The sequence below is a fragment of the Arachis stenosperma genome, chromosome 2 (assembly GCF_014773155.1).
Source record: "Arachis stenosperma cultivar V10309 chromosome 2, arast.V10309.gnm1.PFL2, whole genome shotgun sequence".
NCBI classification, from domain to species: domain Eukaryota; kingdom Viridiplantae; phylum Streptophyta; class Magnoliopsida; order Fabales; family Fabaceae; genus Arachis; species Arachis stenosperma.
Window position 1 is genome coordinate 89,621,045 of NC_080378.1, and position 72,089 is coordinate 89,693,133.

The 72,089-nt window shown below is 38.2% G+C and overlaps 4 protein-coding genes and 3 non-coding genes across 7 annotated transcripts; 6 read left to right on the forward strand and 1 right to left on the reverse strand.

Annotated features, from left to right (window-relative positions):
- Positions 1 to 7,127: 7,127 nt before the first annotated feature.
- On the reverse strand, positions 7,128 to 7,235 carry LOC130964889 (small nucleolar RNA R71). The gene has a single exon (XR_009080955.1). It is a non-coding gene; the product is annotated as a small nucleolar RNA R71 (small nucleolar RNA).
- Positions 7,236 to 21,176: 13,941 nt separating this feature from the next.
- LOC130963141 (uncharacterized) lies at positions 21,177 to 21,673 on the forward strand. Its single transcript, XM_057889289.1, has 2 exons — positions 21,177 to 21,218; positions 21,335 to 21,673. The coding sequence occupies exons 1-2, from the start codon at positions 21,177 to 21,179 to the stop codon at positions 21,671 to 21,673; spliced, it is 381 nt and encodes a 126-aa protein (XP_057745272.1).
- Positions 21,674 to 24,012: 2,339 nt separating this feature from the next.
- Positions 24,013 to 25,053, forward strand: LOC130963142 (uncharacterized). The gene is made up of 2 exons (XM_057889290.1): positions 24,013 to 24,339; positions 24,436 to 25,053. Exons 1-2 carry the CDS (start codon positions 24,013 to 24,015, stop codon positions 25,051 to 25,053), a joined length of 945 nt encoding a protein of 314 aa, XP_057745273.1.
- Positions 25,054 to 26,844: 1,791 nt separating this feature from the next.
- On the forward strand, positions 26,845 to 29,336 carry LOC130963143 (uncharacterized). Its single transcript, XM_057889291.1, has 3 exons — positions 26,845 to 28,200; positions 28,321 to 28,945; positions 29,149 to 29,336. Exons 1-3 carry the CDS (start codon positions 26,845 to 26,847, stop codon positions 29,334 to 29,336), a joined length of 2,169 nt encoding a protein of 722 aa, XP_057745274.1.
- Positions 29,337 to 38,669: 9,333 nt separating this feature from the next.
- On the forward strand, positions 38,670 to 38,777 carry LOC130964458 (small nucleolar RNA R71). The gene has a single exon (XR_009080552.1). It is a non-coding gene; the product is annotated as a small nucleolar RNA R71 (small nucleolar RNA).
- Positions 38,778 to 47,210: 8,433 nt separating this feature from the next.
- Positions 47,211 to 47,317, forward strand: LOC130964571 (small nucleolar RNA R71). The gene has a single exon (XR_009080659.1). It is a non-coding gene; the product is annotated as a small nucleolar RNA R71 (small nucleolar RNA).
- An 8,039-nt stretch (positions 47,318 to 55,356) lies between these two features.
- Positions 55,357 to 70,902, forward strand: LOC130960274 (alcohol dehydrogenase 2-like). Its single transcript, XM_057885642.1, has 10 exons — positions 55,357 to 55,659; positions 55,764 to 55,900; positions 57,711 to 57,757; positions 67,859 to 68,190; positions 68,717 to 68,799; positions 69,048 to 69,123; positions 69,214 to 69,275; positions 69,388 to 69,483; positions 70,355 to 70,516; positions 70,613 to 70,902. Exons 1-10 carry the CDS (start codon positions 55,494 to 55,496, stop codon positions 70,727 to 70,729), a joined length of 1,278 nt encoding a protein of 425 aa, XP_057741625.1. The 5' UTR covers positions 55,357 to 55,493; the 3' UTR covers positions 70,730 to 70,902.
- The last annotated feature ends 1,187 nt before the right edge of the window (positions 70,903 to 72,089 follow it).

Below are 72,089 nucleotides of genomic sequence, written 5' to 3' on the forward strand. Positions count from 1 at the left end.
AAACAAACCCTCTCCTCAGGGTCCGGCAACACTAGCTCATAATTCTCCTCCTCATCCTTATCCCTACAAATTCTATGAAACATCCTAAATTGCACACAGTACTCAGGGTCAGCAACAGTAACACGCATTACAACTATGGAATCCAGTCAATCAGACATGCCGTCTGGGATCTTAGTAGACATCTCAGTAATATTTTTTCAAGAAGACATATGTCAACCATGGGGTTATTACCAAATAACTCGAACAAATAAGGAAACAACTCGGACAGTAACAGCAAAACATCATATATTAGATATATCATCTCACAAGCGACACCTCAAAGAAGTATACCATGTCGAAGGAAAGAAGGAGGCGCCAGACATTCCAGCAATCACGTTTACCAAAGAAGACGCATCCGGAATCATCTCAGGACACGACGACCCCATGGTCATCACTATCATACTGGCAAACGCCAACCTCCACCGTACATTAATTGACCAAGGAAGCTCCGCCGATATCTTATTCAAAACTGCCTTCGACAAGCTCGGCTTAGAAAAAAAAGAGCTAAGAGCATACCCGAATAGCCTGTTCGGACTTGGAGATACCCCAGTACAACCACTGGGATACTTATCGCTAGATACAATCTTCGGAAAGGGAAACCAATCCAGAACACTCAAGATAGACTACATCGTGGTCAACGTAAGTTCATTCTACAACTCCTTAATAGGTCGGACAACATTAAACTAACTCGGCACAATAGTTTCAACTCCACATCTATGCATGAAATTCCCAACTGCAGAAAGGATAGCTCAATAAAAGCAGATCAAAAGATGGCGCGTCGCTATTATAACGAAAGTCTAAACCTTAGAGGCGAAGGAGGAGAGTTCCACAATCGAACTTGGTGGAGTTCAGAAGCGAGAAGAACTCCGTCTACAGCCCGAGGGTGAAGTAGAAAAAGTTCAGATCGGAGACACCTGGGATAAGATAACTAATATTGGCACGATCCTGAAAGAGATGCAAAGGAATCACTCATACAGTTCCTACGAGATAATGTTGATCTCTTCGCATGGAAAGCTGCCGACATGCCAGGCATAGATCCCGAACTGATGAGCCACAAGTTGGCAGTCTATCCGGGATCCCGGTCGGTACAACAAAGACGAAGAAAACTCAAACCAGAACGGTCTCAGGCTGTAACAGAATAGGTGCAAGCACTACTAGAGGCAGGGTTCATAAGAGAAGTTAAGTACCCACTATGGCTAGCAAATGTCGTCTTGGTAAGAAAGTCAAATGGGAAGTGGCGAATGTGCATCGACTACACCGACCTCAACAAAGCCTGCCCAAAAGACCCTTATCCACTACCAAGCATCGACGCTCTAGTAGATGCCTCATCGGGATATAAGTATCTCTCGTTTATAGACGCATACTCGGGGTACAACCAGATCCCAATGTATCCATCGGATCAAGAAAAAACCTCGTTTCTAACACCCAAAGCAAACTATTGTTACATCGTAATGCCTTTCAGCCTTAAGAACGTGGGAGCTACTTATCAGAGGCTAATGAATAAGGTCTTCTCAGATCACATCGGAAAAATCATGGAGGTCTACGTGGATGACATATTGATAAAGACACAAAGTGAAGAAACATTACTGTCCGAGTTGGTTCAAGTATTCGACACCATACGGAAGTATGGCATGCGACTTAACCCGGCTAAATGCACCTTCGCCGTGGAAGCAGGTAAGTTCTTGGGCTTTATGCTCACACAAAGAGGAATTGAGGCAAATCCAGATAAATGCAAGGCCATACTCAACATGAAAAGCCCAACATGCGTCAAAGAGGTACAACAACTCAATGGGAGATTGGCGGCCTTGTCTAGATTCCTAGCAGGGTCAGCGATAAGATCCCTCCCTTTCTACGCTACTTTAAGGAAGAGAAAGAACTTCGAGTGGACAACAGAATGTGAGCAAGCCTTCTGAGACTTCAAAGAATTCTTGGGGCAGCCACCTATCCTATCTCAACCACGAGAAGGAGAACCACTCATATTGTATCTCGCAGTAGGAAGCCGGGCAATAGCCTCAGCACTAATTAGAGAAGACGAGGGTGGACAACAACCCGTCTACTTCATTAGCAAAGCACTGCAGGGGTCAGAGCTAAACTACCAGAAAATAGAGAAGTTTGCCTACGCTCTCATACTCACATACCGACGACTTCGCCCGTACTTCCAAGCGCATACCATTAAGGTTCGGACCAACCAGCCCATAAAGGGGATATTGCAGAAAACAGATCTAGCAGAAAGAATCCTACAGTGGGCAATCGAGTTGTCCGAATTCGACCTCTAATACGAGGCGCGAACAGCCATTAAATCACAATACCTAGCCGACTTCATTGCAGAATTCACAGACACCCCGGAGATTCCCATAGAGTGGAATATATACGTGGACGGCTCCTCGAATAAAACCGAAAGTGGTGCAGGTGTGATAATCGAAAGCAGCCAAGGAACCCAACTTGAGCTTTCCCTCAAATTCGGATTCCCGGCCTCAAACAACCAGGCGGAATATGAAGCGTTATTAGCTGGTTTGAAGCTGGCTAGAGAAGTTAGAGCTCGGAAACTCAACATCTACAGCGATTCGCAAGTCGTTACCTCACAAATAACAGGGGGCTACCAAGCCAAAGATCCAACAATGAAAAAGTATTTGGATAAAACCAAGGAACAGCTCGGACAACTCGGGGAATATAGGATCTGCCACATACCCCGCGAGCAAAACACCTGAGCTGACGCACTCTCAAAACTAGCCAGCACCAAACCAGGGGGCAACAATAGAAGCCTCATCCAGAAAATACTACAGAACCCGTCAATATCGGAAGAAAAAAAGTCCTAGCCATAACAGGTCGGGATCAAGGATGGATGACCCCCATAATTAACTACCTCAAAACAGAAGCGCTCTCTACAGATGAAAAGGAGGCAAAGAGGTTAAAAAGGGAGGCACAGTACTACACTATCATAAACAACACCCTATACAAAAGAGGGATTTCAGCACCATTGTTAAAATGCGTACCGACCTCCAATACAAAGGAAGTCTTGGAGGAAGTACACAGCGGCATTTGTGGCAATCATCTCGGAGTGTAAGCTCTCACCAAAAAGGTACTCCAGGCGGGATTCTATTGGCCAACTCTACGAAAGGAAGCCATCGAATTTGTAAAGACATGTCCACCATGTCAGAAGCATGCCAATTTTCACATTGCCCTGCCGGAAAAGCTCATCAGCGTGACCTCACCCTGGCCATTTGTAAAGTGGGGACTCGATCTTCTCGGATCCTTTTTCCAGGGATCGGGACAAGTCAAGTTTCTCATAGTAGGGGTAGACTATTACACAAAATGGATCGAGGCAGAACCCCTAGCCCACGCCACTGCTCAAAGAAGTCGGAAATTCCTATATAGGAACATCATTACAAGGTTCGGGGTGATGAGCGGATAATTTGTACGCTTTTTGGCATTGTTTTTAGTATGTTTTTAGTATGATTTAGTTAGTTTTTAGTATATTTTTATTAGTTTTTAGTTAAAATTCACTTTTCTGGACTTTACTATGAGTTTGTGTGTTTTTCTGTGATTTCAGGTATTTTCTGGCTGAAATTGAGGGACCTGAGCAAAAATCTGATTCAGAGACTGAAAAGGACTGCAGATGCTGTTGGATTCTGACCTCCCTGCACTCGAAGTGAATTTTCTGGAGCTACAGAAGCCCAATTGGCGCGCTCTCAACGGCGTTGGAAAGTAGACATCCTGGGCTTTCCAGCAATATATGATAGTCCATACTTTGCCCAAGATTTGATGGCCCAAATCGGCGTTCAAAGTCACCTTCAGATTTCCCAGCGTTAAACGCCGGAACTGGCACCAAAATGGGAGTTAAACGCCCAAACTGGCATAAAAGCTGGCGTTTAACTCCAAGAAGAGTCTCTACACGAAAATTCTTCATTGCTCAGCCCAAGCACACACCAAGTGGGTCCGGAAGTGGATTTTTATGACATTTACTCATCTTTGTAACCCTTAGGCTACTAGTTTTCTATAAGTAGGACCTTTTACTATTGTATTTTCATCTTCTGATCTTTGGAATCTTTTGTTCTTGAGATCTTTTGATCACTTTGGGAGGCTGGCCATTCGGCCATGCCTAGACCTTGTTCTTATGTATTTTCAACGGTGGAGTTTCTACACACCATAGATTAAGGTGTGGAGCTCTGCTGTACCTCGAGTATTAATGCAATTACTATTGTTCTTCTATTCAATTCCGCTTGTTCTTTGTCCAAGATATCACTTGTTCTTCAACTTGATGAATGTGATGATCCGTGACACTCATCATCATTCTCACCTATGAACGTGTGACTGACAACCACCTCCGTTCTACCTTAGATTGGTTGAATATCTCTTGGATTCCTGATACACGATGCATGGTTGATCGCCTGACAACCGAGTGCTCGCCTGACAAACGAGCCAGCCATTCCGTGAGATCAGAGTCTTCGTGGTATAGGCAAGAACTGATGACGGCATTCAAGAGAATCCGAAAGGTCTAACCTTGTCTGTGGTATTCTGAGTAGGATTCAATGATTGAATGACTGTGACGTGCTTCAAACTCCTGAGGGCGGGGCGTTAGTGACAGACGCAAAAGAATCAATGGATTCTATTCCGGCCTGATCGAGAACCGACAGATGGATAGCCGTGCCGTGACAGGGTGCGTTGAACATTTCCACTGAGAGGATGGGAGGTAGCCACTGACAACGGTGAAACCCTTGCATAAGCTTGCCATGGAAAGGAGTAAGAAGGATTGGATGAAGACTGTAGGAAAGCAGAGAGACGGAAGGGAAGGCATCTTCATACGCTTATCTGAAGTTCCTACCAATGAATTACATAAGTATCTCTATCTTTATCTTTATGTTTTATTCGTATATCACTATACCCAATTGAGTCTGCCTGACTAAGATTTACAAGGTGACCATAGCTTGCTTCATACCAACAATCTCCGTGGGATCGACCCTTACTCGCGTAAGGTTTATTACTTGGACGACCCAGTGCACTTGCTGGTTAGTTGTGCGAAGTTGTAGTGATCACAATTTCGTGCACCAAGTTTTTGGCGCCATTGCCGGGGATTGTTTTGTGTATGGACAACTGACGGTTCATCTTGTTGCTTAGATTAGGTATTTTTCAGGATTCTTAAGAGTGAATTCTAGTGTTTCAAGGTGATGATTTTACCATCACCAAAGCTGATTGATTATCATCAATTTAGCTCTTGAATGCAATGTCCTGCTGAAGCTTGGCTAGCCATGTCTAATTCCTTTAGACTAAAGCTTTAGACTAACATTGCATGATTCTTGGAATTCTCATTAAGAATTTTGATATTTTTATTTTTCCTCTTCACTTAATTTTCGAAAAAAAAAATTACAAAATCATAAAATCCAAAAATTTCTTGTTTGAGTCTAGTGTCTCATTTTAAGTTTAGTGTCAATTGCATGCATTCATTCATGTGTCTTAAGGATCTTCAAGATGTTATTGATGATTTCTTACTCTAATCTTTAAATTCTCTTGACTTGAGTGTTTTGTGTGTCTCATATGCATTCTCATTAGTGTCAGTAGTATACAAACTGCTAAGTTTGGTGTCTTGCATGCATTGTTATTTGATTTTAGTTGCATTTTGATTATTAAAAATCCAAAAATATTTTTAATTTGTGTCTTCTCAAGTCAATAATACAGAGAATTGAAGATTTAGAACATACAGCAGAGGAATTGCACAGAAAAAGCTGGGCGTTCAAAACGCCCAGTGAAGAAGGACAGACTGGCGTTTAAACGCCAGCCAGGGTACCTGGTTGGGCGTTTAACGCCCAAAAGGGTATAGTTTTGGGCGTTAAACGCCAGAATGTGCACCATTCTGGGCGTTTAACGCCAGGATGGCACAAGAGGGAAGATTCTGTTTTCAATGCAATTTTTTTCAAGTTTTCAAAGTTTTTCAAAATCAAATCTTTTTCAAATCATATCTTTTCAATCATATGTTTTCAAAATTGATTTCTTTCTATTTTCAAAGATACTTGCTACCAATTAATGATTTGACTCAACATTTCAAGTATGTTGCCTTTTCTGTTGAGAAAGGTTTAATGTTTGGATCATATCTTTTCTTGATAGCCAAGTCACTATTTTTTAAATCAAATCTTTTTAAAATGTTTTTCAATTCATATCTTCTCAATCACATCTTTTTAAAACTAATCATATCTTCTTAACCACATCTTTTTCAAAATAGTTTTCAACCAAATCTTTTTGATTTCTAATTTCAAAATCTTTTGCAAAAATCACTTGATTTCTTTCCCACTTTTATTTTCGAAAATCAATTAGTGTTTTTCAAAATGTTTTCAAAATCTTTTACTTAATTTTCGAAAATTACTTCCCTTCTTCTCACATCCTTCTATTTATGGACTAACACTATTCCTTAATGCAAAATTCGAACTCCATCTTCTTTGATAAGTTCGAATTTTCTACTTCTATCTTCTACTTTTCTTTTCCTCTGACACCTCAAGGAATCTCTATACTATGACATAGAGGATTCCATATTTTCTTGTTCTCTTCTCTTTCTTATGAGCAGGAGCAAGGACAAAAGCATTCTTGTTGAGGCTAACCCTGAACCTGAAAGAACCTTGAAGCGAAAGCTAAGAGAAGCTAAGGCACAATTCTCTGTAGAGGACCTAACAGAAATCTTCAAAGAAGAAGAACTCATGGCAGCCGAAAACAACAACAATGCAAACAATGCAAGGAAGGTGCTGGGTGACTTTACTGCACCTACTCCCGACTTCTATGGGAGAAGCATCTCTATCCCTGCCATTGGAGCAAACAACTTTGAGCTTAAGCCTCAATTAGTTTCTCTAATGCAACAGAATTGCAAGTTCCATGGACTTCCATTGGAAGATCCTCATCAGTTCTTAGCTGAATTCTTGCAAATCTGTGACACTGTCAAGACTAATGGGGTTGACCCTGAGGTCTACAGACTTATGCTATTCCCTTTTGCTGTAAGAGACAGAGCTAGGACATGGTTGGACTCACAACCTAAAGAAAGCCTGGACTCATGGGAAAAGCTAGTCAATGCCTTCTTGGCAAAGTTCTTTCCACCTCAAAAATTGAGTAAGCTTAGAGTGGAAGTCCAAACCTTCAGACAGAAGGATGGAGAATCCCTCTATGAAGCTTGGGAAAGATACAAACAATTGATCAGAAAATGTCCTTCTGACATGCTTTCTGAATGGAGCATCATAGGTATTTTCTATGATGGTCTCTCTGAACTATCCAAGATGTCTTTGGATAGCTCTGCTGGAGGATCTCTTCATCTGAAGAAGACGCCTACAGAAGCTCAAGAGCTAATTAAAATGGTTGCAAATAACCAATTCATGTACACTTCTGAAAGGAATCCTGTGAACAATGGGACAAATCAGAAGAAAGGAGTTCTTGAGATTGATACTCTGAATGCCATTCTGGCTCAGAACAAGATATTGACTCAACAAGTCAATTTGATTTCTCAAAGTCTGTCTGGAATGCAAAATGCACCAAGCAGTACTAAGGATGCTTCATCTGAAGAAGAAGCCTACGATCCTGAGAACCCTTCAATGGAAGAGGTGAATTACCTAGGAGAACCCTATGGAAACACCTATAATTCTTCATGGAGGAATCATCCAAATTTCCCATGGAAGGATCAACAGAGACCTCAACAAGGTTTCAACAACAATAATGGTGGAAGAAACAGGTTTAGCAATGGCAAGCCTTTTCCATCATCTTCTCAGCAACAGATAGAGAATTCTAAGCAGAACCCCTCTGACTTAGCAACCATGATCTCTGATCTAATCAAAACCACTCAAAGTTTCATGACTGAAACAAGGTCCTCCATTAGAAATTTGGAGGCACAAGTGGGTCAGCTGAGCAAGAAAATTACTGAACTCCCTCCTAGTACTCTTCCAAGCAATACAGAAGAAAATCCAAAAGGAGAGTGCAAGGCCATCAATATGGCCGAATTTGGAGAGGAGGAAGAGGCAGTGAACGCCACTGAGGAAGACCTCAATGGACGTCCACTGGCCTCCAATGAGTTTCCCAATGAGGAACCATGGGAATCTGAGGCTCAAAATGAGACCATAGAGATTCCATTGGACTTACTTCTGCCTTTCATGAGCTCTGATGAGTATTCTTCCTCTGAAGAGGATGAGTATGTCACTGAAGAGCAAGTTGCTAAATACCTTGGAGCAATCATGAAGCTAAATGACAAGTTATTTGGAAATGAGACTTGGGAGAATGAACCTCCTTTGCTCACCAAAGAACTGGATGACTTGTCTAGGCAGAAATTACCTCAAAAGAGACAAGATCCTGGGAAGTTTTCAATACCTTGTACCATAGGCACCATGACCTTCAAGAAGGCTCTGTGTGACTTAGGGTCAAGTGTAAACCTCATGCCTCTCTCTGTAATAGAGAAGCTAGGGATCTTTGAGGTGCAAGCTGCAAGAATCTCATTAGAGATGGCAGACAACTCAAGAAAACAAGCTCAGGGACTTGTAGAGGATGTTTTGGTGAAGATTGAAAACCATTACATCACTGCTGATTTCATAGTCCTAGAGACTGGGAAGTGCATGGATGAAACCATCATCCTTGGCAGACCCTTCCTAGCCACAGCAAAGGCTGTGATTGATGTTGATAGAGGCGAACTGATCATTCAAGTGAATGAAGAATCCTTTGTGTTTAAGGCTCAAGGATATCCCTCTGTCACCATGGAGAGGAAGCATGAAGAGCTTCTCTCAAATCAGAGTCAAACAGAGCCCCCACAGTCAAACTCTAAGTTTGGTGTTGGGAGGCCACAACCAAACTCTAAGTTTGGTGTTGAACCCCCACATTCAAACTCTAAGTTTGGTGTTGGGCAGTTCCCACATTACTCTGATCATTTGTGAGGCTCCATGGGAGCCATCTGTCAAGCTACTGACATTAAAGAAGCGCTTGTTGGGAGGCAACCCAATGTTATATTTTACATATTTTCTTTTGTTATTTTATGTTTTTTGTAGGTTGATGATCATGAGAAGTCACAAAATCAATTGAAAAAGCAAAAACAGAATGAAAAACAGGAAGAAAAACAGCACACCCTGGAGGAAGAACTTACTGGCATTTAAACGCCAGTAAGGCTAGCAGGTGGGCGTTTAACGCCCAGTCTGGCACCATTCTGGGCGTTTAACGCCAGAAAGGGGCACCAGACTAGCGTTAAACGCCAGAAAAGGGCAAGAACCTGGCGTTAAATGCCAGAAATGGGCACCAGCCCGGCGTTTAACGCCAGAATTGGCTCAAAACGTGATTTTGCATGCCATTTGGTGCAGGGATGACTTTTCCTTGACACCTCAGGATCTGTGGACCCCACAGGATCCCCACCATCCCCACCACCCTCTCTCTTCTTCACCCATTCACCAATCACCTCAACACCTCTTCCCCAAAAACCCTTCACCTATCAAATCTCATCTTCCTCTTCACCACTCACATCCATCCTTCATAAAACCCCACCTACCTCACCATTCAAATTCAAATCACTTTCCCTCCCAAACCCACCCTCACTTGACCGAACCTTACCCTTCCCCCTCCCCTATATATACCCTTCTTCACCCCTTCATTTTCACACAACCTAAACACCACTTCTCCCCCTCTTTGGCCGAACACAAAAGCCATTCCCTTCTTCCTCATTTCTTCTTCTTCTACTCTCTTCTTTCTTCTTTTGCTCGAGGACGAGCAAACCTTTTAAGTTTGGTGTGGTAAAAGCGTTGCTTTTTCGTTTTTCCATAACCATTTATGGCATCCAAGGCCGGAGAAACCTCTAGAAAGAGGAAAGGGAAGGCAAAAGCTTCTACCTCCGAGTCATGGGAGATGGAGAGATTCACCTCAAGGGATGCACTTTCCTCCACAAAACTATTGGGAGCAAATCAACACCTCCCTAGGAGAATTGAGTTCCAACATGGGACAACTAAGGGTGGAACACCAAGGACATTCCATCCTCCTCCATGAAATTAGAGAAGATCAAAGAAACATGAGAGAGGAGCAACAAAGGCAAGGAAGAGACATTGAGGAGCTCAAGCACTCCATAAGACCTTCAAAAGGAAGAACAAGCCGCCATCACTAAGGTGGACCCGTTCTTTAATCTCCTTGTTCTTTATTTTCCTGTTTTTCGAAAATTTATGCTTATGTTTGTCCATGTTTGTGTCTTATTATCATTAGTGTCTTAGTGTCGATGCCTTAAAGTTATGAATGTCCTATGAATCCATCACCTTTCTTAAATGAAAACTGTTTTTATTACAAAAGAACAAGAAGTACAGGATTTCGAATTCATCTTTAAAACTAGCTTAATTAGTTTGATGTGGTGACAATACTTTTTGTTTTCTGAATGTATGCTTGAACAGTGCATATGTCTTTTGAGTTTGTTGTTCATGAATGTTAAAATTGTTGGCTCTTGAAAGAATGATGAAAAAGGAGACATGTTACTGAGGATCTGAAAAATCATAAAAATGATTCTTGAAGCAAGAAAAAGCAGTGAATACAAAAAAAAAAAAGAGAGAAAAGAGACGAAAAAAAAGGAGAAAAGAAAGAAAAAGAAAGAAATAAAGTTGTGATCCAAGGCAAAAAGAGTGTGCTAAAGAACCCTGGACACCTCTAGTTGGGGACTCTAGCAAAGCTGAGTCACAATCTGAAAAGGTTCACCCAATTATGTGTCTGTGGCATGTATGTATCCGGTGGTAATACTGGAAGACAGAGTGCTTTGGGCCACGGCCAAGACTCAATAAGTAGCTGTGTTCAAGAATCATCATACTTAACCAGGAGAATCAATAACACTATCTGGATTCTGAGTTCCTAAAGAAGCCAATCATTCTGAATTTCAAAGGATAAAGTGAGATGCCAAAACTGTTCGGAGGCAAAAAGCTACTAGTCCCGCTCATCTAATTTGGAGCTAAGTTTCATTGATAATTTGGAGTCTATAGTATATTCTCTTCTTTTTATCTTATTTGATTTTCAGTTGCTTGAGGACAAGCAACAATTTAAGTTTGGTGTTGTGATGAGCGGATAATTTGTACGCTTTTTGGCATTGTTTTTAGTATGTTTTTAGTATGATTTAGTTAGTTTTTAGTATATTTTTATTAGTTTTTAGTTAAAATTCACTTTTCTGGACTTTACTATGAGTTTGTGTGATTTTCTGTGATTTCAGGTATTTTCTGGCTGAAATTGAGGGACCTGAGCAAAAATCTGATTCAGAGACTGAAAAGGACTGCAGATGCTGTTGGATTCTGACCTCCCTGCACTCGAAGTGGATTTTCTGGAGCTACAGAAGCCCAATTGGCGCGCTCTCAACGGCGTTGGAAAGTAGACATCCTGGGCTTTCCAGCAATATATGATAGTCCATACTTTGCCCAAGATTTGATGGCCCAAACCGGTGTTCAAAGTCACCTTCAGATTTCCCAGCGTTAAACGCCGGAACTGGCACCAAAATGGGAGTTAAACGCCCAAACTGGCATAAAAGCTGGCGTTTAACTCCAAGAAGAGTCTCTACACGAAAATGCTTCATTGCTCAGCCCAAGCACACACCAAGTGGGCCCGAAAGTGGATTTTTATGACATTTACTCATCTTTGTAACCCTTAGGCTACTAGTTTTCTATAAGTAGGACCTTTTACTATTGTATTTTCATCTTCTGATCTTTGGAATCTTTTGTTCTTGAGATCTTTTGATCACTTTGGGAGGCTGGCCATTCGGCCATGCCTAGACCTTGTTCTTATGTATTTTCAACGGTGGAGTTTCTACACACCATAGATTAAGGTGTGGAGCTCTGCTGTACCTCGAGTATTAATGCAATTACTATTGTTCTTCTATTCAATTCCGCTTGTTCTTTGTCCAAGATATCACTTGTTCTTCAACTTGATGAATGTGATGATCCGTGACACTCATCATCATTCTCACCTATGAACGTGTGACTGACAACCACCTCCGTTCTACCTTAGATTGGGTGAATATCTCTTGGATTCCTGATACACGATGCATGGTTGATCGCCTGACAACCGAGTGCTCGCCTGACAAACGAGCCAGCCATTCCGTGAGATCAGAGTCTTCGTGGTATAGGCAAGAACTGATGGCGGCATTCAAGAGAATCCGGAAGGTCTAACCTTGTCTGTGGTATTCTGAGTAGGATTCAATGATTGAATGACTGTGACGTGCTTCAAATTCCTGAGGGCGGGGCGTTAGTGACAGACGCAAAAGAATCAATGGATTCTATTCCGGCCTGATCGAGAACCGACAGATGGATAGCCGTGCCGTGACAAGGTGCGTTGAACATTTCCACTGAGAGGATGGGAGGTAGCCACTGACAACGGTGAAACCCTTGCATAAGCTTGCCATGAAAAGGAGTAAGAAGGATTGGATGAAGACTGTAGGAAAGCAGAGAGACGGAAGGGAAGGCATCTTCATACGCTTATCTGAAGTTCCTACCAATGAATTACATAAGTATCTCTATCTTTATCTTTATGTTTTATTCGTATATCACTATACCCAATTGAGTCTGCCTGACTAAGATTTACAAGGTGACCATAGCTTGCTTCATACCAACAATCTCCGTGGGATCGACCCTTACTCGCGTAAGGTTTATTACTTGGATGACCCAGTGCACTTGCTGGTTAGTTGTGCGAAGTTGTAGTGATCACAATTTCGTGCACCACGGGGTCGCATACTCCGTCACCACAGATAATGGCGCCCAATTCACAGATGCAGGCTTCAGGAAACTAGTGACCGACTTGAATATAAAACACCAGTTCACCTCCGTCGAACATCCCCAAGCCAATGGACAAGCCGAAGCGGCCAACAAAGTCATATTGGCCGGGCTGAAATGGAGACTGCAAGAAGCAAAGGGAGCTTGGGCCGAGGAACTTCCACAAGTCCTATGGGCGTATCGAACAACCCCCCATTCTACTACGAACGAATCACCATTTCGATTAGCATACGAAGTGGAGGCAATGATTCCAATAGAAGTGGAGGAAGGGTCTCCCCGAGTAGTCCACTACAATGTACAAACCAACTCTCAACTTCAAAGAGAAGAGCTCGACCTACTTCCGAAAATCCAAGAAAAAGCTCGGATTAGAAAAGAAGCACTAAAGCGGCGAATGGCTGCCAGGTATAATCAAAAGGTAGTGCCAAGAGGTTTTGCTGAGAATGATCTCATCTTAATCCAAAATGATATTGGAACAACTCGACCCGGAGAAGGAAAGCTGGTAGCCAACTGGAAAGGACCCTACCGAGTCATAGAAGTACTTGGAAAAGGCTACTACAGACTGTCCGAACTCGAGGGGCGAGAACTCCCCAGATCATGGCACACCTGTAACCTAAGAAGGTACTATAGCTAGGACAGGTAAAAGATCTCATCATAAGATGCACTCTTTTTCCTGAAAATTTTTTTTAATGAGGCGTCAAGATTGAGATTTAATCCGACATAACAAAGGTCCAAGAAAGAGGATTACAAAAATAACTTAGAAGAGATCGACCTAACGAAGTCGGTCTCCTACAAGACAAGTTATAAAAGTAATCCCTGAAAGAGACCTAACAAAGGTCCAAGAAAGAGGATTACAAAAATAACTTAGAAGAGATTGACCTAACGAAGTCGGTCTCCTACAAGACAAGTTATAAAAGTAATCCCTGAAAGAGACCTAACAAAGGTCCAAGAAAGAGGATTACAAAAATAACTTAAAAGAGATCGACCTAACGAAGTCGGTCTCCTACAAGACAAGTTATAAAAGTAATCCCTAAAAGAGACCTAACAAAGGTCCAAGAAAGAGGATTACAAAAATAACTCAGAAGGGGACCAACACAAAGAAATCGGTTATGGGGCGCTAAAAATACAAGCAAAAGCGAGAAAAATGACAAACAAGTCGGACCCATACAGGTCACGACCTCAAAGGATCCAAGTTACAAACAATAAAGTACAAAGGCAATCCAAAGAGGTCAAGCAGCAAGATTCTAACACTCTCAGAAACCAGAAGAGATACCATAAAAGCATAGTATAATAAAGCTTCAAGAGACCACCAAAATCTACCTCAAAAAGCTACTTTTGTTTTTCAAAGTAAAAGTTGCCAGGCAGGCAACTAAAAAGCGTCAGCAGTTAAACAAAACAATAAAACAGTTCAAAAGCCCACAAACCGGGCTATTTACACAAATACTTAAAAAAAAGATCAGCAAAGATCGGGAGCCTTCCCAGCAGCATCAGTACGGGAAGAAGGAGGACGAGTCTGAATAGGCACAACATCTACAGTTCCATCATCCCGGTTCAGAATCTGACAATCCGGATCAGACGTAATTAGAGGAACCGAGGAGGTCGATACCTTGATAGAAGGCACTGGGGGAGGTTCAACATCATCATCGGGATCATCTGGGACGATCTTGCCATCCTTTACTACGTTATCAAGACTAACGAGAGTCAAGTCGGCATCAGGAGAAACAATCCGGAACTGCTCCATCAGGTTCTCAGAGACGACAGTTACGCTGCCCACAAGGTGACCCTGAAGCTCGGCATGATTAACCCGAGCAATTTCCAAATCATCCCGGAGATGCATTAACTCCCTATAAGCTGAGACATAGCTATCCTTGTGCTTCAGTGCCATGTCCTCAGCCAACTTCAAAGAAGCAGCCAAAGCAATAGAGCTGGCCTTCTCACCCTCCAGTTCCTTCTCTACCTTTGCCAACTTTACCTCCAACTCATCCTTCAGACCCTTGATCCGATCAAATTCTGATTTGGCCTCCTCCATGAAAGATTTTGTGGCATGAATCGGGATCCCCTAAACAGTTCGGCAAATAGCCGCTCCCATATGTGCCATTTTCACACTACTTTTGGTGATAAAATCCAGATGCTGGAGAAGAGACACATCGTCCATGGAGAGCCCACCATAGGGGGCAATTTGCTGGTCAACAAACTCGATAGCATCAAAATCCGGGGCATCCAGGTTAAATGACTCGGATGTTTCTTGCTTTTTTAAGGGAGGAACACCAGAAGCAATGGCTGAAAACAACATGTCGGTCTCAAAAGCAGTAAAAGGAAAAGTAATGTTCAACTGACTGAAGAAGTATTCAGAGGCATAGAAGAAGGGACGCTCCCTCTCATGGAAGTCGGAAAACAAACTCTCTCATCAGAATCAGGAGCAACAAGCTCATAATCCTCCTCACGAGCACTGTTACTACAAATCCTATGGCACTTCCTCAGCTCTGTGCAAAATTCAGCATCCACAACAGAAACACACAACAAAACAAGGGAGTCCAGCCAATCGGACATCCCCTCGGGAACTTTGAAAGACATCTCTACAATGTTATTTCGAGAAGACATGAGGCCAACTAATCCTACAAGTAAGAAAAGAAGATGGGGTTACTAAAAACATCTCGGACAAAGGATATAGGCGAACACACAGAAAAGGAAAACCCCAAGACTCAAACCAAAGTCCTGGGACATCCTTTGGAGGCAATAATAAAGCAAGCTTTCTAGGAAAAACCTACTTCTCGTATCCCAGCACCTCTCAAAACAAGAAAAGAAGGCTTCAAACAGCAAGCACAGCAAGCATTTTTCCATCAAAGCAAAACACAAAACGTCATAAAAAACATTGCCTTACAGTCTAAACCAGCAAAAACCATCCACATCAAACACGCCAAGCAGAGGCCATTAAAGATGCAACCTTTTTCAAAATCAGACAAAAGCAACCTTCAAATAAAATGAAGAACAGATGCGGACAGCGATATCAGAACAGAAACAACAAAGAACATGCAAAACTCTAAAAGCATCAAGCAAAAGCAAAAAGAATCATGCAGAAGATGGAGAAACTCCCAGAACGCACATTTCAACAAATCTAGGGCACAATGGAAACAGAAAGATCCGAACTTTCTCTAAAAAGAGGATCAAAATCAAAACCTCATCACAAAAACAAAAACAAAGAGAAAGCACGAAATGGGACTAACCTGGAGACGAAAGAAGCTTCGAGAAAGAAATATGGAGGCGCAGAAATGAACGCTTCCCAGAAAATCGCCAAACGAAAGCCGCAAACACAAGAAAGCAGAAGCGCAAGCAAAAAATAGAGAGCGAAGAGAGCGGAGAAAAGAAGTTACGAAAAAGGCGAAGGAGAGAAACCGTTTCTGGATTTTCAAAAACAAAATAAAGAGCCTAAGGGAAACGGGGCAATTAATGTTAAAATTAAAAAAGGCATTAAACCGTCGCACGTTCCCAAAACGCCGATACAAAAGCGCGCGCTTAATGAGGAAAAACGTTCTACATTCAAAAGCTCCTACAAAGGAATCGACAAAATGCTTGAGTTCAGTTTCATTAGAAAAGGACCAAAATTCAGGACTCGACCTCAACAAAAAAAACCGAGCTCAAGCAGGGGCACTGTTCATATTCTGGGTCGAGCTGTCTGACCCGGGATGTTCTACAGACAAAGCAACCGACCTCTTTAGGTCAAGCGGACCGACTTCTTCGCAAAGAACTCGGTCCAAGTCGACAGGAAAGCCCAAAGAAGGGCCCAACTCAAGGAATACGATCCCGATCCAAGGGCAGCCCAAGCCTATAGAGATAAGGGCAGTTCCATGAAAGATAAGCTGACCTCAACAAAAGATAAGATAAGATAAGATAAGATAACTAACTTATCTTATCTAAAGAAGGTCACATCTCACCATTATAAATACACTGGAGCACCCAGGTATAACTCATACTCTGATTCTACTCAATACCTGCTTAATACCCTTGCTAACTTAAGCATTGGAGTCCCTTGCAGGTACCCCCCACCCTTCGGTGATAAAGGATCAGCAGCACTCTCAGTTCCACAAATCGGACACACCAGCTCCGGCCGCTATACACCTGCCGGACACGTCGGCTCCGATCAACACAGAAGATCTCGATCGAGATTGACCTACAGTTTCAGGTAACCCTCGGAACAGCAGTAAAAGAGAAATCCCAGGACTCACACGAAAGTCCAGGGGCACCCTTTGGAGGCAACAACAGGGCAAGAACACAGAGAAGAGAAATCGACAATCTATACCCAAACAGTCCGAACACCTCTCAAATAAAAGGTCAACACAAAAGCTCAAACTTTTGTACAAAAGGAGTCAGGCAACGATGAAAAGAAACAGGAACAACAACCAAATCCTAAGCAAAGCACACATTCTCCTCAAAAGGCGAATGACAAAAGAAAAGTCACAACAAATGATCAAAGACGCAAACTTTTTGCAGAAAGAACCAAAGTTCTTCAGATCAAAAGGGAGCTTGGGCTGAAGAGCTCCCACAAGTCCTATGGGCATATCGAAAAAATCCACACTTCACCATGCGGAGTGAAGGCAATGATCCCAGTAGAGATCGAAGAAGGATCTCCCAGAATGATCCTCTACAATAAAGAGGTCAACTCCCAAAACCAAAGGGAAGAACTCGACCTACTCGGATTAGGGAGGAAGTGTTAAAGCGTCAAATGGCCTCAAGATACAATCAGAAGGTAATCCAGCGAAGTTTCACCAACAACTACCCCATCCTATTCTGAAATGACATCGGAACAGGTCGGTCAGGGAAAGGAAAGCTAGCAGCCAACTGGAAAGAACCATACCAAGTGTTCAGAGGAACTGAGGAAAGGCTACGACAGAGTATCCGACCTCGAGGGGCAAGAGCTACCAAGGTCATGGCATGCTTGCAATCTAAAAAGGGCGCCAGGCCGAGATCCAAAAAGATTGCCCGACCTAGAAGGGTAAGCACTAACATGTACACACTCTTATTCATATCTTCATTTTATTGTTTAAAAGTTCGCAGATTCCCTAAAAAGTTTCCTACCAAGACGTCCGATTACGACAGGTCGGCAAAGTGAAAACCGAATTCACCGCCCGATCACGACAAAGGTTGGCAAGGTGAAAACCAAATTCACCGCCCGATTACGACAAAGTCGGCAAGATGAAAACCAAATTCATCATTCGATTACAAAGCAACAGGTCGGCAAGGAGAAAACCAACTTCACCGCCCGACCACGATGAAAACCGAATTCATCGTTTGATTTCGACAAAGGTCGACAAAGTGATAACCAAATTCACTGCTCAATCAAGACACATTAATCTGAAACATTCATCGTTCAATTATAAAGCTACAGATCGATAGAAAGTGAAAATCAAATTCACTACGCGATCACGATAAAGACCAAAGATGAAAACCAAATTCATCAAAAGGTCTGCCAAACGAGGGTTAAAACTTAAACTCTATAAAATCGGCAAAGATGAAAACAGAATAATGCAAGAAGTTATAGAAATTGGTCCATAGAAAGGACCTGACGAGGTCCTAATAAAATGGATTGCTATAAAATAACTTAAAAGACTGGCCAGCACAAAAAGTCGGACCAGCCACAACAACCCAAGTTATAAGTAAAGCCCTGAAAAGAGGTCTGGCCAACCCTATAAAAGAGGATTACTATAACTTCGAAGAGCCCGACATGATGAAGTCGGACTCCTACAAAAAGTTACAAAGATAATCCCTGAAAGAGACCTGAACAAGGTCCAAGAAAGAGGATTATCAAGTAACTCGACAGGGCCTGACATGACGAAGTCGGCCCAGAAAGATAAAGTTACAAAAGATAATCCCTGAAAGAGATCTGAACAAAGTCCAAGAAAGAGCATTGTCAAGTAACTCGACAGGGCCCGACATGACGAAGTCGGCCCAGAAAGATAAAGTTACAAAAGATAATCCCTGAAAGAGACCTGAACAAAGTCCAAGAAAGAGGATTGTCAAGTAACTTGACAAAGCCCGACGTGACGAAGTCGGCCCAGAAAGATAAAGTTACAAAGGTAATCCCTGAAAGAGACCTGAACAAGGTCCAAAAAAGAGGATTACTAAGTAACTCGACAGGACCGACATGATGAAGTCGGCCCAAGCCGATCAAAGTGACAAAAAGTTATAAAAAGAAATCCCAGAAAGAGACCTGACAAAGGTCCAATAAAGAGGATAATAGAAATAACTTAGAAGGGACCGACAAGAAGAAGTTGGACCAACAAAAGCTACAGCTTGGACCGACAAGAAGAAGTCGGACCAACGAAAGCTACAGCTTGGACCGACAAGGAGAAGTCGGACCAACAAAGCTAAAGAAGGATCGACAAGAGAAGTCGGACTAACAAAAAATGTGCGCTAAACGGACATGGCTCCGCCCAAAAAGCCACGGCTCCATGACAAGGCCATCAAAATTGTTCAGACTAACTAAAAAGTGTTCTACGAGAACACTAAAAAGTCGTCGGACAAGTTAGCCCCAAGGACCACCTCGACCAAACAGAAAGTGGACAAAACCAGAAGTGATCAAAAGAGGTCGGACAACAAGGTACCAACACTCTACAAAGATCCACAAAAGAGACAAAGACATCTTGCAAATGGCCAGAGAAAGGCCAGGAATGCTTTGCTAAATGGAACGAAGTCTTGAAAAAGAGACACTACTTAAAAGGCAAAGGCACAAATCAAAACGGCGCTAAAAAGTCATCCAAACAAACTGTAAAAAGGTTCCCCTCCAGAACACTACCTAAAAAGTTGTTGGATTATGACTAAAAAGCCCGAGTAGTGAAGACAAACAAGTCGGAAGATAAGCTGAAAAGCCCTCTCAACAAACTAAAAAGGGCAATACCAGACTCACACAAGGAGAAACTACTCAAGATCGACCAAAGTCAGGATGCTTGAGCACGACTTCCCCAAAAGAGATCAAAACTCTGAAAGCACGATCTCACAGAAAAGTCTGAACTCAAGCAGGGGCAAAGTCATACAGGTCGACGTCAGAGGCGCAAGCATGACTTCAAAAAAGAACAAGCCAAAGGGATGGAAAACAACTTAAGGCTCAAATGTGCTTAGCCAAAAGGGATACAACTCCACTCAAAGAAGGCACAATCTCAAACAGGTTACGAACGTCATCCGAGACTAAAAAAGGTTCTATATAAAGAACACTAAAAAGTCATTGGACAAGTCACTAAAAGCCCGGGTATCAAGCCGCAAGGATAGCTTCGCCAAAGCAGAGGGTTGTCAACACAAACTTAAAAGCAAGGCGTGATCCAGAAGGCAAGGGTAGAAAACCCACACTACCACTCAAAAGAGGTTGGACTGTGAAGTACCAAACCTCTAGAAAATCTACAAAGATTGCAAAACAATGAAATAAACAAGCCAGACAGATGCTTGAGCACGACTTCCAAAAAGATTGAAGCTCTGAAAAGCACGATCTCACAGAAAGATCAAACTCAAGCAGGGGCACTGTTCATACCCTGGGTCAAGCTGTCCGACCCGGGATGTTTAGCGACAAGATGACCGATCTCTTCAGGTCAGACTATCCGACCTCTTCTCAAAGAGCTCGGCCAACTCGCCAAAGGAGCCCAAAGCAGGCCCAAAACGAAGGAACACAGCCCAATCTAAAGGCAGCCAAAGCCTAGAAAGATAAAGGCGGTTCCCCTGAAGATAAGATGACCTCACTTAAAGATAAAGATAAGATAAGATAAGATAACTAACTTATCTTATCTAAAAAGGTCACTCCACACCATTATAAATACACTGGAGCACCCAGGTATAACTCATACTCTGATTCTACTCAATACCTGCTTAATACCTTTGCTAACTTAAGCATCAGAGTCCCTTGCAGGTACCCCCCACCCTCCGGGGACGAAGGATCAGCAGCACCGCCAGATCCAACAGGTCGGACACGACAGCTCCGGCCACCAGCTCTAAACAGGTCGGACATAACAGCTCCGACCAGTACAGAAGATCTCATCCGAGATCGATCTTCAGTTTCAGGTAACCCTCGGAACAGTAGTCGATAGGAAAATAAAATTACGAGCAATGAACTCTATTTTATTGGCCGATGAATTATATCCAGCAGCCGAATTACATTTGATAATAAAGCCATGGCCATTTAGAGGTTAGGCTTTGGATATAATTAGTTTGATTCACCCTCCTTCATCGAAACAACACAAATTTATTTTGGTGGCTATTGATTATTTCACAAAATGGGTTGAGGCTATTCCGTTAGTAGAGGTTGGTCAAAGTGAGATAATTGACTTGATTGAGGAAAATATTATCCATCGATTTGGAATTCCTCAAACGTTAAGCACTGATCAAGGAACTATGTTTACTGGCTAGCGAATTAAAAATTTTGTGGCTTCAAGAAATATTAGTATGGTTACTTCTACTCCTTATTATGCACAGGCTAATGGGCAAGTAGAAGCAGCAAATAAGATATTGATAAGCTTGATTAAAAAGCATATCGGGAGTAAGCCTCGAACATGGCATGAGACTTTAAGCCAAATATTGCTTCTACTCCTTATTATGCACAGGCTAATGGGCAAGTAGAAGCAGCAAATAAGATATTGATAAGCTTGATTAAAAAGCATATCGGGAGTAAGCCTCGAACATGGCATGAGACTTTAAGCCAAATATTGTGGGCCTATCGAAACTCACAAAGAGGTTCGACAGGAACTTCACCTTATAAGTTGGTATATGGCCATGATGCGGTATTACCATTGGAAATTAATTTGAATACTTTAAGAGTATCGAAACAAAATGATTTACTAGTCGATGATTATTGGAATGCAATGTTTGACGAGTTAAATGAGTTAGATTTAGAGCAAATCTTGGCACCTGAGACAGAAAGAAAGTGTTGTTTGAAGTTATAATCGTCGAATTAAAGAAAAATCTTTCAAGATAGGCGAATTGATTTTGAAAGTTATTTTACCGATGGAAAAGAAATTGAGATTTCTGGGTAAATGGTCCCATAGTTGGGAAGGCCCTTTTCAAATAATAGGGACATATTTTGAGAATGCCTATCAAATTAAAGATATCGAGTCAGAAAAGGTGATTAACTCGATCAATGGGAAATACTTAAAACTCTTCTATTGTTGGCAAACTTAGAAGTTCAACATATACTAGAGTTCAGAGAATGATGAGTTCAAGAGATTCAGATAAAGAAGGAAGAGTGAACTTTAAAAGTGTCACTGTAGCCGTTACTGAGAAAGGAATGCAAATAGAGGTAACTTCGTGAAGAAGATGAAGTGGTAGGAAGAGGAAGCGCAAGTCTCGGGAGACGTGTCGAGTGGATCAATCGTAATGGGAGTTTTAATGGTAATTATTGTTGATTTGGGAACTGGCATTTTTGGATTAAATGCTTTACTCTTCGATAATGATATCGAAAGCAATCATATTAATCCAAGGGGCAATTTGTTGATCAAAAATATTTTCGATCGAAGATATTTGTCAGGACGATATGGATCAAGTATAATTTCTCGAGAAGACACGTGCATAAGTATAAGTTTCAGAGTAGTCAGCGTCGATTTGAGTTTCAATCATTTTATCGATCGAATGGGGTTAAATCGAAAAAGGGATTCGATTTGAGAAATCGAGCAAAGCCTTCGAAGAGCTGGTTGAATAGAAGCGGGAAGTTTAGTGACTTTCATTACGCAAGAAAAACATGGGGATTATCTACAATCATGCAGCAGGAACAGTTACCAAGAGTGATTGTATTTCAAATTCATAATTTCTTATTTAATTGTAATTAATTGTAATTTAATTAACCGTTATGTAAGATAGCCTATAAATATTGTGAAGTAGTGTTAGGGAATAAGGGTTGGAACTTTTACTCAGAAAAACACTCTAAACATTCTCACATCCCAGCGAATTCCTGAAATTGCAATCGAGTTACACTTTCTGATCTGTAGGGTTCCTTCCACCTTCTTCTTTCAATTTAGTTTTTCTGTAAACTTAACCGTTTAATTAATTTTATTCACGAAGTGTTCTTTATGTTCCTCATCTAATTTATCTTTCTGCGTTTTTATTCCTTCTGTTACAGTTCTTTGATTTAATTGAAGGCATTGTTATTGCTTTTTTCTTTTAATCTTCATGCAAACCTGTCCATTTACTATTTATTTAGTTTTCAAAACTTTAATTTCCAAACCGCATTTCATCAATTTACAAATTTACTTCATTTTTTGTCAATATTGGTTTAATCGAAGACGTTTTGATATACTTTTAGAAAACTGATACTCGCACAGAGGAGTAGGTTTTGCTCCCAGATCACTAGATATCAAACCACCATCGATTTGCTAAAAATCGACAAAATAGTTAGACACTTTTCTAGCGTTTTTAAAAAATTAGAGAATATTTTGTTGTTAACAAAAATAGATGTTATTTTTGAGTGTTTTGATAATGCGAGAGTAAAATGAGTAGTTAACTTAAAATTTGTTGAAACTTGTTACGGCCTGGCCTAGACCACTCGCGGGTCAACCCGACCCATTGATGACCCGACCCGAGCGGTCGGGCACGTACAATCCACCACGCGACTCGGACACGCGTCCTTGACAGCTCTCCACAGCAGCTGTAAGGAAGCTTCGAGGAAGGTGGGCCTATCCTTGCAGGGCCCACCTCTGACACAGTATAAATGGGAAAGGACCTGCCCTTCCCCCAAGGTACGTCACTTTTTCCACCTATCATTTTCCCCGCCTGCACACTAGCTGACTAGAGCGTCGGAGTGTCTTTGCAAGTGGCACCCCCTCTTTCCTTTCACAACGAGAGCTCGGCTACACGGCGAATCCGAACCCAGTACAACCGCGATTGAGGCGTTCTCACCCCCTCCAATAACCACCCGACCTGTCCGGCAACCGACTACCGAACATTGGCGCCGTCTGTGGGGACTGCCTTAATGGACGTTGTGCCGGGTCCCGGAGACCAAGGCCGAGGAGCCGGAGCGGAAGGGGCAGCCTCTGTCGCCTGACTAAGAGGACGGCGAAGGTCCCTCCGACAACACACTGAACCGCACACAAGGACGCGACCCTTCGGGGGAACGGGCGGCGACAGCGCCATAATAATGCAGGAGCTACGTCACAGGGTCTAGAACCTGGAGCGACAACTGGCCGACCAGGAGCGTGACGGACGAACCACCGATCCCAGCTACACCCCATCCCCTGAAAGCCAAGAGAGAGACTCCCACCGAAGCCGTCTGCAACGCGCCTCCGCATCCCGAATGGAAGCAGAGAGCACCCGTGAAGAGTCTCTAATCCCGAGAAGACGAAATGACACGATCATCTACTCCCGAGGCAGGAAAACGCGCCGCACGGCACGAGATCGCGAAGACGGGGAAGGGAGGTCCGAGAGGACACGACAACCTGTGATAATGGGCGCCACCCCATTCCACCGATCCATCCTCGAAGTCCGGTTGCCGAAGCACTTCGACAAACCAACGGACATGAGGTACGATGGAACTCAAGACCCTCTAGAACACCTCACGGCCTTTGAAGCAAGGACGAATCTAGAGGGAGTAGGGGACGAGGTGAGGTGCCGAGCCTTCCCGGTAACCCTAGCGGGACCCGCGATCAGATAGTTTAACGGCCTCCCGCAAGGATCCATTTACGAGTTTTCGAACATCAGTCGTGCATTCCTGGCCCAGTTTACAACACGAATAGCAAAGGTAAAGCACCTGATCAACCTTCTGGGGATAACCCAGAGACAGGGAGAGTCGACCAGAAAATACCTGGATCGGTTCAACGACGAATGCTTGGAAATCGACGGCCTAACCGATTCAGTGGCCAGCCTTTGCCTGACTAACGGCCTCCTCAACGAGAACTTTCGAAAACACCTTACCACGAAACCAGTTTGGACGATGCACGAGATCCAGACGGTAGCCAAAGAGTATATAAACGACGAGGAAGTCAGCCGAGTCGTGGCTGCCAATAAACGGCAACAAGGTAACGGAGAAAGACTGAAGGAACAAACCAGGGAAGAGGCGCCAAGCAAGGCACCGAGGCCGTTCCCCCGGGTCGGGAAATTCACCAACTACACCCCGCTCACTCTTCCCATCATGGAAGTTTATCAGCAAATAGCCGAGAAAGGAATCCTGCCGAAGCCTCGACCACTCAAGGACCGTACGGGAGGAAACAAGAACTTCTATTGTGACTACCACAAAGGCTACGGTCACCAAACACAGGACTGCTTTGACCTGAAGGATGCACTAGAACAAGCGATAAGAGAAGGTAAGCTAGCAGCATTCTCCCATCTTATCAGGTAGCCGAGGAGGCGTTATCGCGACCAAGACGAAGAAGGCAAAACCCGTTCGGCAAAGCGGCGACAAGAGCCAGAAGACAGAGATCACGGCCTCACCGTGATAAACGTGGTGACGGCCAAAAATGCCGTGCCAAGGTCCCGATCGGCGCACAAGAAAGATGCTAAGGTCTTGGTGGTCTCCTCCTCGTTGGTGCGAAACTCTAAGAAGCCTCCATCCATTTCTTTCGGCCCGGAAGACCAATGGTTCGACGACGCCCCGGAAAACCCACCCATGGTCATCACGGCCAGAGTGGGAACCGGTCTCGTCAAACGCATCCTTGTCGACACAGGGGCTGACTCGAACATCATGTTCCGCAACGTATTTGACGCACTGGGACTAAGGGACGCCGATCTGACGACTCACCAGCACGGGGTCATTGGATTTGGGCGACCACTTCATCAAACCGGATGGAGTAATATCCCTGCCGATCTCAGTGGGACAGACTCAAGGCCGAAGATCGGCGATGGCCGAGTTCGTGATCCTCTGAGATTCCACCGCCTATAATATCATCTTGGGAAGGAAGACGATTAACGATGTTGAAGCGATATTCAACACGAAGCTGCTAGTCATGAAGTTCGTTACCGATGACGGATCTATAGGGTCCATAAGAGGAGACCTTGAGACGGCAATCGCTTGCGACAATGCTAGCCTCTCCCTAAGGAAGAAATCCAAAGAGGCGTCCGGCGTGTTCCTAGCCGACCTGGACGCCAGAGTAGACGACAAACCCAGACCGAAACCAGAAGGGGACCTGGAAAAATTCATGATCGGCGACACAGAGGAAAAATTCACGTTCATCAACAAGAACCTCCTGCATGAGTTGAAGGAGCCCTTGGTCGAAATGATAAGGGCCAATAGGGATTTGTTCGCCTAGACACCGGCCGGCATGCCGGGCATAGACCCAAAAATTATGTCACACCATCTGGCTGTCAAGTCGGAAGCACGCCTGGTAGCCCAACGAAGGAGAAAGATGTCGACATAGAGGACGGAGGAGGTGGCCAGGCAGACGGCCAGCCTCCTAGAAGCAGGTTTTATACGAGAAGTAGACTACTCGACGTGGCTCTCGAATGTAGTTCTAGTGAAAAAGCAAAACGGCAAATGGAGAATGTGCGTAGACTACTCTGACCTTAACAAAGCATGCCCTAAGGATTGTTTCCCCTACCCTAACATAGACGCACTCGTCGATGCTGCGGCGGGCTACCGCTATCTAAGCTTCATGGACGCCTACTTCGGTTACAACCAGATACCGATGCACCATCCAGACGAAGACAAGACGGCGTTCATAACGCCGGGGGGAACCTTCTGCTATAAGGTGATGCCATTCGGCCTAAAAAATGCAGGGGCAACATACCAAAGGCTGATGAACAGGATATTCCACGACCTCATAGGCAAGACAGTTGAAGTCTATGTGGACGACATCCTCGCGAAAACAACGCGACCCGACGACCTCCTGAATGATCTGGCAAATGTATTCGCGTCTCTCCAACAACACGGCATGAGGCTGAATCCCCTCAAATGTGCCTTCGCCATGGAAGCTGGAAAGTTCCTAGGATTCATGATAACTCAGAGAGGGGTAGAAGCCAACCCGGAGAAATGCCAAGCGATACTCCAAATGAAGAGCCCAGGTAGTATCAAGGACGTCCAAAGGTTGGCAGGGCGGCTGACCTCATTATCCCGATTTCTCAGAGCATCGGCAACAAAGGCCCTACCGTTCTTTAACCTCATGAAGAAAGGGATAGCATTCGAGTGGACACCCGCATGCGAGGAACCTTTCGGCACTTCAAGGAAATCCTGGCGGCACCCCCGGTTCTCGGGAAGCCAAAGGACGGGGAGCCATTATACCTGTACCTCGCCATAACAGGAGAAGCCCTGGCCGCAGTTCTGGTGCGAGAAGAAGGGAGGGCTCAACAACCAGTCTATTTCGTAAGCAGAGCCCTGCAAAGGGCAGAATTAAGGTACAGCAAACTGGAAAAGCTAGCTCTAGCACTCTTGACCTCCTCACGGAGGTTAAAGCAATACTTCCAAGGTCACCAGGTTGTCGTAAGAACGGACCAGAGAATCCGGCAACTACTTCAAAAACCCGACTTGGCGGGAAGGATAATGACTTGGTCTATTGAACTTTCCCAATACGACATACGATACGAACCCCGGCAAGCCATCAAGGTGCAGGCGATGGCAGATTTTCTAGTAGAAGTAACGGGGGATCCAACCGAAGAAACGAGCACACGGTGGAAGCTCCACGTGGACGGAGCCTCCAACCAGACGTCTGGGGGCGCCGGGATCATCCTGGAAAGCCCGGTTGGAGTCGTATACGAGCAGTCGATCAGGTTTGAATTCCCCATTTCGAACAACCAGGCAGAATACGAAGTCCTTATAGGGGGCTTAACCCTAGCAGCGGAAGTCGGAGCAACAAGGCTGGAAATATGCAGCGATTCCCAGGTCGTCACCTCCCAGGTAAACGGGAGCTATCAAGCCAAAGACTCGTTATTACAAAAGTACTTGGAAAAAGTCAAGAACTTAAGCCAAAAATTTGAGGAGGTCACGGTCCACCACGTGCCAAGAGAAAGGAACACACGGGTAGACCTCCTATCAAAATTGGCCAGCACTAAACCGGGAGAAGGCAACCGGTCTCTCATCCAAGGTATGACGAGGGAGCCGGCGGTCACCTTGCATTTGTCAAGGCTGGGCTCTTCATGGCTAGACCCCATCACCAGCTTCCTAGAAAATGGTAAACTCCCTGACGATGAAAAGGACGCCGTGAAATTGAGAAGGGAAGCAGCCAAATACGCAGTCATTCAAGGACAGCTATTCAAGAAAGGGTTCAACCAGCCCCTACTGAAGTGCTTACACCTCGACCAAACGGACTACGTCCTCAGGGAAGTCCATGAAGGCTACTGCGGACACCACATAGGAGGCAAAGCCCTAGCAAGAAAATTAATTCGAGCCGGATACTATTGGCCGTCAATGATGGCAGACTCCAAGGAGTTCGTCAAAAAATGTGTCAAGTGTCAAGAGAACGCCAATTTCCACAGGGCGCCGGCCTCCGAGTTAAGCCTGTTAACGTCCTCCCGACCATTCTCGCAATGGGGAGTCGATCTCTTGGGGCCCTTCCCAGTCGGTCCCGGGCAAGTCAAGTACCTCATAGTCGCCATTGACTACTACACCAAATGGATAGAGGCCGAGCCGCTGGCCAGCATATCCTCATCCAATTGCAGGAAATTCATGTGGAGGCAGGTGATAACGCGATTCGGGATTCCAGAAGTCGTCATCTCGGACAACGGCACACAGTTTACCGACAAGAAGTTCACGGAATTCCTCACCGGCCTGGGCATAAGACAGAAGTTCTCCTCGGTAGAGCACCCCCAAACAAACGGACAGGTGGAGTCCGCGAACAAGATTATCCTGCTAGGGCTCAAGAAGCGATTGGATAATAAAAAGGGTGCTTGGGCCGACGAGCTAGCCTCAGTGCTCTGGTCTTACCGAACAACTGAACAGTCCTCCACCAAGGAGACTCTTTTCCGACTAACATACGGATTAGACGCGGTAATACCTGTGAAAATTGGGGAACCGAGCCCCCGGCTACTTTTGAAAGGAGTGGAGGAAGCCGTGGAGAAGGACCTAATAGATGAAGCCAGAGAAATGGCCCATTTGACGGAGACAGCGCTAAAACAAAGAATGGCCCTACGCTATAACACCAAAGTGCTCAAAAGGGAATTCGAGCCGAACGATCTCGTCCTAAGGCGTAACGACATCGGCCCACCGACCCCTGGAGCAGGCAAGCTGGCGGCAAACTGGGAAGGCCCCTATAGAATCAAAAAAGTGATGGGTAAAGGCGCTATCAAGTTAGAAAGGCTCGATGGTAAGGAAGTCCCGAGAACATGGAACGCGAACAACTTGAGAAGATTATATTCCTAGCGCAAGAGGCGACACGCCGACCAATCAAGCTAAGTAGTTAATTCGCGGATTTGAACTTTTCGTTATGACCTATGGGCCCTTTATGCAATTACCGAATAAAATATACTTGTGCAAATTTTCTCTCTTTTGTTTTGTTTTGTTTTCTAGACAACCCGTTCCATCACAACTCGACAACGATGCGCGGCCCCGGGACTGATCACCCCGGGAGCCCATCAACTGCCGCAATAGCAAATGACTACACTAAAAGGCCACGACCCGTTAATTTAAACGACATCTATAAACTAATAACGGTTAATAGAAACGATAACACAACCAGGCGAATAAGAAAGTATTAACTACGTTAAAGCGGGCAAACGACTAAAAAGTCAATTGTTCACAAAAGCCAAAACAAAACGGCTAAACCAGAAAGTTTTACACAGAGGATTCACTTCTTGGGAACGTCAACAATCTTGCCGTCTTTGATGACCTTGAAGACGCCAATCGCCGACGTGTCGAAATCGGGAGCAACAATTTTGACCTGAGCTTTAAGGGCCTCCTCGGTCGCCAGGATCGCACCCTTCCCTTGCTTGACGATGTCTTTATACTTTGTTTTCAACGTTGCCAGTTCAGCCTCCACAGTTTGCTTCTCCTTCTCGATCTCGGCCACCCGTTTTTGTGCCGCGCCGACCTGACTCTCTAAAGCCATTTCGCGCTCGACAAGTCGTGAAACCGTGGCGGCCGACTCTTCCAACTTCTTCTCGGCAGTAGTGGCTTTCTTCTCGGCAGCGTCGAGCTTCTCTTTTGATTGGGTCAGCTGCTCGCGGAGAGTCTCAACTTCACCCTTAAGCTCATTATTAGCCTTCCCAGCTGATTCCAACCTCCTGCGAAGGGATTCCATCCCGGACAGTTCAAACTCGGCTTTTCGAGCTATCACTGCGCCGCGCAAGAGAGTACGGTACATCTACCTCGCTTGCCCGGCAAGGGACGACTCAAGAAAACGCTCCTCAGTACCGGGAATCAGCTGAGAATCGATAAAGCTCCCGGCATCAAAATTCTTCTCCATTACAGTAAGAACCCCCTCAGGACTGCTGGACATCTTCCTCTTCCTCTTCAAGCTTGGAACCTCCTCCACCCGAGTACCGACCACTTCGCGGATCGGGGAAGCGTGAATCGCCGTGTCGCCATGAACCAAGGCATCCTGGGCCGAGGTGCCGGTCTTCTCGACCGTGGCACCTTGCTCGGAATTGGCCTTGTCCTCCAGAGGAGCAGTAGATTTTTCATTACCTCCCTCATCGTCGCTCGCGCAAAGGAAGGTTTGGAACAAGTTAGGGAGACCCGTTATCTCGGCAGACATCCCCACTGTAAAAAGAAAGAGAAGTCGGTTAGTCGCAACAAGTTGTTAAGAAAAGCAAGAAGCTAAGAGACACAACAAGCAAAGGCTTCTCACAAATATAATTACGACCGGCCTCCCGATCGCCCATGAGGAGGTGAGGATTCACATGATTCCTCCCAAAGACTGCCATCAACACATCGGCAATCTTTCTATCCACCGCAGACATGCCCTTATAGGATACTTTAACGAAGGCATTGGACCCTGCCCCGAAGCACCAATAGGTCGGGATAAGGCGTACCCCTCCAACGACAACCAAAAGGGATGACGACCTTTGACAGGGCGGACCTTGAAATATTTATCCTTAAATCTGTGATAGGAGTCCTCAAACAAACCAAAAATCCTCCGACCTTGGGCAGACCGGAAGGACATGAACCCCTTCTTATGTTTCCCCTCCTTCGAAGGGTTTGTGAGATTGAAAAAGAAAAGAAAGACATCTACAGACACCGGCAGCTCGAGATATTCACAAACCATCTCGAAACAGTGGATTGAAGCCCAGCTGTTCGGATGCAACTGCGACGGCGCCACGGAAACCCGACTTAGAAGCGCCATTTGGAAGGCGAAAAACGGAATACAGACCCCAACCTGGGTGAACATAGACTTATAGAACCATATCCAATCGGGAACCGGGGGAGCATTGAAGTTGAGCTCGTACAAGCGCTCCTGAGGAGCCGGGACGAAGACGTCATAATTAGCCTCCTCGTCGGTCCCTCCGCATAGGTACTCGGCTTGACGGAACTCGGTGAGCTCCTCCTCGCCCATTTGGTTGGGAGAGTCCTTTACATCGGAAATGACCCAGGCGTAGGGGTCATACGCCGCGGGAGAAGGGGAAGCCCGGGAAGACGTGCGAGCCATACCTACATGGGGGGACCATCCAGTCAGTCTAAGAGGTCGGGTGCTCAGGCCGAATACAGACGCTACCCCCACTACTCCCCAACTAAGGCTAAACAATTAAAACATAAAAGGTTCAAGAAAAACCTACCCTGGAATGGTACCCCCCCAACACATCTAACCAGCATCGAAAGGCTACATAACAACAAAAATCAAGCAAATACAAGCAACAAGCATGCAAGAACGAAACATAAAAGGAAAAGATTCAAGAATTACCTGAATTGGTTGTAAGAGAAGGAGGATGAAGTTGTAAGAGAAGAAGGATGAAGGGGGACGTGCGAGGGCACTACAACAACGTTCTGAAATTTTGGGGAGAGAGTAGCATGAAGATGGAAGAAATGGGAGTATGCAGAAATGCAGAAGCATAAAACTGACTGTTTAAAAACTACCTCACAAGAAGCGCGAAAAACCTGGGGGCAAAATAGTCTTTGCGAACAGGGTTTTTTCACCCCATTATGAGCATTCAATGCTCGGTGCAAGGAACGAGGCAACGAAATGGTTGCATATGCAACCAAGAGACACGCACATTAGGGGCATGTCCCTCCCACGGGTGGCCGACCTGACGAGAATAAACGAAACGCGAGACGACACGCCATTGATAGCTCCCACGACTACCACTGGCGCGTGGGGGTACTGTTACGGCCTGGCCCAGGCCACTCGCGGGTCAACCCGACCCATTGATGACCCGACCCGAGCGGTCGGGCAAATACAATCCACCACGCGACCCGGACACGCGTCTTTGACAGCTCTCCACAGCAGCTGTAAGGAAGCTTCGAGGAAGGTGGGCCTATCCTTGCAGGGCCCACCTCTGACACGGTATAAATGGGGAAGGACCTGCCCTTCCCCCAAGGTACGTCACTTTTTCCACCTATCATTTTCCCTGCCTGCACACTAGCTGACTAGAGCGTCGGAGTGTCTTTGCAGGTGGCACCCCCTCTTTCCTTTCACAACGAGAGCTCGGCTACACGGCGAATCCAAACCCAATACGACCGCGATTGAGGCGTTCTCACCCCCTCCAATAACCACCCGACCTGTCCGGCAACCGACCACCGAACAGGTTGTAAGAGAAGGAGGATGAAGTTGTAAGAGAAGAAGGATGAAGGGGGGACGTGCGAGGGCACTGGTGCGCGAAATTGTGAACAATACTTTTCACAACTCTCATAATCCCTGGTCATGAACTCCAAAAACTTGGTAGTTCAATCCCATGGCATTACACAACTTCACACAACTAACCAGCAAGTGCACTGGGTCGTCCAAGTAATACCTTACGTGAGTAAGGGTCGATCCCACGGAGATTGTTGCTATTGAAGCAAGCTATGGTCATCTTGTAAATCTTAGTCAAGCAAACTCAAATGTATGATGGTGATAAACGAAAATAACATAAAAGGTAAAGATAGTGATACTTATGTAATTCATTGGTAGGAACTTCAGATAAGCGCATGAAGATGCCTTCCCTTCCGTCTCTCTGCTTTCCTACTGCCTTCATCCAATCCTTCTTACTCCTTTCCATGGCAAGCTCGTGTAGGGTTTCACTGTTGTCAGCAGCTACCTCCCATCCTCGCAGTGAAAGCTAATGCTCACGTACTCTGTCACAGTACGGCCAATCACCGGTTTGGTTCCCTCCCCTACTGGAATAGAATCCCTCTTTTGCGTCTGTCACTAACGCCCAACAGGTTACAAGTTTGAAGCACGTCACAGTCATTCAATCATTGAATCCTACTCAGAATACCATAGACAAGGTTAGACCTTCCGGATTCTCTTGAATGCCGCCATCAGTTCTTGCCTATACCACGAAGACTCTGATTAAAGAATCCAAGAGATATTCACTAAGCCTCAGATGCGTGTAGAACAAGAGTGGTTGTCAGTCACTTTGTTCATGAGTGAGAATGGTGATGGGCGTCAATCATCACCTTCATCATGTTGAAGAACAAGTGATATCTTGGACAAAGAACAAGCGGAATTGAATAGAAGAACAATAGTAATTGCATTAATACTCGAGGTACAGCAGAGCTCCACACCTTAATCTATGGTGTGTAGAAACTCCACCGTTGAAAATACATAAGAACAAGGTCTAGGCATGGCCGAATGGCCAGCCTCCCAATTGATCTAAGATAGCATAAAACGAAGATAGCTACCAAAGTCTGCGTCCTAATACAATAGAAAAAGGTCCTACTTATAGAAAACTAGTAGCCTAAGGTGTACAGAAATGAGTAAATGACATAAAAATCCACTTCCGGGCCCACTTGGTGTGTGCTTGGGCTGAGCAATGAAGGAATTTCGTGTAGAGACCTTTTCTGGAGTTAAACGCCAGCTCTCATGCCAGTTTGGGCGTTTAACTCCAAATTTTATGCCAGTTCCGGCGTTTAACGCTGGAATTTCTGTAGGTGACTTTGAGCGCCGGTTTGGGCCATCAAATCTTGGGCAAAGTATGGACTATTATATATTGCTGGAAAGCCCAGGATGTCTACTTTCCAACGCCGTTGAGAGCGCGCCAATTGGGCTTCTGTAGCTCCAGAAAATCCACTTCGAGTGCAGGGAGGTCAGAATCCAACAGCATCTGCAGTCCTTTTTGGTCTCTGAATCAGATTTTTGCTCAGGTCCCTCAATTTCAGCCAGAAAATACCTGAAATCACAGAAAAACACACAAACTCATAGTAAAGTCCAGAAAAGTGAATTTTAACTAAAAACTAATAAAAATATAATAAAAACTCAACTAAAACTACCAAAAACATACTAAAAACAATGCCAAAAAGCGTACAAATTATCCGCTCATCACAACACCAAACTTAAATTGTTGCTTGTCCTCAAGCAACTGAGAATCAAATAAGATAAAAAGAAGAGAATATGCAATGAATTCCAAAAACATCTATGAAGATCAGTATTAATTAGATGAGCGGGGCTTTTAGCTTTTTGCCTCTGAATAGTTTTGGCATCTCACTCTATCCTTTGCAACTCAGAATGATTGGCTTCTTTAGGAACTCAGAATCCAGATAGTGTTATTGATTCTCCTAGTTAAGTATGATGATTCTTGAACACAGCTACTTATTGAGTCTTGGCCGTGGCCCAAAGCACTCTGTCTTCCAGTATTACCACCGGATACATACATGCCACAGACACATAATTGGGTGAACCTTTTCAGATTATGACTCAGCTTTGCTAAAGTCCCCAATTAGAGGTGTCCAGGGTTCTTAAGCACACTCTTATTTGCCTTGGATCACAACTTTGTTCCTTTTCTTTTTTTTTTCTTTCTTTTTTTTTATTTTTTTTTTCTTTTTTTTTCTTTTTTTTTTCCGTTTGCTTTCTTTTTTCTTCTTTTTTTTTTGTATTCACTGCTTTTTCTTGCTTCAAGAATCATTTTTTTTTTATTTTTCAGATCCTCAGTAACATGTCTCCTTTTTCATCATTCTTTCAAGAGCCAACATTCATGAACCACAAATTCAAAAGACATATGCACTGTTTAAGCATACATTCAGAGAACAAAAGTATTGCCACCACATCAAAATAATTAAACTGTTATAAAATTCAAAATTCATGCAATTCTTTCCTTTTCAATTAAGCACGTTTTTATTCAAGAAAGGTGATGGATTCATAGGACATTCATAACTTTAAGGCATAGACACTAAAGACACTAATGATCATAAGACACAAACATGGACAAACATAAGCACTAAAATTCGAAAAACAGAAGAGTAAAGAACAAGGAAATTAAAGAACGGGTCCACCTTAGTGATGGCGGCTCTTTCTTCCTCTTGAAGATCCTATGGAGTGCTTGAGCTCCTCAATGTCTCTTCCTTGTCTTTGTTGCTCCTCTCTCATGATTCTTTGATCTTCTCTAATTTCATGGAGGAGAATGGAGTGTTCTTGATGCTCCACCTTTAGTTGTCCCATGTTGGAACTCAATTCTCCTAGGGAGGTGTTTATTTGCTCCCAATAGTTTTGTGGAGGAAAGTGCATCCCTTGAGGTATCTCAGGGATCTCTTGATGAGAGGGGTCTCTTGTGTGCTCCATCATTTTCTTGGTAATGGGCTTATCCTCATCAATGGGGGTGTCTCCTTCTATGTCAACTCCAACTGAATAACAGAGGTGACAAATGAGGTGAGGAAAGGCTAACCTTGCCAAGGTGGAAGACTTGTCCGCCACCTTATAGAGTTCTTGGGCTATAACCTCATGAACTTCCACTTCTTCTCCAATCATGATGCTATGGATCATGATAGCCCGGTCTATGGTAACTTCGGACCGGTTGCTAGTGGGAATGATTGAGCGTTGTATGAACTCTAACCATCCTCTAGCCACGGGCTTGAGGTCATGCCTTCTTAATTGAACCGGCTTGCCTCTTGAATCTTGCTTCCATTGTGCGCCCTCTTCACATATAACTGTGAGGACTTGGTCCAACCTTTGATCAAAGTTGACCCTTCTTGTGTAAGGATGCTCATCTCCTTGCATCATAGGCAAGTTGAACGCCACCCTCACACTCTCCAGACTAAAATCCAAGTATTTCCCCCGAACCATAGTAAGATAATTCTTTGGATCCGGGTTCACACTTTGATCATGGTTCTTGGTGATCCATGCATTGGCATAGAACTCTTGAACCATCAAGATTCCGACTTGTTGAATGGGGTTGGTAAGCACTTCCCAACCTCTTCTTCGGATCTCATGGCGGATCTCCGGATATTCACCCTTTTTGAGTGAAAAGGGGACCTCGGGGATCACCTTCTTCAAGGCCACAACTTCATAGAAGTGGTCTTGATGCACCCTTGAGAGGAATCTATCCATCTCCCATGACTCGGAGGTGGAAGCTTTTGCCTTCCCTTTCCTCTTTTTAGAGGTTTCTCCGGCCTTGGATGCCATAAATGGTTATGGAAAAATGAAAAAGCAACGCTTTTACCACACCAAACTTAAAATGTTTGCTCGTCCTCGAGCAAAAGAAGAAAGAAGAGAGTAGAAGAAGAAGAAATGAGGAAGAGGGAGATGGTGGTGTGTTCGGCCAAAGAGGGGGAGAAGTGGTGTTTAGGTTGTGTGAAAATGAAGAAGTGAAGAAGGGTATTTATAGGAGAGAGGGGAGAAGGAGTTCGGCCATGTATGGGTGGGTTTGGGAGGGAAAGTGGTTTGAATTTGAAGGGTGAGGTTGGTGGGGTTTTATGAAGGATGGATGGGAGTGGTGAAGAGAAAGATGGGATTTGATAGGTGAAGGGTTTTTGGGGAAGAGGTGTTGAGGTGATTGGTGAATGTGGGAAGAAGAGAGAGAGTGGTGGTGGGGTCCTGTGGGGTCCACAGATCCTGTGGTGTCAAGAAAAAGTCATCCCTGCACCAAATAGCATCAAAATCCACGTTTTGAGCCATTTCTGGCGTTAAACGCCGGACTGGTGCCCATTCCTGGCGTTTAACGCCAGGTTCTAGCCCTTTTCTGGCGTTTAACGCCAGTCTGGTGCCCCTTTCTGGCGTTAAACGCCCAGAATGGTGCCAGACTGGGCGTTAAACGCCCAACTGCTAGGCTTACTGGCGTTTAAACGCCAGCAGCTTCTTCCTCCAGGGTGTGCTGTTTTTCTTCCTGTTTTCATTCTGTTTTTGCTTTTTTCATTGTTTTTGTGACTTCTTATGATCATCAACCTACAAAAAAGATAAAATAACAAAAGAAAATAGTTAACTATAAAACATTGGGTTGCCTCCCAACAAGCGCTTCTTTAATGTCAGTAGCTTGACAGATGGCTCTCATGGAGCCTCAGAAATGCTCAGAACCGTGTTGGAACCTCCCAACACCAAACTTAGAGTTTGAATGTGGGGGTTCAACACCAAACTTAGAGTTTGGTTGTGGCCTCCCAACACCAAACTTAGAGTTTGACTGTGGGGGCTCTGCTTGGCTCTGTTTTGAGAGAAGCTCTTCATGCTTCCTCTCCATGATGATAGAAGGGTGTCCTTGGGCCTTAAACACCAAGGATTCTTCATTCACTTGAATGATCAACTCTCCTCTATCAACATCAATCACAGCCTTTGCCGTGGCTAGGAAGGGTCTGCCAAGGATGACGGATTCATCCATGCACCTCCCAGTCTCTAGGACTATGAAATCAGTAGGGATGTAATGGTCTTCAATCTTAACCAAAACATTCTCTACAAGTCCATGAGCTTGTTTTCTTGAGTTGTCTGCCATCTCTAGTGAGATTTTTGCAGCTTGCACCTCAAAGATCCCTAATTTCTCCATTACAGAGAGGGGCATGAGGTTTACACTTGACCCTAAGTCACACAAGGCCTTCTTGAAGGTCATGGTGCCTATGGTACAAGGTATAGAAAACTTCCCAGGATCCTGCCTCTTTTGAGGCAGTTTCTGCCTAGACAAGTCATCCAGTTCTTTGGTGAGCAAGGGGGGTTCATCTTCCCAAGTCTCATTTCCAAATAACTTGTCATTTAGCTTCATGATTGCTCCAAGATATTTAGCAACTTGCTCTTCAGTGACATATTCATCCTCTTCAGAGGAAGAATACTCATCAGAGCTCATGAAAGGCAAAAGTAAGTCCAATGGAATCTCTATGGTCTCATTTTGAGCCTCAGATTCCCATGGTTCCTCATTGGGGAACTCAGTGGAGGCCAGTGCACGCCCATTGAGGTCTTCCTCAGTGGCGTTCACTACCTCTCCTTCCTCCAAGGATTCGGCCATGGTGATGGCTTTGCACTCTCCCTTTGGATTTTCTTCTGTATTACTTGGGAGAGTACTAGGAGGGAGTTCAGTAACTTTCTTACTCAGCTGACCCACTTGTCCTTCCAAATTCCTAATGGAGGACCTTGTTTCATTCATGAAACTTTGAGTGGTCTTTATTAGATCAGAGACCATTGTTGCTAAGTCAGAGGTATTCTGCTTAGAACTCTCTGTCTGTTGCTGAGAAGATGATGGAAAAGGCTTGTTATTGCCAAGCCTGTTTCTTCCACCATTATTGTTATTGAAACCTTGTTGAGGTCTCTCTTGATTCTTCCATGAGAAATTTGGGTGATTTCTCCATGAAGAATTATAGGTGTTTCCATAGGGTTCTCCTAGGTAATTCACCTCTTCCATTGAAGGATTCTCAGGATCATAAGCTTCTTCCTCAGATGAAGCTTCCTTAATACTGCCAGGTGCATTTTGCATTCCAGACAGACTTTGAGAAATCAAATTGACTTGTTGAGTCAATATCTTGTTCTGAGCCAGTATGGCATTCAGAGTGTCAATCTCAAGAACTCCTTTCTTCTGACTAGCCCCATTGTTCACAGGATTCCTTTCAGAAGTGTACATGAATTGGTTATTTGCAACCATTTCAATTAGCTCTTGAGCCTCTGTAGGCGTCTTCTTCAAATGAAGAGATCCTCCAGCAGAGCTATCCAAAGACATCTTGGATAGTTCAGAGAGACCATCATAGAAAATACCTATGATGCTCCATTCAGAAAGCATGTCTGAGGGACATCTTCTGATTAATTGTTTGTATCTTTCCCAAGCTTCATAGAGGGATTCTCCATCCTTCTGTCTGAAGGTTTGGACTTCCACTCTAAGCTTACTCCATCTTTGAGGTGGAAAGAACTTTGCCAAGAAGGCATTGACTAGCTTTTCCCAAGAGTCCAGGCTTTCTTTAGGTTGAGAATCCAACCATATTCTAGCTCTGTCTCTTACAGCAAAAGGGAATAGCATCAGTCTATAGACCTCAGGGTCAACCCCATTAGTCTTGACTGTGTCACAGATTTGCAAGAACTCAGCTAAAAACTGATGAGGATCTTCCATTGGAAGTCCATGGAACTTGCAATTCTGTTGCATTAGAGAAACTAATTGAGGCTTAAGCTCAAAGTTGTTTGCTCCAATGGCAGGGATAGAGATGCTTCTCCCATAAAAATCAGGAGTAGGTGCAGTGAAGTCACCCAGCACCTTCCTTGCATTGTTGGCATTGTTGTTGTTTTCGGCTGCCATGTGTTCTTCTTCCTTGAAGAATTCGGTCAGGTCCTCTAAAGAGAGTTGTGCCTTGGCTTCTCTTAGTTTTCGCTTCAGGGTCCTTTCAGGTTCAGGGTCAGCTTCAACAAGAATGCCTTTGTCTCTGCTCCTGCTCATAAGAAAGAGAAGAGAACAGGAAAATATGGAATCCTCTATGTCACAGTATAGAGATTCCTTTAGGTGTCAGAGGAAAAGAAAAAATAGAGGAAAGAAGGAGAAGAAGAATTCGAACTTTAATTAGATAAGGTTCGAATTGTGCATTAAGAAGGAGTGGTACTCCATAAATAGAAGGATGTGGGAGGAGGGAAGAGGATTTTCGAAAATTAATTAAAGAGATGTCAAAAACATTTAAAAATTGATTGATAATTTTCGAAAATTGAAAGTGGAAAAGAAATCAAGTGAATTTTTGAAAAAGATTTGAAGTTAGAAATCAAAAAGATTTGATTGAAAACTTATTTTGAAAAAGATGTGATAAAAAAAAAAATATGATTGAAAAGTTATGATTGAGAAGATATGATTTGAAAACAATTTTTAAAAGATATGATTTGAAAACAATTTGAAAAGATATGATTTTGAAAATTAGTGACTTGCCTAACAAGAGAGGATATGATTCAAACATAAAACCTTCCTCAACAGAAAAGGCAAAAAATGTTCAATCAAATCATTAATTGTTAGTAAGTATCTTTGAAAAAGGAAAGAAATTGATTTTGAAAGCCTTTGATTGAAAAGATATGATTTGAAAAAGATTTGATTTTGAAAAACTTTGAAAACTTAAAAAAAAAATTGATTTTGAAAACAAAATCTTCCCCCTAGCACCATCCTGGCGTTAAACGCCCAGAATGGTATACATTCTGGCGTTTAACGCCCAAAATGCTACCTCATTGGGCGTTAAACGCCCAACCAGGTACCCTGGCTGGCGTTTAAACGCCAGTCTGCCTTCTTTACTGGGCATTTTTGAATACTCAGCTTTTTCTGTATAATTCCTCTGCAGCATGTTCTGAATCTTCAATCCTTTGTATTATTGACTTGAAAAGACACAAATTAAAAATATTTTTGGATTTTTTTTTTAATAATCAAAATGCAACAAGAATCAAATAACAATGCATGCAAGACACCAAACTTAGCAGTTTGTATACTACTGATACTATATGAGACACATAAACACTCAAACCACAAGAATTCAAAGATCAGAGTAAGAAATCATCAAGAATTACTTGAAGATCCTTAAGACACATGAATGAATGCATGCAATTGACACCAAACTTAAGATGAGACACTAGACTTAAGCAAGAAACATCAAATATTTTTGGTTTTTATGATTTTGTAATTTTTTTGTGTTTTTCGAAAATTAAGTGAGAAAAGATATCAAAATTCTTAATGAGAATTCCAGGAATCAGTGCAATGCTAGTCTAAGACTCCGGTCCAGGAATTAGACATGGCTTCACAGCCAGCCAAGCCTTCAAAGAAAGCTTCGGTCCAAAACACTAGACATGACCAAAGGTCAGCCAAGCCTTAGCAGATCACTGCTCCAAAAGCAAGATTGATGAAAATCAACAAGCTCTTGTGATGATAAGTTGAAACCTCGGTCCAATCAGATTAGACATGGCTTCTCAGCCAGCCAGATTTCAACAAATCATCATAAAACTCTAGAATTCATCTTCAAGAATTTCGAAAAAAAAAATACCTAATCTAAGCAACAAGATGAACCGTCAGTTGTCCAAACTGAACAATCTCAGGCATTGTTACCAAAAGCTTGCTCAAGACTTGAACAATCCCCGGCAACGGCGCCAAAAACTTGGTGCGCGAAATTGTGAACAATACTTTTCACAATTCTCATAATCCCTGGTCATGAACTCCAAAAACTTGGTAGTTCAATCCCATGGCATTACACAACTTCGCACAACTAACCAGCAAGTGCACTGGGTCGTCCAAGTAATACCTTACGTGAGTAAGGGTCGATCCCACGGAGATTGTTGCTATTGAAGCAAGCTATGGTCATCTTGTAAATCTTAGTCAAGCAAACTCAAATGTATGATGGTGATAAACGAAAATAACATAAAAGGTAAAGATAGTGATACTTATGTAATTCATTGGTAGGAACTTCAGATAAGCGCATGAAGATGCCTTCCCTTCCGTCTCTCTGCTTTCCTACTGCCTTCATCCAATCCTTCTTACTCCTTTCCATGGCAAGCTCGTGTAGGGTTTCACTGTTGTCAGCAGCTACCTCCCATCCTCGCAGTGAAAGCTAATGCTCACGTACTCTGTCACAGTACGGCCAATCACCGGTTTGGTTCCCTCCCCTACTGGAATAGAATCCCTCTTTTGCGTCTGTCACTAACGCCCAGCAGGTTACAAGTTTGAAGCACGTCACAGTCATTCAATCATTGAATCCTACTCAGAATACCACAGACAAGGTTAGACCTTCCGGATTCTCTTGAATGCCGCCATCAGTTCTTGCCTATACCACGAAGACTCTGATTAAAGAATCCAAGAGATATTCACTAAGCCTCAGATGCGTGTAGAACAAGAGTGGTTGTCAGTCACTTTGTTCATGAGTGAGAATGGTGATGGGCGTCAATCATCACCTTCATCATGTTGAAGAACAAGTGATATCTTGGACAAAGAACAAGCGGAATTGAATAGAAGAACAATAGTAATTGCATTAATACTCGAGGTACAGCAGAGCTCCACACCTTAATCTATGGTGTGTAGAAACTCCACCGTTGAAAATACATAAGAACAAGGTCTAGGCATGGCCGAATGGCCAGCCTCCCAATTGATCTAAGATAGCATAAAACGAAGATAGCTACCAAAGTCTGCGTCCTAATACAATAGAAAAAGGTCCTACTTATAGAAAACTAGTAGCCTAAGGTGTACAGAAATGAGTAAATGACATAAAAATCCACTTCCGGGCCCACTTGGTGTGTGCTTGGGCTGAGCAATGAAGGAATTTCGTGTAGAGACCTTTTGGAGTTAAACGCCAGCTCTCATGCCAGTTTGGGCGTTTAACTCCAAATTTATGCCAGTTCCGGCGTTTAACGCTGGAATTTCTGTAGGTGACTTTGAGCGCCGGTTTTGGGCCATCAAATCTTGGGCAAAGTATGGACTATTATATATTGCTGGAAAGCCCAGGATGTCTACTTTCCAACGCCGTTGAGAGCGCGCCAATTGGGCTTCTGTAGCTCCAGAAAATCCACTTCGAGTGCAGGGAGGTCAGAATCCAACAGCATCTGCAGTCCTTTTTGGTCTCTGAATCAGATTTTTGCTCAGGTCCCTCAATTTCAGCCAGAAAATACCTGAAATCACAGAAAAACACACAAACTCATAGTAAAGTCCAGAAAAGTAAATTTTAACTAAAAACTAATAAAATATAATAAAACTCAACTAAAACTACCAAAAACATACTAAAAACAATGCCAAAAAGCGTACAAATTATCCGCTCATCACAACACCAAACTTAAATTGTTGCTTGTCCTCAAGCAACTGAGAATCAAATAAGATAAAAAGAAGAGAATATGCAATGAATTCAAAAACATCTATGAAGATCAGTATTAATTAGATGAGCGGGGCTTTTAGCTTTTTGCCTCTGAATAGTTTTGGCATCTCACTCTATCCTTTGCAACTCAGAATGATTGGCTTCTTTAGGAACTCAGAATCCAGATAGTGTTATTGATTCTCCTAGTTAAGTATGATGATTCTTGAACACAGCTACTTATTGAGTCTTGGCCGTGGCCCAAAGCACTCTGTCTTCCAGTATTACCACCGGATACATACATGCCACAGACACATAATTGGGTGAACCTTTTCAGATTATGACTCAGCTTTGCTAAAGTCCCCAATTAGAGGTGTCCAGGGTTCTTAAGCACACTCTTATTTGCCTTGGATCACAACTTTGTTCCTTTTCTTTTTTTTCTTTCTTTTTTTTTTATTTTTTTTTTCGTTTTTTTTTTCTTTTTTTTTTCCGTTTGCTTTCTTTTTTCTTCTTTTTTTTTGTATTCACTGCTTTTTCTTGCTTCAAGAATCATTTTTTTTTTATTTTTCAGATCCTCAGTAACATGTCTCCTTTTTCATCATTCTTTCAAGAGCCAACATTCATGAACCACAAATTCAAAAGACATATGCACTGTTTAAGCATACATTCAGAGAACAAAAGTATTGCCACCACATCAAAATAATTAAACTGTTATAAAATTCAAAATTCATGCAATTCTTTCCTTTTCAATTAAGCACGTTTTTATTCAAGAAAGGTGATGGATTCATAGGACATTCATAACTTTAAGGCATAGACACTAAAGACACTAATGATCATAAGACACAAACATGGACAAACATAAGCACTAAAATTCGAAAAACAGAAGAGTAAAGAACAAGGAAATTAAGACGGGTCCACCTTAGTGATGGCGGCTCTTTCTTCCTCTTGAAGATCCTATGGAGTGCTTGAGCTCCTCAATGTCTCTTCCTTGTCTTTGTTGCTCCTCTCTCATGATTCTTTGATCTTCTCTAATTTCATGGAGGAGAATGGAGTGTTCTTGATGCTCCACCTTAGTGTCCCATGTTGGAACTCAATTCTCCTAGGGAGGTGTTTATTTGCTCCCAATAGTTTTGTGGAGGAAAGTGCATCCCTTGAGGTATCTCAGGGATCTCTTGATGAGAGGGGTCTCTTGTGTCTCCATCCTTTTCTGGTAATGGGCTTATCCTCATGGGGGTGTCTCCTTCTATGTCAACTCCAACTGAATAACAGAGGTGACAAATGAGGTGAGGAAAGGCTAACCTTGCCAAGGTGGAAGACTTGTCCGCCACCTTATAGAGTTCTTGGGCTATAACCTCATGAACTTCCACTTCTTCTCCAATCATGATGCTATGGATCATGATAGCCCGGTCTATGGTAACTTCGAACCGGTTGCTAGTGGGAATGATTGAGCGTTGTATGAACTCTAACCATCCTCTAGCCACGGGCTTGAGGTCATGCCTTCTTAATTGAACCGGCTTGCCTCTTGAATCTTGCTTCCATTGTGCGCCCTCTTCACATATAACTGTGAGGACTTGGTCCAACCTTTGATCAAAGTTGACCCTTCTTGTGTAAGGATGCTCATCTCCTTGCATCATAGGCAAGTTGAACGCCACCCTCACACTCTCCGGACTAAAATCCAAGTATTTCCCCCGAACCATAGTAAGATAATTCTTTGGATCCGGGTTCACACTTTGATCATGGTTCTTGGTGATCCATGCATTGGCATAGAACTCTTGAACCATCAAGATTCCGACTTGTTGAATGGGGTTGGTAAGCACTTCCCAACCTCTTCTTCGGATCTCATGGCGGATCTCCGGATATTCACCCTTTTTGAGTGAAAAGGGGACCTCGGGGATCACCTTCTTCAAGGCCACAACTTCATAGAAGTGGTCTTGATGCACCCTTGAGAGGAATCTATCCATCTCCCATGACTCGGAGGTGGAAGCTTTTGCCTTCCCTTTCCTCTTTTTAGAGGTTTCTCCGGCCTTGGATGCCATAAATGGTTATGGAAAAACGAAAAAGCAACGCTTTTACCACACCAAACTTAAAATGTTTGCTCGTCCTCGAGCAAAAGAAGAAAGAAGAGAGTAGAAGAAGAAGAAATGAGGAAGAGGGAGATGGTGGTGTGTTCGGCCAAAGAGGGGGAGAAGTGGTGTTTAGGTTGTGTGAAAATGAAGAAGTGAAGAAGGGTATTTATAGGAGAGAGGGGAGAAGGAGTTCGGCCATGTATGGGTGGGTTTGGGAGGGAAAGTGGTTTGAATTTGAAGGGTGAGGTTGGTGGGGTTTTATGAAGGATGGATGGGAGTGGTGAAGAGAAAGATGGGATTTGATAGGTGAAGGGTTTTTGGGGAAGAGGTGTTGAGGTGATTGGTGAATCCTGTGGTGTCCATCCCTGCACCAAATAGCATCAAAATCCACGTTTTGAGCCATTTCTGGCGTTAAACGCCGGACTGGTGCCCATTCCTGGCGTTTAACGCCAGGTTCTAGCCCTTTTCTGGCGTTTAACGCCAGTCTGGTGCCCCTTTCTGGCGTTAAACGCCCAGAATGGTGCCAGACTGGGCGTTAAACGCCCAACTGCTAGGCTTACTGGCGTTTAAACGCCAGCAGCTTCTTCCTCCAGGGTGTGCTGTTTTTCTTCCTGTTTTTCATTCTGTTTTTGCTTTTTTCATTGTTTTTGTGACTTCTTATGATCATCAACCTACAAAAAAGATAAAATAACAAAAGAAAATAGTCAACTATAAAACATTGGGTTGCCTCCCAACAAGCGCTTCTTTAATGTCAGTAGCTTGACAGATGGCTCTCATGGAGCCTCAGAAATGCTCAGAACCGTGTTGGAACCTCCCAACACCAAACTTAGAGTTTGAATGTGGGGGTTCAACACCAAACTTAGAGTTTGGTTGTGGCCTCCTAACACCAAACTTAGAGTTTGACTGTGGGGGCTCTGCTTGGCTCTGTTTTGAGAGAAGCTCTTCATGCTTCCTCTCCATGATGATAGAAGGGTGTCCTTGGGCCTTAAACACCAAGGATTCTTCATTCACTTGAATGATCAACTCTCCTCTATCAACATCAATCACAGCCTTTGCTGTGGCTAGGAAGGGTCTGCCAAGGATGACGGATTCATCCATGCACCTCCCAGTCTCTAAGACTATGAAATCAGTAGGGATGTAATGGTCTTCAATCTTAACCAAAACATTCTCTACAAGTCCATGAGCTTGTTTTCTTGAGTTGTCTGCCATCTCTAGTGAGATTTTTGCAGCTTGCACCTCAAAGATCCCTAATTTCTCCATTACAGAGAGGGGCATGAGGTTTACACTTGACCCTAAGTCACACAAGGCCTTCTTGAAGGTCATGGTGCCTATGGTACAAGGTATAGAAAACTTCCCAGGATCCTGCCTCTTTTGAGGCAGTTTCTGCCTAGACAAGTCATCCAGTTCTTTGGTGAGCAAGGGGGGTTCATCTTCCCAAGTCTCATTTCCAAATAACTTGTCATTTAGCTTCATGATTGCTCCAAGATATTTAGCAACTTGCTCTTCAGTGACATATTCATCCTCTTCAGAGGAAGACTACTCATCAGAGCTCATGAAAGGCAGAAGTAAGTCCAATGGAATCTCTATGGTCTCATTTTGAGCCTCAGATTTCCATGGTTCCTCATTGGGGAACTCAGTGGAGGCTAGTGCACGCCCATTGAGGTCTTCCTCAGTGGCGTTCACTACCTCTCCTTCCTCCAAGGATTCGGCCATGGTGATGGCTTTGCACTCTCCCTTTGGATTTTCTTCTGTATTACTTGGGAGAGTACTAGGAGGGAGTTCAGTAACTTTCTTACTCAGCTGACCCACTTGTCCTTCCAAATTCCTAAGGAGGACCTTGTTTCATTCATGAAACTTTGAGTGGTCTTTATTAGATCAGAGACCATTGTTGCTAAGTCAGAGGTATTCTGCTTAGAACTCTCTGTCTGTTGCTGAGAAGATGATGGAAAAGGCTTGTTATTGCCAAGCCTGTTTCTTCCACCATTATTGTTATTGAAACCTTGTTGAGGTCTCTCTTGATTCTTCCATGAGAAATTTGGGTGATTTCTCCATGAAGAATTATAGGTGTTTCCATAGGGTTCTCCTAGGTAATTCACCTCTTCCATTGAAGGATTCTCAGGATCATAAGCTTCTTCCTCAGATGAAGCTTCCTTAATACTGCCAGGTGCATTTTGCATTCCAGACAGACTTTGAGAAATCAAATTGACTTGTTGAGTCAATATCTTGTTCTGAGCCAGTATGGCATTCAGAGTGTCAATCTCAAGAACTCCTTTCTTCTGACTAGCCCCATTGTTCACAGGATTCCTTTCAGAAGTGTACATGAATTGGTTATTTGCAACCATTTCAATTAGCTCTTGAGCCTCTGTAGGCGTCTTCTTCAAATGAAGAGATCCTCCAGCAGAGCTATCCAAAGACATTGGATAGTTCAGAGAGACCATCATAGAAAATACCTATGATGCTCCATTCAGAAAGCATGTCTGAGGGACATCTTCTGATTAATTGTTTGTATCTTTCCCAAGCTTCATAGAGGGATTCTCCATCCTTCTGTCTGAAGGTTGGACTTCCACTCTAAGCTTACTCCATCTTTGAGGTGGAAAGAACTTTGCCAAGAAGGCATTGACTAGCTTTTCCCAAGAGTCCAGGCTTTCTTTAGGTTGAGAATCCAACCATATTCTAGCTCTGTCTCTTATAGCAAAAGGGAATAGCATCAGTCTATAGACCTCAGGGTCAACCCCATTAGTCTTGACTGTGTCACAGATTTGCAAGAACTCAGCTAAAAACTGATGAGGATCTTCCATTGGAAGTCCATGGAACTTGCAATTCTGTTGCATTAGAGAAACTAATTGAGGCTTAAGCTCAAAGTTGTTTGCTCCAATGGCAGGGATAGAGATGCTTCTCCCATAAAAATCAGGAGTAGGTGCAGTGAAGTCACCCAGCACCTTCCTTGCATTGTTGGCATTGTTGTTGTTTTCGGCTGCCATGTGTTCTTCTTCCTTGAAGAATTCGGTCAGGTCCTCTAAAGAGAGTTGTGCCTTGGCTTCTCTTAGTTTTCGCTTCAGGGTCCTTTCAGGTTCAGGGTCAGCTTCAACAAGAATGCCTTTGTCTCTGCTCCTGCTCATAAGAAAGAGAAGAGAACAGGAAAATATGGAATCCTCTATGTCACAGTATAGAGATTCCTTTAGGTGTCAGAGGAAAAGAAAAAATAGAGGAAAGAAGGAGAAGAAGAATTCGAACTTTAATTAGATAAGGTTCGAATTGTGCATTAAGAAGGAGTGGTACTCCATAAATAGAAGGATGTGGGAGGAGGGAAGAGGATTTTCGAAAATTAATTAAAGAGATGTCAAAAACATTTAAAAATTGATTGATAATTTTCGAAAATTGAAAGTGGAAAAGAAATCAAGTGAATTTTTGAAAAAGATTTGAAGTTAGAAATCAAAAAGATTTGATTGAAAACTTATTTTGAAAAAGATGTGATAAAAAAAAAAATATGATTGAAAAGTTATGATTGAGAAGATATGATTTGAAAACAATTTTTAAAAGATATGATTTGAAAACAATTTGAAAAGATATGATTTTGAAAATTAGTGACTTGCCTAACAAGAGAGGATATGATTCAAACATAAAACCTTCCTCAACAGAAAAGGCAAAAAATGTTCAATCAAATCATTAATTGTTAGTAAGTATCTTTGAAAGAGGAAAGAAATTGATTTTGAAAGCCTTGATGAAAAGATATGATTTGAAAAAGATTTGATTTTGAAAAACTTTGAAAACTTAAAAAAAAAATTGATTTTGAAAACAAAATCTTCCCCCTAGCACCATCCTGGCGTTAAACGCCCAGAATGGTATACATTCTGGCGTTTAACGCCCAAAATGCTACCTCATTGGGCGTTAAACGCCCAACCAGGTACCCTGGCTGGCGTTTAAACGCCAGTCTGCCTTCTTTACTGGGCATTTTGAATACTCAGCTTTTTCTGTATAATCCTCTGCAGCATGTTCTGAATCTTCAATCCTTTGTATTATTGACTTGAAAAGACACAAATTAAAAATATTTTTGGATTTTTTTTTTAATAATCAAAATGCAACAAGAATCAAATAACAATGCATGCAAGACACCAAACTTAGCAGTTTGTATACTACTGATACTATATGAGACACATAAACACTCAAACCACAAGAATTCAAAGATCAGAGTAAGAAATCATCAAGAATTACTTGAAGATCCTTAAGACACATGAATGAATGCATGCAATTGACACCAAACTTAAGATGAGACACTAGACTTAAGCAAGAAACATCAAATATTTTTGGTTTTTATGATTTTGTAATTTTTTTGTGTTTTTCGAAAATTAAGTGAGAAAAGATATCAAAATTCTTAATGAGAATTCCAGGAATCAGTGCAATGCTAGTCTAAGACTCCGGTCCAGGAATTAGACATGGCTTCACAGCCAGCCAAGCCTTCAAAGAAAGCTTCGGTCCAAAACACTAGACATGACCAAAGGTCAGCCAAGCCTTAGCAGATCACTGCTCCAAAAGCAAGATTGATGAAAATCAACAAGCTCTTGTGATGATAAGTTGAAACCTCGGTCCAATCAGATTAGACATGGCTTCTCAGCCAGCCAGATTTCAACAAATCATCATGAAACTCTAGAATTCATCTTCAAGAATTTCGAAAAAAAAAAATACCTAATCTAAGCAACAAGATGAACCGTCAGTTGTCCAAACTGAACAATCTCAGGCATTGTTACCAAAAGCTTGCTCAAGACTTGAACAATCCCCGGCAACGGCGCCAAAAACTTGGTGCGCGAAATTGTGAACAATACTTTTCACAACTCTCATAATCCCTGGTCATGAACTCCAAAAACTTGGTAGTTCAATCCCATGGCATTACACAACTTCGCACAACTAACCAGCAAGTGCACTGGGTCGTCCAAGTAATACCTTACGTGAGTAAGGGTCGATCCCACGGAGATTGTTGCTATTGAAGCAAGCTATGGTCATCTTGTAAATCTTAGTCAAGCAAACTCAAATGTATGATGGTGATAAACGAAAATAACATAAAAGGTAAAGATAGTGATACTTATGTAATTCATTGGTAGGAACTTCAGATAAGCGCATGAAGATGCCTTCCCTTCCGTCTCTCTGCTTTCCTACTGCCTTCATCCAATCCTTCTTACTCCTTTCCATGGCAAGCTCGTGTAGGGTTTCACTGTTGTCAGCAGCTACCTCCCATCCTCGCAGTGAAAGCTAATGCTCACGTACTCTGTCACAGTACGGCCAATCACCGGTTTGGTTCCCTCCCCTACTGGAATAGAATCCCTCTTTTGCGTCTGTCACTAACGCCCAGCAGGTTACAAGTTTGAAGCACGTCACAGTCATTCAATCATTGAATCCTACTCAGAATACCACAGACAAGGTTAGACCTTCCGGATTCTCTTGAATGCCGCCATCAGTTCTTGCCTATACCACGAAGACTCTGATTAAAGAATCCAAGAGATATTCACTAAGCCTCAGATGCGTGTAGAACAAGAGTGGTTGTCAGTCACTTTGTTCATGAGTGAGAATGGTGATGGGCGTCAATCATCACCTTCATCATGTTGAAGAACAAGTGATATCTTGGACAAAGAACAAGCGGAATTGAATAGAAGAACAATAGTAATTGTATTAATACTCGAGGTACAGCAGAGCTCCACACCTTAATCTATGGTGTGTAGAAACTCCACCGTTGAAAATACATAAGAACAAGGTCTAGGCATGGCCGAATGGCCAGCCTCCCAATTGATCTAAGATAGCATAAAACGAAGATAGCTACCAAAGTCTGCGTCCTAATACAATAGAAAAAGGTCCTACTTATAGAAAACTAGTAGCCTAAGGTGTACAGAAATGAGTAAATGACATAAAATCCACTTCCGGGCCCACTTGGTGTGCTTGGGCTGAGCAATGAAGGAATTTCGTGTAGAGACCTTTTCTGGAGTTAAACGCCAGCTCTCATGCCAGTTTGGGCGTTTAACTCCAAATTTTATGCCAGTTCCGGCGTTTAACGCTGGAATTTCTGTAGGTGACTTTGAGCGCCGGTTTGGGCCATCAAATCTTGGGCAAAGTATGGACTATTATATATTGCTGGAAAGCCCAGGATGTCTACTTTCCAACGCCGTTGAGAGCGCGCCAATTGGGCTTCTGTAGCTCCAGAAAATCCATTTCGAGTGCAGGGAGGTCAGAATCCAACAGCATCTGCAGTCCTTTTTGGTCTCTGAATCAGATTTTTGCTCAGGTCCCTCAATTTCAACCAGAAAATACCTGAAATCACAGAAAAACACACAAACTCATAGTAAAGTCCAGAAAAGTGAATTTTAACTAAAAACTAATAAAAATATAATAAAAACTCAACTAAAACTACCAAAAACATACTAAAAACAATGCCAAAAAGCGTACAAATTATCCGCTCATCAGGCACTACAACAACGTTCTGAAATTTTGGGGAGAGAGTAGCATGAAGATGGAAGAAATGGGAGTATATAGAAATGCAGAAGCATAAAACTGACTGTTTAAAAACTGCCTCCCAGGAAGCGCAAAAAACCTGGGGGCAAAATAGTCTTTGCGAACAGGGTTTTTTCACCCCATTATGAGCATTCAATGCTCGGCGCAAGGAACGAGGCGACGAAACGGTTGCATATGCAACCAAGAGACACGCGCATTAGGGGCATGTCCCTCCCACAGGCGGCTGACCTGACGAGAATAAACGAAACGCGAGACGACACGCCATTGATAGCTCCCACGACTACCACTGGCGCGTGGGGGCACTGTTACGGCCTGGCCCAGGCCACTCGCGGGTCAACCCGACCCATTGATGACCCGACCCGAGCGGTCGGGCACGTACAATCCACCACGCGACCCGGACACGCGTCCTTGACAGCTCTCCACAGCAGCTGTAAGGAAGCTTCGAGGAAGGTGGGCCTATCCTTGCAGGGCCCACCTCTGACACGGTATAAATGGGGAAGGACCTGCCTTTCCCCCAAGGTACGTCACTTTTTCCACCTATCATTTTCCCCGCCTGCACACTAGCTGACTAGAGCGTCGGAGTGTCTTTGCAAGTGGCACCCCCTCTTTCCTTTCTCAACGAGAGCTCGGCTACACGGCGAATCCGAACCCAGTACGACCGCGATTGAGGCGTTCTCACCCCCTCCAATAACCACCCGACCTGTTCGGCAACCGACTACCGAACAAAACTAATTAAAATGTTTAATTAAAAATTTATTGAAAGATTGATTTAGGATATTACTTAGTATTAATTAATCCACACTTTTTTTATTTATATTATGATATTATTTAAAAGTGATCAATGTGTAAATAATAATAATAATAATAATAATAATAATAATAATAATAATAATAATAATAAACGTAAGATTAGTTTATATGATAAATTTGTAGTTTAAAAACTTATTAATTGAAACATAAGTATAAAAAAGTTTATGTGGACAATCCAGGCTTTACAAAGGGATCGTTAAGACATAAGAGCCAACAATTTAACTTAGTTCATTCATTAGATTCTTGTTCGTGGTTTCATGCATCTACAAGTTGGTTATGCTCAAGATTTCACTTATGATATAATTTAATCATCTTATTATCTCAATCCAAAAATTTACCATTGGGTAAATATTAAAATAGTCATTGATTTTAGAAAACACTAACAAAAATATCTTTATTTTGTATAACAACAAAAATATTCTTAAATATTATAAAACTTGGCAAAAACAAACAACTAAAAAGAATATTATTCTTTTATTATTGACACAAAATTTTTATATTTAGCAAATCGCTTATGTATTTGATATAAAAGTTTGTAGAAATATTTAAAAAATTATTTAAAAGTAGATTAAAAAAACTGACTAAAATTCAATCTCTAGATTTTTTTGTAATTTTAACAGTAAAAAAAAATTTGGATCCTCTAAAGTGAAAAAATTGATAAAGTAATAAACTGAAGAGTTAATCACTATTGATTTTGTAACTTTTATAAGATGTATATCCTACTATCTTAATTTAAAAGTGATTAATTTTTCACTTTAGTATTTTACCAACTTCCTTTCTTTAGAGAATTTGATAAAAAAAATATACAAAAAATTCTACTTTGCATAAAATTATTAAATTTTAAAAATAAAATTTTTTTATTTTTTATTATTTTTGCAAAAAAATGATATAAAAATCTTTTCTAAAACATTTTTAAAAATATATATTTAATATTGTGTAATTTTGTTATATTTTAAAATAATTTAAAAATATTTTGTTTATTAACAAAAATAAAAATATTTTTATCAATATTTTTAAAAATTAAAAACAATTTTAACCGTTTATCTTTTAAATTTATTATTTATTTCTAAGTCAGAAATTGGAATTGGTCAACGAGCAGGTATCATCTAAATATGGTGATTTGCTTTTTGAGATGTGTTAGTTGTGAACTTGTGAATTGTGATGTATTTTTTTATTTTTATAGTATCTTTCGGTTTAATAGGTCAATCACTAATTCGTTGTAAATTTAAATTTTATTTAAAAATTTATTATTAATTAATAATTTACTACATGTACAAATTAAAATGAAATTAAATTTTTAATTTATTTAAACAGTTAAATAAACTAATTATTGTACCAACTCAAATTTGTTGGTGACGTATTTATTATGCGACCCCTCTCTGGCGATCTTCATTAGCTGTCAACATGGGTCTTCTGTCTTCATGCAACCCCTAGCCTGTCCGTGAGGCAATATTAGCATGCAAAATTTATAGCGCAGCTGAACTTAAATGAAACCCATATTATCATCATTATTCAATCTTGTCTTTCTTCTAAAGGATTTAAATATATACGTGGGACATATATATAAGTTTAATTATAATATCATATAGCTAGTAACTTTTTATATTTATTTTTCAATTAATAAGTTTTCAGAGATTAAAAATATATTAATAAAATTCTTATATTAAATACAAATGTCAGATTGGTTAATGTGTTAAATATATAGTAGTAGTATTTGAGTCGTTTGAACAAAGAAAATCTCATTAAAACATTTTTAATTATATTTGGTATATACTAAAATTAGTTATTAAAATAAAATATATATTAAAATATAAAATATATATAAAAAAATAAATTATATATATTTATATATAAATACATAATAACTAATTTTAATGCGTAAATAATAATTTTTAAAAACTTTTATCCTAAGAGTAGTTGAACTGAGTTTTAGGTTCGTGTTAATATAACAACTAAGTTCTTGTTGTAAGAATTTTTATTGTATATGATATAGAGAATAATATTATCTATTTATACTAAATTAATTATAAAATTTAAAATAGTTAAAATAATTAAATTTTTTAAACGATTTTATTAAAAGAAAATAAATATAACAAATTTAAAAAAAATAAACATAACAAATTTATAAAAAATATGATATGATAAAGATAAGATAAGAAGAAGCAGTTTAATTTTTTTTGGCTATTTAATATTATTGGTCTGGCTAGAGATAAGTTGTCTCTTAAGTAACAAGTCAAAATATGACATGTATAGTATCAACTAATTTTAAATTATACCTTAAAAAATCAACCAAAAATTCCAAAATGAGAAATGGAATTGGAGTGGGATTGGTTGATAGCAAAACTTGAAAAATCAACTAATTTTAAATTTATAATGACTAATTTTAATTTGCAAATAACAATTTTTAAAATTTTTTACCCTAAAAGTAGTTGATGGGCGGAGTTTCAGGTTCCTGCTAATAGAACACCTAAGTTCTTGTAAGGATTTAATATATTTTTAAAAAAATATAATTCAGTAAATTCATGTATACTTGTAAGGTCAAACATATATTATATATCACAAATTATTTGAAAATTAAGTAAAAACAATATACAAATTGATTAAAATATATTGGTGGACATTTTTTTTTTGTTCTAAAATAGTACATAAAACGAAGAAAGAGTACTAAGAAGGATTATAAGAGAGTCCCTTCTAAGAATTTTACAAAGCTTATCCTAAGGTTTAAAGAAATGTGTCATGAATTTTAGAAATCAAATCATAATTAATGAACACACCGGCCTAGTATGAAGTATCCCTTAAAGTTATTAATTAAGAAAGTGTCTAGATTAGCTGTTTCACAAATAACATTCCAGGAACTGCATTTTCAAACTAAAATAAATAATACATTTCCAGAAATTATATTTTTGATAATATATATTATATTCGGAAATTACTTATCTGTTTAGTGTTACAAGTGGTTTGAAATTGTTTTTAATAAGGATAAATAATAATAAGATATGTTTGTTTATTATATATATTTTTGGGAACAGAATTTTAATTTTTAAAGTAACCTCAATATATATCGGTAGAAGAATAATAATGAGCTATTTGATACGATACATAATAATTGAGGAATATAATAGTAATTTTACATCTTAGTTTTTATGAGAATAAGATTTAACATATATTTTAGACAAAAATTACATTTGAAAATAAATCCTAAAAGTCAAATTTTGAAACTTCAACCAAACATGAAAATAATATATTTTCATAAAAAAATTAATAATGAATTAAAATTTCTTAAATCCAACTTACACTCAAAAGTTTCTTTATGATGTTGTGTTTTACGCTTTTCCCTTTTCTTTGGTTAGGTGGTTATATATAAATATAGGTAAGGAGAAGAAGAGAAAAGGAAGCATATGATCAGCTAAGTAGGCACCTTTAATTTTAATTAGCTTGTAAAAGAAAATGCATAGTCTTCAGAAGCAACGAAGTTTATTATTTCAGTACCTGCGTTCATCATCAAACAGCAACAATATTATTCATAATTCAAAAATGATTCTTTCATCTTCTTCTTCTTTATTATTAGCCTCTAACTTTTCTTCCACTGCAGGAAAGGTCATTCCTTGCAAAGGTATGATAAAAAATAATTTTTTTTTTTCTCAAACTTATTATTATTATTGTTGCCCTTCATTATAACAAAATATTTTTTCTCTATATATATGAATTGATATGCAGCTGCAGTTGCATGGGAAGCAGGGAAGCCATTGGTGATTGAAGATGTGGAGGTTGCTCCACCACAAGCCAAAGAAGTAAGGATTAACATCAAATATTCATCACTTTGCCACACTGATCTATATTTCTGGGAATCTAAGGTTAGTATTTAATTTCTAGAACATTCAATTCATATATGCTAAGCTTTCTTTAAATCTTCATGAAACTAGTAGTCTAATCCACCCAAAAGTAATTTGATTCATACCGTCAATACTTGTTTTTTTTTTTCTCTGACATATGCTAAATATTTGGTTGTTAATATATTTCGGATTTTTGTTTCAAATAAATAAAATAATTGTAAAAGTTATGAATTTAGAGGCACTCATAAAAAATTACATTTTTTTATTACTTATTTTGTAAGATAAATAACAAAAAATTTAAGTTTGCATGTATTTAGTTCGTTACGAGATAATTAATAAGATTATATATTTTTTTTAAATAATATCTCGTTGATAGTACAAATGAAATATATTTATAATTATATTATTTAAACTGCTAATAGAATAATATGGTATTTTACAATATGGTTTGGATTAATTTAAATTGTTTAATTTAAATCAACATGAATTCATAAAATAGTAATCAAATTTAAAATGTAGATTGAATTCACGCAATCAATCATAACCATTCGTAGAAATTAACAAAATTTAAAATGAAATAAATTATGTAGTTGAAAATTAACTTCCTCAGATAATGGATTGCAGCTTGATAGTCACGCATTGCAATTTTTCCGCTTACTACTAGCACCGTAACTCATGTCTATTGAAACCTCTTCTAAAAAATAGTTTAAATTTGTGAAAAAAAATCCGTACAAATTATAATAATTTAAATTGAATAAAATTAAAAAATAAATTTAGATTACTATAATAAAACTTATAATTTTCTTTAAATCAAATTAGATTAGATTGTAAATAAAAATTAAACATGATTCAAATTATGCTGAAAAATATAATTTCATCTCGTTGACAATATAAATAAAATAGTTATGTATCTCATGAACAAATAAAATATGCATAAAATATTTTGTTATTTCATTGGAAATTCAAACGAAATATTTATAACCATCTTGTTTTTTTATGTCAGTGAGATAAATAAATAAGTAATAAATAAAAAATATATAATTTTTTATTAGTGTGTCTATATCTGTAAATATTATATTTATTTTATTTATTTAAATAAAAAATTCATATATATTCCCTAACAATATACATCTTTTTATAGACTTTCAGTCAAAAGAGATTTATGCATAGAAAATTAGATATATATGTAATTTTAACATCTCAACTTTAATTTAGTAATTAGTACGGTCACCTGAAATATAATGCTAATCGCAAGTTTAATTTCTCTAGCATAGATCTAACTTGTCAATATATTTGCTTGGGCACTATTATTTTAATAAAAAAAAGATCTTTTTTTATTTTTTAGTATGTTTGACAAATTTTAAGTAGTAAAAGTAAAAGTACTAGAAAAATAAAAAAATATTTTTTTGAGAGATGTAATTTACATCTTTTTTTAAAAGATCTTTTTTTTAAAAAATATTTTTCATGTAATAAATAAATAAAAAATACTTTTATATTGTTATATCCAAACATAATTAATAAATAAAAAATTTTTTTTGTATGAGATACCCAAATATAAAATTACTTTTATTTTTCTATAAAATCTTTTAAAAAAAATAACTCAAAAAAATATCTTTTTTTAAAAATTCACCCAAACAAACTCTATATTTTGCCTAAAACGCTTTCTGTCTTTTTCTACCGATTATGTTGCCTGCTCATTTATATATGTTTTAAATGCAATTATTGTCAAATAATAAATAAATGTTAATATTTTCTTCTTCTCCCTTTTTTTTGGACGTGATTTCTAACGTACGTATAACTAACAATTTCTGCTGTGAATGAATGTGATCAGAGCGTACCACCAATATTTCCACGCATATTAGGACACGAAGCATCTGGGTAAGTTGTAATCAATTTGATGGCTCCTGGTGCCATTAATGCTTCCCCACCATGAATACATATTGAATTAGAAAAAAAAAGGTCATTTAAAAATGATAAAAAAAATAGTGATGATAAATCATTTGAAATAAGATATTTCTAATTTATAATTTTATAAATAATGTAAGTTTAAATCTTATAACTAATTAACCCAAATTACTTACATAAATGATATTATTATATTTTTTTTCTCAAACTTATTACCAGTTTACCACTCAAAGAAAATAAAGGAAACTTTCCAATACTCATTCAATTATTCAGAAATCAGAACATTTGTTGATTCATAAAACACCCAACTGTGATACATTTGCTTAACTTTACATAGACAAAATCTGTAAATAAAATAATAAAGACAATAAGATATCTTTTTAGTGGTAAAATCTAACTAAACTAGTATTTAGAATTTGTTAAATAAAAAAAATAGTCAAATTTGCACTACTAAATCCGCAAATTTTGGTGGGACAGGCGGTAGGCTCCTCGAATAGAAAGTTTTTTTTTATTAAATAAAAGATGAATTAGTACTATATAAATTAATAATTATATTATTTTTAAGTATATTTTTTATTTTTTATTATTTAATTTATTTCATACTTTAATATATATGTTTAAATTATGTAACTTATTTTTTAAAATAAAGATGATTCTATTAATGAATATTGTTTTAAATAATTTATTGAAGTTAAAAATTTATAAAAAATATAATAAAAAAATTGTATTATAACTTAATTATTTTTTTATTTGTATTTATTTTTAATTATTATTTTTTAATTATTTTTATTTAAAAAAAAAAAGAGTTAAGTGGACTAGTTCCTATCCTACAACAGTGCTAAGACAGGCTATAACATTTTAAACCCACTATTATCTTGGTGGGGGACCGTCTTTTTTTGAAGGAGGCATGCTACACATACAAGTCTTTTTGGCTTACAAGTTGGCACAAACCCAATAAAAAACACGTATTACACTCCCACATTCAAGAGTAAATAAACGCACGTTATTCAACCACTCCATGTTTCCAAAGCGCGCTACTCACCATGCATTATAAACGACTCTTCTTCTTCTTCCTCCATGAAAACAAGTTTCTTGCCAAATTTGAAGATAATGGAACTTCAGAAATACACCCAAACGATTATAGAAATACACCCAAAGGATTACAGAAATACACCCAAATGGTTACAGGAATTCACTCAAACGATTATAGAAATATACCCAAAGGATTACATAAATACACCCAAAAGATTTAAGAAATACACCCAAAATTTGTTGAAGTACACCTTATGCATAATTCAGAACTCTTTCTCTTTCTCCTCCTCATCTTCTGCTGCTTCTTCTTCTTCAAAAATGATTTCAGAGCTTGATGTCAAAAAATAATGGAAATCGAGAATAACAAAGAAAGAAAACAGAGAGAAAAGCACGTAAATAAAGAAGGAGAAAGAGAAGGCAAGAAACGAAAGAAAAGAAGAAGAAGATGATGAAGAGGAAGAAGAACGTACAAGAAGAAGAAGAAGAAGGTACAGTGAAAATGTGTAGTAACGGTTGAAGAAGGAGAAAGAAAAGGCAAGAAACGAAAGAAAAGAAGAAGAAGAAGAGGAAGAGGAAGAAGAACGTGCAGCAAGAAGAAGAAGGTGCAGTGGAAACGTGCAGTAACGGTTGAAGAAGGAGAAAGAGAATGAAAGAAACGAAAGGAAAAAAGAAGAAGAGGAAGAGGAAGAAGAACGTACAGGAAGAAGAAGAAGGAGGTGCACTTGTAAAGACTTGTATAAAAAAATGCTTGTATGTAGAGAATTTCTCTTTTTGAAGAGGGCTTGGCTGGACAGGCTACCCACTTTGCCACCCACCGTGGAAGTTTGCTCTCAAGTCTCAAGTTCACCAAAGTCTACGGATTAAGCGATGTGAGTTAGTGCGAAATTTTTAAATTTGACGGTTTCACATTTTCAATCATACCTATTTTTTTTAGCAATTTATGCAAGTCGGTCTAATAGATTTCGGTTCGTTTTTCACCCCTACTTTATACATACCGCACTATGTTAAATATTTGATTTTGGGGCAGAAAAAAGATTGAGAAATGGAAGATTTGCAAGAATAAAATTTTAGAGTGTGTTTGATTTTAAAAAATATTTTTTATTTTTAAAAATTGTTTTTATTTTCAAATTTTTAATTGTTTTGAATAATTATTTTTTGAAATATGTAATTTAAATATAAAAATATCTTTAAACAAAACTAACTAAAATGACTTTCCTAATTACAAAATAAATTAACTTTTTATAAATGTTATTCCATATTTATCGATATATTTTGTAGTTTGCACCTAGTTTGGTATATAATAATCTTCACAAGATATCAAAAAATGCAATAATTTGTCTACATAATGTCCATGTCTATAATTTGGCCACATTTATTCTGTAGTAATTTTTTAAACTTGTGCCTTTTGAGTTTTGATTTTCTTGAGTAGCATCTCAATTCCCATTCTGATTTACTCTTGAGTCTTTGCTCATTTGTTATCAAGGAGGAAGAACAAAGAAAAAAAATTGTATCTCGTGTTTTTTTATATACACACAAATAAATCATAAAAACTAGTTTCATTAATATTATAAGAGAGCCACTCAGATAAAGATAGAGGCAGAGCTATATTGTAGCAAAAGGCGGTAATGACCTCTCCTAATTTTAATATTTTACATGTAAATTATATGTAAATTTCAGTTTAGTCCCCTCTTAAAATTTTATTTTAGTCTTATTTTATTATATAAATATTTTTTGCCTCTTTCTAATCTTTCATCTAGCTCCGTCCTTGGATAAAGATGTCTAAAACATCTTTTTTTTAAAGATATTTTTTAGTAATTAAAATTTAATACATATAATCGATTAAATAGATATGTCTAAAAGGAGCTCAACAATTATGTGCTTATTGAATGAGTCACACTTATATAGGCCATTAGATCTTATTAGATGAAAATCAAAGACTAATATAAAAGAAGAGCATTGATGGACTCTAATAAATATAGAATATTCTAGTAAATAAATAAATACTCTAAATGGCAATACTTTAATACACAATACTTTAAACGGCAATAAAATATTTTATTTTTAAATAATTAAATATAAAATATATGAATATTTTTTATTTATTAAAATTAATTATTATGAAAATTTTTTTTATAATATTAAATAATTATATTAAAATAATATTTTAAACTATAACTAACATAAAAATATAAAATAATTAAAATTTTATTTTATATTACTTGACAAATAATTAAATTATTATATTTAAAATTTATTAACTACGTTTATTAAAGATATTATTATATAATATAATTTTTTATAAAAATTTTAAAATATAATTTATTTAAAATTTATATAATACATGAAAATATTAATTTTTTATTTTTTCAATTTTTTTAAAAAACATAATAAAATATAATTTTAATACATACCAATAAAAAAGTTAATATTTTCAGTATTATATAATATTTTAAATAAATTTTATTTTTACAAATATTTTGATAAAAAATTATATAATATAATAATATATTTAACAAAGTAATTAATTAATAAATTTTAAATATAATAATTTAATTATTTGTCAAGTAATATAAAATAAATTTAATTATTTTATATTTTTATATTGTAGTTTAAAATATCATTTTAATATTATAAAAACTTTTTTGCATAATAATTAATCTTAATGAATAAAAAATTTATATTTTTTGTATTTATTTAATTTATACTTTTTAGAACAAAAAGTTTCTACCTTTATATAGTAAAATATAGGATAATCTTCTTATAATATATATTAAGAGTGGCAAAACGGGTCGAGTCCGTCGGATCGACCCGCTGAACTCACTAAAAAAGGTGGGTCGGACTAGGATTTAAAACCTGTCAAATTAAAAAATTTGCCAAACCCGTAAAATTGTTATGCAAATTTTTTAATGTTAAAAAATTATATTAAAATGATATTTTAAATAGTTATACTATAACAGATTTAATATGTTTTCTGATTTCAATATTGTTATATGATTATAATTATTTAATATATAAAAAAATTACTAGATAGTATATAATGTAGGGGTGGCAATGCGGACCGGCTCACCCCGCCAACTAAAGTGGGTACAAAATGCTAGCCGTTTGACTTTATTTTTGTTTGAAAAATAAAATTAATTAAAATTAACAAAAAAATAATAATTAAACAATTAAATACAAATAAAAAATAGTCAAATTATAATATAATTTTTTTACTATCTTTTTTTTTTAATTTTTAACTTCAACAAAATGGTTCAAAATAATATTTGTCAATAGAACCATTTTTATTTTAAAAAATAAGTCACATAATTTGAACATATATACGAAATTGTAAAATAAAACAAATAAAGTCACATAATTGAAACATATATACATAATTTAGCGAATTTTTTTAATTTAACAAGTCTCAAATTCTAACTTGACCCACTCTTTTTGGCGGGTTCGGCGGATCGGCCCGACGAATTCTATTATATAAAGATAGAAATTTTTTGTTCTTAAAAATATAAAATAAATAAATACAAAAATATAAGTTTTTTTATTTATTAAAATTAATTATTATACAAATTTTTTTATAATATTAAATAATTTTTTAAGCTACAACATAAAAATATAAAATAAATAAAATTTATTTTTATATTACTTGATAAATAATTAGTTTATTATATTTAAAATTTATTAATTAATTATTTTGTTAAATATATTATTATATAATATAATTTTTTTATCAAAATATTTATAAAAATAAAATTTATTTAAAACGTTATATATAATACATGAAAATATTAATTTTTTTATTTAGGTATGTATTTAAAATTATATTATTTATTCTATTTTTTTAAAATTTAAAAAATAAAAAAATAAATATTGTCATGTATTATAAATAATATTTTAAATAAATTATTTTTTTAAAATATTTTTATAAAAAATTATATTATATAATAATATATTTAATAAAAATAGTTAGTTAATAAATTTTGAATATAATAATCTAATTATTTATCAAGTAATATAAAATAAAATTTTAATAATTTTATATTTTTATGTTACAGTTTAAAATATTATTTTAATATAATTTTTTAATATTATAAAAAGTTTTTGCATAATAATTAATTTTATTAAATAAAAAATACTCATATATTTATATTTATATATTTAAGAATAAAAGATTTTGTTGCTGTTTAAAGTATTGTGTATTAAAGAATTGCCATTTAAAGTATTTATTTATGTACTAGGATGTTCTATATTTATTAGAATCTATCAATGCTCTTCTTTTATATTAGCCTTTGATTTTCATCTAATAAAATCTAATGGCCTATATAAGTGTGACTCATTCAATAAGCACGTAATTGTTGAGCTCGTTTTAGACGAGTTAAACCCCAAAATGGTCCCTGACATTAGCGTTTTGCACTAAAATCGTTCTTGAGATTCCAGTTGCACCAATTACGTCCCTGAGATTGAAAAAAATGCACCATATTAGTCCCTGACCTATTTTTCATTAATGACATGATGACATGGCATGATGACGTGGACTGTAAGTGACATGTGTCACTTCATGATTTGACCACGTGTAATAGTATGATGATGTGGTGACCAGTGACACGTGACATGCTGACGTAGATAGTTGTGCCACGTGTCACAATGTTATTTGGCCACGTGTCCGGTTGTGCCACGTGTCGCAACAATATTCGTCCACGTGTCATCCATTATGCCATCGTTGTATATGCACCAAATTAGTCCCTCACTTTATACGAAGTGACTCATTTTAGTCCCTGAAATTGAATGTCGTGTACCAAAATAGTCCCTTCACCGATTTTTTCTCATTTTTTTAAATTTAAAATTTTAATATTTTGGATACACTAATTTCAATTCTATTTTTTCATATATCATTTAAATACAAGTGCTTTTATAAAAATTTTTAAGATTTTTGTTTTAATTATATAATTTTTTTTAATAATTTAACATTGGTAAATTTTGTAATATATAAGTATGTTATTATAAAAAAATAATTATATGATTGATTAGACACATTTTTTTTCATAAAAAAACATATGTTTTTAACAAGAAATTAATAATTAAAATAAACATTTTTTCTTATGAAATACACATTTTCGTTATGTATAAATGAGTTAGATTGAAGGAACTTCAAGCACCCTCACTACCACCTTTGACCTCTACAGTCTAGACGAAAGAGGTCGGAGATGGTAATGAGGGAACTTGAAATGCCTTCACGTCAACTCCAAGACGGCGGCTATTAGAGGTATCTGCAAGAAAAAAATATTTTATAAAAATACTGAAAGAGGTCGGAGATGGTAGTGAAGGTGTTTGAAAAGCCTTCACGTCAACTCCGAGTCGGCGATTAGGGTATTCGCAAGAGAAAAAATATTTTATAAAAACACTTTTATTTGAAGAACATGTGAAAAAATAGAATTGAAATTAATATATTCAAAAATATTGAGAATTTTGAATTTATAGAAAAAATGAGAAAAAATTGGTGAAGGGACTAGTTTGGTGCACGACATTCAATTTCAGGGACTAAAATGAGTCACGTAATGCAAAGTGAGGGACTAATTTGGTGCATATACAACGATGGGAAAATGGATGACACGTGGACGAATACTGCTGCGGCACGTGGCACAACCAGACACGTGGCCAAATAACATTGTGACACATGGCACAACCATCCACGTCAGCATGTCATGTGTCACTGGTCACCACATCATCATACCATTATACATGGCCAAATCATGAAGTGACATGTGTCACTTACAGTCCACGTCATCATGCCATGTCATCACGTCGTTAATGAAAAATAGGTCAGGGACTAATATGGTGCATTTTTTTAATTTCAGGGACGTAATTGGTGCAATTGGAATCTCAGGGACGATTTTACTGCAAAACGCCAATCTCAGGGACTATTTGGGGTTTAATTCCGTTTTAGACATATCTCGATTAAATTATGTTATTTTTATCAAAATTAGGCCAAACAAATCAATTTGACCGAAAAAATGGTGAATCAAATCTTAAACTGGTTTAAATTAATATTATTTTTTTATAAAAAATGACTACAATACCCTTATTATATATATTAATTTTGAGAATTCTAAATTATAGTCCTTTACTTCTCTGCCGTCGTATGGTTAGGATTTAGAATTTTCAAAATTTATATATATATATATATATATATAATAATAATAATAATAATAATAATAATAATAATAATAATAATATTTTAGTCATTTTTTATAATAAAGGTATTGAAGTTATTTTTTATAAAAAAATAATATTAATTTAGACCGATTCAAGATTTAATTCACCATTTTTCTATCAAATTTATTTGTCTGGCTTAATTTTGACAAAAATAACACAATTTAATTGATTATATGTATTAAATTTTAATTATTAAAAAATATCTTTAAAAAAAGACATTTTAAACGTCTTTATTTAAGTGACTCCCATATTACAAATATGCAGCTGTATTTTTATTCTTCACTCTCAATCTATTTTCAAAATTCTCTTAGAAAAATATTGAAAACATTTTAACATTTTCAAAAATTTGTATTATTTTAAAAAATATTTTTTTAATTCGTTTTCAAAAAATATAACCAAACATATATTAAGTTTTATTTTTTATTTTCACATAAAATAAAAACTAAAAATAAAAATTATCAATAGTCTAGAGAAGAAGTTGAATTTAGGTTACTTTTTCATCCTTTTAATGTAGTCACCAAAATAGATTTAAAACTTAGTTATTGTAGTGTCTGTTAACATAATTATGTAGGAGATAATTTATTTTTCTTTCATAATGATAGTATAAAAGACATAACAAAAAAGAGAAACTTGCACTATTATATATCCTGGTTTAGCCATTTAATATAATGTGATTTATATTTAGTCTCCACCAGATATATTTTTTACTATAATTTTTAAAAATTACAAATATCAATTTCCTAGAATTATTTCTAATTCTATCAAGAAACACTCACGTTTCAAACCAAGCTTCTTTTGGTTAAGCTCCGTGTCGCCTAGACTACAACACTAATTAAATACTTTTTTGACTTAGTAAGAAAAGTTTCTCATATTCATGACATAAAATAAAAATACATCAAAATAATTTGACATATTCAATGACTTTTTTTCTAAATTAAATTCTCTTTGACTTTTTTTTCAGTGACTTTTATTAATATCTCACATTTTTTTCTTTTTCTATTGAAAACAAAAAAAGATAAACTAAAAAAACAACATATTCAATGAATAAAATGAAAGAAAAGATGAATGTAGCAAAAATCTTATGAAAATTTAGAAAACGATGCTCTTACTTTTTGCCTTTTAAGTCTTGGCTAAATGCTCCTTTTATATTTTCAAAATTTGAAGCTATCCACAGTGACAATTTCTACACTCTAAAGACAGGGTCGTAGTTGTCTTTCTCCTTTAGAAAAATGAATGCAACAGCAGAGGTAGTGAAGATGCAAATATGTCGTGGACACAAGTTGGCAGTGATAGAGGGTCATAATTGTGTTGTCTTTGCTGTCTTTTGCTGTTTCTTTTTCTTCTTTATGTTGGTGGTTATTTGTCTTTTGTTGTACTGATCAAATCAGCACCGTTGAACTATTTCTTTGGCTCCAAGAATTAATTCTTTCCCTCCATCATATTTTCATTTGCAAACTTTGGTGTCAAAAATAAACTCACTATTTCTACTTGCTTTTGTGCTATGCCTGAATATGTGATGCTGTATAATGCTTCTTGCTTTCCTTGTCCAAACTGTAGCTGTAATACCCAATTTTCTGTCCAAAACTAATTGGCTTTATTTCCTTTGGGCTGTGCAACTTTTTTTATATGGCCTACACAAACACCACTCATCAAATAACACTTGGGTTAACCAAGTTGGATTGATCTAGTGGTTAGTTTACTAGTCCGTTTAAATAAGTATTAGAGATTGAATCCCTTCTTGTGCATGCCGCAACTTATGGCCAACGATAAACCTTTAAATGAAGCTCGGTACTACGACGGATTAGTCCTTAACTTGCTAAATTGAGAAATACCATGAAAAATAAAAAAAAATAACACTTGGATTTTTTAACTCAACCAAATATGTTTGTCATCATAAAACTTAATATTACTGTTTTCTAAAGTCAACAAAAAATAACTAAACCAAACACACATTTAGCTTCTGAAAATGAATTCCAATTTAGAATGATGCATGAGTCATGCTTTGCTTGTAATACAAACTTGGCTTATATACATGAGTACACTAACTCGCCTCACTAACTTAGTTAAGCTAGCCTCGCTTAACATAATAATTAACTTATATTTTCAGACAATAACGAACTTCATATTACCAATTCTATTGTGCCAGGTTGCAGCTATGCTAATTAATTGACTTTCTAATCCTGACCACACACATCATCTACCAACATAGCGAAGGATGTGAATAATGAGGTGGGAAAAAAAAATCAATTATAGTGTATATAAGATAAACAAATGTTTAATTTAAAATTTTCAATTCAGAATTTAGTTCATTAAGAAAAAGAGGAAAAGTGTATTAATTAACTTCAGTGAAAAAACATTTGTCATAAAACTATTCATCCCAAAATTTAAACCGATAAAAAGAGGTAACATATATAATTATATCTTTAACTCTCTCTGCTCTTAAATAAGAGTCTCTTTCAAGTTCTCTTGATTTTTACATAGGTCTTTTTTTTTTCTCTTTTTTATTTGTTTTATGCTATTTTTTTATTTTTAAATGTTCACCAAGAATCTAATTCTAAATTTTTCAAACATAGAGATTTAATACTATGTCATGAAATCACTCATCTAAAAAATTTAAGATAATAAAAAGAGACAACAAATATAGTTATATCTTTAACAACATGCATGACTACTAATGTCCGAGAGAATTAACGATAAAAGTTATATGTGATTAATTAATTTATTTTTTCTCTTATATCGAGTATGAATTATTATCTTGTGTGAATTTCTTACATGATTTTAATCCCGAGCGATCTCTCATTGAACTCGATTACTAATTAATTTTCTATTACTAAGCAGGGTTGTGGAGAGTGTAGGTGATGGTGTATCAAATCTCAAGCCTGGTGATCATGTTCTTCCACTATTCACTGGAGAGTGTGGGGAATGCCCAAACTGCAAGTGTGAAGATAGCAACATGTGTGAGGTGTTGCGAATAAACCCAACAAGAGAGGGTATGATAAGTGACGAAAAATCAAGGTTCTCTACTATAAAAGACAAGGAACCTATAAGTCACTTCCTTGGCACATCCACTTTTAGCCAATACACAGTTGTTCATTCAGGAAGTGTAGTTAAGATCAATCCCACACTTCCTTTGGACAAAGCTTGTCTCCTCAGTTGTGGCATCTCAACAGGTTCTTAACCATTTTAAATTTTAATGTATCACACGTTATAAGAACAAAAATGCTATGTGTACATCAAAATTAATCACTATATATTTGCGTATAAATATATATATTATTTAACTCATTTTTATATTAATGACTGATTTTGATATGCACTCAATACTATTGTTAGAAGAAATATGCCCATAGCTATCGATATAGTGACTAACAAAATTTGGTCACTAACGGTGACCAATTAATTATTCATGAGTCAAAATATTTGGTTACTAGATCGATAACTATTCTATAGACTAATTATATTTGGTTACCTTTTTCTCTATCAAAAGATAATTTTGTATTGATTTGTTTTTATAAATATGTAATAATTTTTTTGTAATTTTTTATTAAACTCATATATATGTATATATATGTTGCGAAATCGTTTTTCTAGGATAAAAAATAAACAAACTCACCCAATACATCTCTGAATAATAGCTGAAGTATTTTACTGTTTTGTTTGTCTAAAAATTAAGACAGAAAATTTTAAATTTTTCAGGGATAGGATCAATTCTCAATGTTGCCAAACCAAAGAAGGGGGCTTCAATAGCAATATTTGGGCTTGGAACTGTTGGACTGGCTGTAATATCTATCTAAATTATACTATAACGATTTTATTTATTTCAAGCTAAAAAAAGATCTACTTCAAGTTTAAGGACAAATGAGAAAAATGGTTGAGATTCCTAAACTATTCTTATAATTTTTAGATAAATAAATTTTTACAATTTCTTAAGGCTTTTTATGTTTCAAAAAAATATATATATACTAAATTTTTTAATCAATTTAGAATTATAAAAATTCTTATAATTCTCCTATGGGTATATGATTAGGCAGCCGAAGGTGCAAAAATTGCTGGAGCATCCAGGATAATTGGAATTGACAAGAATCCCAACAAACTTGAGTATGGTAAGCACGCATATTGCTGCTAACCCAACAAAATTCACAAGTAATTTCTGACCTAATCATTTTTTCTTTTCTTTCACATCTCAATGCCAGCCATGAAATTTGGACTAACAGACTTCATAAATCCAGAAGAACATGAAAGACCAGTTCATGAGGTAAAAAAAACGAAAAATAAAAAAGAAATCTTTATGATATTTTTCAATTAGCTTCATTTACAATATTATTATTATCTCATAATTTCTAAAACCTTTGTTACAATCTATATAGGTCCTCAAAGAGATGACAAATGGTGGAGTTGATAGGTGCATAGAATGCACTGGAAACATTAATGCCTTAATGTCTGCAATGGAAGCTCTCCATGATGTACGTGGTTTTCAAGGGATAGATCACATCATGTTGATTTTTTTACATAATCTTGTTATTTTTTATGATGTTTTATTATTCATAAAAAAATGTGGAATTTAGATGTTACGAAGGACGTACCTAGAAGTTTAGGAAAATAAGTATGAGTGGTTGGATGAGCTCTAGGTTGATGAGGGTACTTGAAAAGAATCGTGATGTTTAAATTAGTAACGGAATAAGTAAGTGTTACATGATTTAGATGAATTCATACCAGATGATATTGATAAAGGAGTTATCAGCTAGTTTATTTGGAGGCAGCCTTTGGAAAAGAGACAGAAAATGAGAAACTTAGATTGAGCGACAAAGACAAAAAGATAGAGACTAAAATAAGTCTCAATATTGTGTTTAGCGTAAAATAGTGGACAGAGACCGAGACTGAAATAAAAATGAAACTCTAATTTAATTTGCACAAAAGATAAAATTAGAATTAATTAATTAAAATAGAGATATTTTAGGTATAAAATATTATTAAAATTTCAGTCTCTGTCCTAAAAAATTTTAGTCTCCTGTATCTCTACTTTTTGGAAATACTAAAATACTAAAATTTTAAAGATAAATACTAAAATTTTAATACCTGAACTAATAAACATGATATTGAGTCTCAATCTTCTAATCCAATACTTCAAAACAAACGATAAATTTTTATCCTTTGTCGAACCTTTGTAAGTTATAAACTGTCTATTTAAGCCGGCTTCAAGCGATAACCATAAGAATTCATTCGCATTACTTGGTTGTTATCACAAGTACATACTCATTTGTACTCATTTTTTATATTTTCTCCTCAATTATGTGTATTTGTAATTTATTAACTTAAAAAATTTGAAATACGCAGGGATGGGGTGTTGCTGTACTTGTTGGAGTGCCTAGTGGTGATGCAGTTTTCAAGACTAATCCCTTCAATTTTCTTAATGAAAAGACAATTACAGGCACAACCTTTGGGAACTACAAGCCTAAGACTGGCCTACCAACACTAGTTGATATGTTCTTGAACAACGTAAGTACAATCAACTCAATTTCTATAGTTATTCCAATTTAAACTACAAAAAGAAATTGAGTTATACACTATTTTATTTTTTATTTTTTTTGGCAGAAATTGGAGCTGGACAAGTTTATAACTCATAGAGTTCGTCTTTCTGAAATCAATAAAGCCTTTGATTACATGATCAAAGGACAAGGTCTAAGGACAATCATAGACATGAACGACTAAACGTGTTTTTTACAACTTTACTGCTGTTGAAAAGAAAACTACTATTTGATTTTATATATATTTTTAAGTAATGCTATATTTATATACTCGTATCAGATTGATATTGGAAAAACAAATTTGCCGAGATGTGTGATAGTTGACAATAGCAAGTAACTTTACAAAGTAGCACAAGCCACAAGCTTTTATCTAAAATCCACTTTAGACCAATCATCTCAAAATGAAAACAAATCAAAATTGAATACCTTCAAGCCACTTCAGCACGTTTTCATATCACAAAATCAAAGTCTAATATTTTCTTCATAATTTTGGAATGATTAGAGCCTTTGGATTTCATTCACAGGGTTTAATTGCCGTTAAAAAAAAGCGTTGAATACTGTTCGATTTTGCGTCAAATTTAATGTCACATGTTATCGGCAGTTTTATCAACGGATTTAGTGCATGTTTGGGCGTCATTATTTTGTTAAAAAAAGATATTTTTTCAATGAAAAAAGATTTTTTTTTTATTTTTTAACGTGTTTGGCAAACTTCTAGTAGTAAAAGTAAAAGCACTAGTAAAATAAAAAAAAGATCTTTTTGAGAAGCTGTAATTTACATCTTTTTTTAAAAGATCTTTTTTCCTTATAAAAAAGATGTTTTTCATGTAATAAATAAACAAAAAAGTACTTTTATATTGTTATACCCAAATATAATTGATAGATAAAAAGACCTTTTTACATGAGATATCCAAACATAAAATTACTTTTACTTTTCAATAAGATATTTTAAAAAAAATAACTAAAAAAAAGATATTTTCTTAGAAGCTCACCAAACAAGTCCTTAGTTGATTTAGTTGGTTTTTAATAATGTATTTGTGTAGATAAATAGTTTTGAGTATTTGGTGATAAACTGATAATAGCTTAGAAGGTGAGAATAGATTTAATAGGGAAATAGATAGAGTTATGGTACTACTCTTAAATCTTGACCAAGTTTATTCTTGGATTCTAACTCCACTGTTGTAGAAAGTTTTTCCTTTAGTATATAAAAAAGTATATAAAATGTTATTTTGTATTGATGATGAGTATAGTTTATGAGTATAGTTCTCCTTTTATATATATATATATATATATATATATATATATATATATATATATATATATATAACTAGATTAAAACACAAAAAGTTAAATTAATTATACAAGTTATACTATATATTATAAATTTTAAAAATATTGTATTGTTCAAAAATTAATTAGATAATATATAAATTAATATTAAATTTAAAAAATTATTTATAATTTTTTTATAATATGTATATAATTCAATATAATTATTAAAAAAACAAAAGAAAATATACAACATCAATAAAATTTTGTAAAGTTAG

Coding starts and splice junctions, on each gene's coding strand:
- LOC130960274 (XM_057885642.1), top strand. CDS start 55,494: ATGCATAGTCTTCAGAAGCAACGAAGTTTATTATTTCAGTACCTGCGT. Junction 57,758..67,858: donor TTAGGACACGAAGCATCTGG/GTAAGTTGTAAT, acceptor ATTACTAAGCAG/GGTTGTGGAGAGTGTAGGTG. Junction 69,484..70,354: donor CAATGGAAGCTCTCCATGAT/GTACGTGGTTTT, acceptor TGAAATACGCAG/GGATGGGGTGTTGCTGTACT.
- LOC130963141 (XM_057889289.1), top strand. CDS start 21,177: ATGGTTACTTCTACTCCTTATTATGCACAGGCTAATGGGCAA. Junction 21,219..21,334: donor ATGCACAGGCTAATGGGCAA/GTAGAAGCAGCA, acceptor TATTATGCACAG/GCTAATGGGCAAGTAGAAGC.
- LOC130963142 (XM_057889290.1), top strand. CDS start 24,013: ATGGAAGCAGAGAGCACCCGTGAAGAGTCTCTAATCCCGAGAAGACGA. Junction 24,340..24,435: donor TGAGGTGCCGAGCCTTCCCG/GTAACCCTAGCG, acceptor TTCCTGGCCCAG/TTTACAACACGAATAGCAAA.
- LOC130963143 (XM_057889291.1), top strand. CDS start 26,845: ATGCGAGGAACCTTTCGGCACTTCAAGGAAATCCTGGCGGCACCCCCG. Junction 28,201..28,320: donor ATCTCTTGGGGCCCTTCCCA/GTCGGTCCCGGG, acceptor ATGTGGAGGCAG/GTGATAACGCGATTCGGGAT. Junction 28,946..29,148: donor CAAGTTAGAAAGGCTCGATG/GTAAGGAAGTCC, acceptor TTTGTTTTCTAG/ACAACCCGTTCCATCACAAC.